The sequence below is a fragment of the Thalia democratica genome, chromosome 4, assembly GCF_965202585.1.
Source record: "Thalia democratica chromosome 4, ktThaDemo2.hap1.1, whole genome shotgun sequence".
Classification (NCBI taxonomy): Eukaryota; Metazoa; Chordata; class Thaliacea; order Salpida; family Salpidae; genus Thalia; species Thalia democratica.
In genome coordinates, this window is record NC_139168.1 from 33,953,071 (window position 1) to 34,025,159 (window position 72,089).

At 27.6% G+C, this 72,089-nt stretch overlaps 3 protein-coding genes and 3 pseudogenes across 5 annotated transcripts; 3 read left to right on the plus strand and 3 right to left on the minus strand.

The window, feature by feature from the left end:
• Window positions 1-594: 594 nt before the first annotated feature.
• On the minus strand, window positions 595-10,729 carry LOC145835236 (uncharacterized). 2 transcript variants are annotated; one of them, XM_082942798.1, is made up of 19 exons: window positions 10,093-10,729; window positions 9,341-9,428; window positions 9,055-9,199; window positions 8,362-8,455; window positions 7,916-8,037; window positions 7,743-7,843; window positions 7,475-7,520; window positions 6,382-6,458; window positions 5,947-6,083; window positions 5,196-5,456; window positions 4,238-4,346; window positions 4,013-4,101; window positions 3,763-3,851; window positions 2,978-3,041; window positions 2,614-2,809; window positions 2,269-2,418; window positions 1,961-2,095; window positions 1,521-1,604; window positions 595-1,429 (listed from the first exon to the last, which is right to left on the minus strand). In XM_082942798.1, exons 1-19 carry the CDS (start codon window positions 10,168-10,170, stop codon window positions 1,356-1,358), a joined length of 2,139 nt encoding a protein of 712 aa, XP_082798924.1. In that variant the 5' UTR covers window positions 10,171-10,729; the 3' UTR covers window positions 595-1,355. The 2 variants fall into 2 exon arrangements, with proteins under 2 accessions (XP_082798924.1, XP_082798923.1); XM_082942797.1 differs by having other exon boundaries at window positions 9,055-9,202.
• Window positions 10,730-14,674: 3,945 nt separating this feature from the next.
• LOC145833650 (phosphatidylinositol 4,5-bisphosphate 3-kinase catalytic subunit beta isoform-like) lies at window positions 14,675-31,430 on the minus strand. 2 transcript variants are annotated; one of them, XM_082940797.1, is made up of 25 exons: window positions 31,207-31,430; window positions 30,611-30,742; window positions 29,778-29,883; window positions 28,380-28,483; window positions 28,168-28,269; window positions 27,880-28,056; window positions 24,898-25,047; window positions 23,886-24,026; window positions 23,388-23,481; window positions 23,024-23,163; window positions 22,769-22,864; window positions 22,087-22,260; window positions 21,756-21,856; window positions 21,099-21,192; window positions 20,732-20,853; window positions 20,336-20,479; window positions 20,014-20,161; window positions 19,701-19,840; window positions 19,102-19,208; window positions 18,567-18,697; window positions 17,864-17,991; window positions 16,968-17,085; window positions 16,555-16,710; window positions 16,115-16,216; window positions 14,675-15,709 (listed from the first exon to the last, which is right to left on the minus strand). In XM_082940797.1, exons 1-25 carry the CDS (start codon window positions 31,378-31,380, stop codon window positions 15,554-15,556), a joined length of 3,237 nt encoding a protein of 1,078 aa, XP_082796923.1. In that variant the 5' UTR covers window positions 31,381-31,430; the 3' UTR covers window positions 14,675-15,553. The 2 variants fall into 2 exon arrangements, with proteins under 2 accessions (XP_082796923.1, XP_082796922.1); XM_082940796.1 differs by having other exon boundaries at window positions 21,717-21,856.
• A 19,209-nt stretch (window positions 31,431-50,639) lies between these two features.
• Window positions 50,640-51,026, plus strand: LOC145833292 (glutamate--cysteine ligase catalytic subunit pseudogene; annotated as a pseudogene).
• A 36-nt stretch (window positions 51,027-51,062) lies between these two features.
• Window positions 51,063-52,506, plus strand: LOC145833293 (glutamate--cysteine ligase catalytic subunit pseudogene; annotated as a pseudogene).
• An 8,449-nt stretch (window positions 52,507-60,955) lies between these two features.
• Window positions 60,956-63,444, plus strand: LOC145834219 (glutamate--cysteine ligase catalytic subunit pseudogene; annotated as a pseudogene).
• A 4,065-nt stretch (window positions 63,445-67,509) lies between these two features.
• LOC145833703 (glycine--tRNA ligase-like) lies at window positions 67,510-71,845 on the minus strand. The gene is made up of 3 exons (XM_082940852.1): window positions 71,696-71,845; window positions 68,277-70,222; window positions 67,510-68,056 (listed from the first exon to the last, which is right to left on the minus strand). Exons 2-3 carry the CDS (start codon window positions 70,218-70,220, stop codon window positions 67,802-67,804), a joined length of 2,199 nt encoding a protein of 732 aa, XP_082796978.1. The 5' UTR covers window positions 70,221-70,222; window positions 71,696-71,845; the 3' UTR covers window positions 67,510-67,801.
• Window positions 71,846-72,089: the final 244 nt, after the last annotated feature.

Genomic DNA, 72,089 nt, shown 5'->3' on the forward strand with positions numbered 1-72,089 from the left:
AATCGAAGCATTAATAAAAAAAACATTTTTTGTTTTAGTAGTAGACTCAGTTTTTAAATTGCAAATATTCTCTCAAAAAAAAACAATTTTAAGATTTAAAAGATAAATATAATCGTACAAAGTATTTAATTTTATGTAACTTTTGTAAATTTGGGTTGCACAGTTGTGTGTTTAGTAGTTTATTTTACTATAAAATATTATTTATAAAAAATACTTTGCACATAAATTTATTGGTAGTAAAATTAATTTCGAGAAACTTGAGTAAATTAATAAAAAAAAATCAAACTCTTTTTTTAAAGTTTTTGACTAAATTAACTATACAATTAAAAAGACAACTAAATCGTAAAATATTAAATTAAATAGTAAAAAGTATACACTAAAGTTTCTAGAGTGCACGTAATTTTTCTTTGATAACTTGCTATGCACAGCTTATAAAATTTTAAGAACTACTAATTTGATATAATTTGTTTCAATATGACATTTGTTGATACGGAGCAGGGTGTTCTCTTTTTTACTTAACAATTTTATTAGTGCATCTATTGAGCCTGTATATTTTGTACATTTACATTTTACATCGAATAAAAAACACAAAACTAAATTAATTCTGTTTTATTGATAATTTACGACATACTACCAAAAATAAATAGCTGAAAATCGGTCTACATTAATTTTGAAATTGATGTTGTGCATTATTTAATACTTGTAAAAAGATGTTTAAATATTTTAAAACCTTATTATACAACCGACACAATACATGCTTCTTGTTTTTTTCCTTAAACGCCATGCAAATAAAACCTTTTAAAACTGGGCTGTTTCGACCACGAGACCCCAGGAACAAGATGAAACCCATGCAGCTAAGCGGATGCAGATGAAGTATCTTCAGATAGTGAACGTGATCTGAAGGTGATCCATGCGTAAAAATTGCAACAACGCCGCTTCTCGTCTGTACGAAGGATGAAGGATGGGATGAAGATTTAATCGAAGCAGCTCTGTCGTCTCGTCGAAAAATGATAGTGCAGCAAAACGCAATTTAAAATTGCAACGTTGCAAGCGTTTAAAATAATCAGACGTTTCAGAAAAGAGTTTTCATGAAATATCAATCACCCTTTTATACATGTTCTATATACAATTTTAATTTTAGAAATACACGGTTATGAAAATTTTTACAAAAATGTTAAAACATTCTATTAAAAAAACACTACTAATAAAATTTCAAGGTAGTATAGAATTTTAAGTTATAAGTAAACATTGGTTAAAGTAAATTTTCTTTTAGCGTTTTGATTTTGCGTCTTTTCTTTTCTTTTTTTTTTCTTTTTTTATGGTACAACGTTATAAAAAAAAGTACTAGTATAAAGCTAATAATTTTTCTGGAGACAAATCTTTTTTGGGTCTGGTTTGCTTGTAGAAAGATCAACAGGTGCTTCAGTATCTGTTTTAAATTAAAGAATAATATTAGTTATTTGAGTTCACAAAATAAAACAGCTTTTTAAACAATTACACTTTTTATTACAAAAACTTACATTTACGCTTTTGAGCTTTTCTTTTGAGGTTGTCTTGTGGACTGCAGTTGGGATACTTTGAGCTCATGTGTTGCGAGTAAGAGCCTGTTTGTGCGCATACATCTTTTACAAAATTTAAAATATGTCAAAGAAAAAGTGCAGTAAACATTTGAAATATCTGAAGTTATATTTCAATTAAAATATTAAACACCCTTATAAGATTTAGATAAGAGAGATTTATAAGAGAATAAAAAACTTGTGTTTAGTTTATATGTTCTGATTCAAAAAGTACAACATGTAATGATATTATGAAAGAAAATTATAAAGCAAATATTGTATATTCAGCACGATAGTTTTTACACTATAGACAAATTATACAGTTAGACTTATAAAATAAGGCTAAAATTTTTAGATATTGTCATAAAATTCTACTAAATACTAACAACTAAGCAAATACAAACCAGAGTGGGAAAATGACTTTCCGCATTTCCTGCATTGAAAGGGTTTTTCCCCAGTGTGAAGACGAATGTGCTCCGTGAGGTGGTGCTTGTGTTTGAACTTTTTGTCGCAATGCGGACACTCATGTCGCCGAATTCCTAAAAATTAAATAATTGACACACTTAATAATGTGTAAAGTTTTCTTTACTTATACTTAGAGTAAATAACGATTTATTTATCAAAAATGGTATTTAGATGTAATGGTACAGTATTGCTTGTCTGTAACAACGTCTGTTAAAGAAAAAAAAAAAATATTTTGTTTAGTATTTACCTTTATGATCGTCTATATGTCTTTTAAAAGAAGTCCAAGTTTTAATAGATTTTGAACAAAGCGAGCATTTAAACATGCCATTTTTGTCCTTGGGAATCGGAACGTTTGAATTACATTCAGTCATAGTTGACTTCAAGTTTTCAGAAAAGCCTGCAAAGAAAATTATGTAAACAATTAACATTACAAGTTTAGGGGTAGCTTGAGAATAATGCAAATTACTAGCATAATTAGCAAGTCATTTACATATTTGCTGACTTAGCAAATATGTAAATGATTTGTTACATGATGCTAATGATTTGCAAAATTATCAAGCTACCCCAAATTTAGTACCAAACTAAAAACTACCTGCTACGTTTGGAGATATTGCCGAGTTCACAAAAGAACCTTGACTACTAGCAGTGGACCCCAGAGGTGATACTGGAATAGGAGCCGCCTGATTTCGCTGCATGTTAAACGCAAATGGGTTCTGCAGAGGACTATTCATGTTGTGAAAAATACTTTGGGCTTTCAAAATTCGTGCACATTCGTTAGCGATTATCATCTAAAAAAATCTTGTTTAAATAAAAATAAGTAGTGTATATTTTTGTTAAATAAGAATTTCAGAGCAAATACCAAAAAAAAATCGTACATTTCATTTTACAAAGATTTTAGAGTTATCGACGTTTTCAAATAAAACTTTTTAACAAACTGAAATATAGCAATAATAAACCTGATACCAAAAGTTATAACTTTCCAAAAAGCTGCTGCTTGGACCAGGAACATTCAAATGAAGCCTGTTTGATTAATAATAAAAACAAGTTGTTTAAAAAAATCAAATCGGTAATTTCTATATAATTCGTAAGCTTTAATTTTATTCTTTAACAGAGCTAAAATATTCAGGGTATACAATTCATTTTAAAACATTGTTTTATTTACGCTACCAAAGTTTATAAAGTATAGAAAATATTTTGTTGTCTTCATCTATATGATTTTTTTTCAATCGGCCAAGTATAATAAGTAAAACTTAGCTTTACTATTGAAACATATATAATCAGCTTAAAATAAATGTGTTTATACTAAATGGTTTATAAACAGTTTAGAAGTTTATCTAGTTATACAAAGATTGTCTTTTTTTGGTAAAGTATAACTCAATTTATGATTTAAATAGATTAAAGCAAAGCAAAAGTAAGTGTTAATACACTACCTCACTTACATTTAAGAATAAATTCAAATCAGAAATGTTTAATAATTACAAAGTTTTAACTGTAAGGTTTTCTTTAAAAAATAACAAAAACTAGATATTTTTAGTTTTAGTTACTAACAAAACCGTTAAAAACTCAACTAAAAATCCAAACTTTTAATGTCTAAAACAAATTAATTGTCAATACAAATTGTCAATACAAAGAGCTAAAGTAAAACCTTTTAAATAAAATTTAATTATTTGAAGTTTATTTAAGTTATTTAGTTTGTGTATTTAATTTTGATTTTAATAAAAACAATTAAAAAAGAACTTACATTTTTGTCTGGTTCTCTAAAATCTCTTTTGCACAAGAGGCAATGCTAAAATTTCTCAGAGTAGGGCTTATTGGGTTTGCTGGCTGAAACTTTTTAAGAAAACAGTTATGAAATTTTAAAAACGGCTTATAAAACATATATCAGCTAACCAACTTATGAAAAAAATAAAATAATTCCTTCGACACTTTTTGTTTAAGTTGTTTTTATAATTTTAATTTGTTATTTTGTTTTAAAAACAGTAGAAATTTACCTGGTTTGTCGTAGGTAAGTTAAACTGAAAATTGTTCATAAAAGGTAACTGCTGGTTCGCTGTATTGAACTGGGAAGTTTGAAAATGAACTGAATAATAAAAATTAAATTAAACGAATAACCCTAAAGTTTTGTTGCAAAATAAAACAGGGTAAAAGTAACAATTTCTAATAAAACAAATGATTTTTTATTAAGTAACAAATAGTGATTAGTTTCAAAAATTTACATGGTTTTAAGAAAGGGTTTCGGTTGTTTTGCGAGTTTTGCTGCAAATTTGTGGGTGTGAACAACTGAAAGGCACTGTTTTGTGAATGACTTGGTGTTTGCTTCGGTAACTGAAAAAAGTTATTAAATTTAATAGAAGTTAAAATCTTTTGTTTGCACTCTTATTCAAATATTTTTTTAAGTTTAAAAACTATGTAGTCACATTGTACTCTTATAAAACAGTTCAGTTTTTACAGTTTTAACCTTAAGCATCTTTTTTTTAACTTAGTATCAAAATTATATAGACTTGTTTCATTGGGATTAATAATTTTAAACATATTAACTTAATAGGTATATCTCTGTCAAAAACCAAAAAATAAATGTATTCTAAAACGGTTTTCTATAGATATATAATATACACATTAGTTAGCTAGAACAATTTTAAAAAAGTTTAATGTATACTATTGTTTCTCAAATTTTTTTAAAGTTATACATAGTAAAATAAAATGTATGAGTACACGACACAACTTATTATGAACATTTTTTCGTAAGACTAACGAATTAAGATTTACTTGCTTTTATTTGTAAATAAAAATAAAAACGGATTATGAGCTATCTGAAAGTAGCTTCAAAATAAATAAGATATTTTGTATATTTATAATTGAAATTTTTTTACCATTAATCCTAATTTCTGTATCAAGAGAAATATTTTGTTTTTACAGTGTGCACAAGTGTAAAAAAAAATACTGACTGATGTAAACAATCACAACATAAATATAGTAAAATAATGTTTTAAAAGGTTTTGTATAAAATCATTTTAGTGAAAGCAAAAGTTAAAAAAAACTATAAAAGAAGTTCTTGAGAAAAATTTAAATGTGTTATTTTTTTTTGTTAGGCCGAGAATATAACTTTAACTTACTTTATTTAGTAGGAGTTATACACTTAATAACTTAATAATACATATGTACAAAATATCAAACCTGTTGACCAAAAAGCGCTCCTAAGTTGTTTGATAAATTTTTGTTGGTACTATCGAGCTTTGACGAAAAATTTAAAGATCCAGATTGAGGGTTCAAGCTGTTGTTGTTACTGTTTTTGTTCAACTTGAACAAACCTTCGTGTTTCGCAGAAAAATCACCTTCTTTTGGTTCAATTTTTTTGCTACCATCTATAAATAGAGACGAAAACATTCCGTTCTTTTTAACACTATCATTTTTTCCAGTAAAATATACTTTGTTGTCCTGATTAGAAATTGATTTAAGTTTGTTTTATGAACTTTAATAGTTTTTATTATTTCTTTATACTTGGTAACACATAAAAATAGTAACTTTTTCGTTTATATATGCGCTGAAAAGAAATTAATTTAATGTATACTTATAAAGAGATTATAGTTATTTTTTCACTATAACTTTTGTAACTCAATATTGTAATACTTGTTATAACTTTTTGTTTTTTGTAATTTCTATTAAACTATTAATCAAAATATGTTAAGGTAAAAACAAAGACTTATAAAACACTTTTAAACAACTAAATAAAAAAATTAACTATTTCATAAACTACAAACCGAGCTGTTGATATTTAAAAATGAATCTTTAAAATTACGTAATAAAAGTTTTAGATTAATTAATAATTTTCATAGGTATAACCTGAAATAAAACTTTCAAACCTATCTTAAAAAACATTCTGAGTGATTTTAATCAACTGTAAACGATTAAATACAAAGATTAATACCTTATTTAAACTATCAAAGTTAATGGATCCGATAAACTTTGAAGGTTTATAACTTTCGGCCAACTTAAGTGCTTTTGTTTCTTGTTTTAATTCTTGATTTTTTTTGTTTTCATCACTGTTGCGAGAATTGTTAGCACCTGTTTATTTCATTAAATTTTATACACTTTAAAATTTTTTTAGTATTACACAATACAAATTTTATCACCTTACTTTTTTTGAAAATTGACATTATTTCTAGAAAGAAATATGAACTAAATGTATCTTTGTTTCAAGTTTTAGCTGTTTTTCTATCAAAATTAAACTATTAAAAAAAAAATTTTAATAATAAATTTAAACAAAAACTCTTTAAAAACAGAAACAAAAATTTTTACTTTTATGTATCAAAAAAACCATGTAAATTTATGTAAAACAAATTTTTACATTAAAATATTTTACTTTTTTCTTGACTTTCCATTGACTTTTTTGAATTGTAGCTACACAATGAAAAAGACCTTCGTTGTAAACCAATTACTCTGAAAATGAAATAAAAATGTGTATTCAGTCTATCAGGAAGTGTTTATAGTTCTAATAACTTAATTTTGTGAGCTGTACAGCAAGTTACTTTTATATGCAGTTTAATGTAGCATATTACAAATGCTCATTAGTAGTAATGGAAATATTAATTATACCATTCATATTTATAAACGTACTTCAATTAAATAACTTTTTGATTAATTATTTGTTTTTATATAAAGCCTAAAAGTTTACAAAATATTTTAAACGGCTATAAAAAGGTATTTTTAGTTTAATTATAAAACTCAATACCTTTAATTTAACCTATAAAAATATAAAATTTAAAAACAATTTTTTAAACTACTATTTTACTATAAAAGTTGTGTAAGTTTATGGTTCTATAACAACGTTTAGAACATATCTCTGATAAAATTATTTGAATCATAAAACTTTTAACTAAAATTCGTTAATAAGGTTGGTTTTTATATATAAAAGTTTATGCAACAAAAAATTTCCGAGTTATAGAGCGTACAAGTTTTGAAACTATAGATAGACTGAAGAAAGTAAATTTCTAATTTTCTATTTTGATAGGTTAATCATACAATGTTAAAAAATGTATTTGCAGCACACAAGATAAAAAGCTTAGATAATTTAATCTGCTTGCAAGAAAGAATAGATTCTAATTGTTTTAACCTAAAAAAATGATAAGTTATAACAATAGGTTAGAATATTTTTCAAAGTTTTTTGAAATAGTGTTATTTTTTTGATACTTTAACAGAACAAAACTTTAGAAAACTAACTAATATTTTTTTTAATTAGATTTATCATATCTCAAAAATCTTGCTTATATAAAAAAAAAGTATATATAAGAACGACGTTTCACTTTTTTTTAATTTTCATATAATATAAAAAAACCTATTTATTAGTAAAAAACTATATTCTAATGTAGCTGATACATTTAACCGATGCGTTAGGTAAATTAGCTTTGGGTTCATTTTAGTAAGAAACTAGATAAGCTTTTATAAAGCTTCCTCACCTTTCTCTTTTTCCTTTTTGTTTTTCATTATCCTTATTAAAAGTTTCTGAAAAATAAATATTATATGGGATCAAGTTACTTACAAAAACTCTTTTTATAAGTAGATTGCACAAAAATGTGAAACAGTGTATAGTTTAACAGCTTTTAACTTGTTGTTAATCGGATTAAAATCAACATGTATGATTATTTTTAACTGTTTTAAATTACTGAAACTAATTTTATATTCGTCTAGAGTTTTATTAAAAGTTTAAAAAATAAGACTCGTAACCTTTAAAAGTATTCATTCTCCGACATTTATCTTCATTTATGTAATTCTCATACCCTCTTTCTTGTTTAATGTTGAGTTTGTGCACATGTTTCGATTCACAGCTGATTATGTTTAGTTTTTATTTCCTAGTTGTGTAGTCATTTAAATTAAATCTTAATAAGAAATAAACGTACTCGTTTTCAAGCTTGAACACAAACTGATTTTCACTTGATGAGCGAGTTTTTCGATTCTTGACCGTAGGGCGATTAGTTCTATTAGCTGCTGCAGAAATAGCCTTTCTTTGAGGACTAACTGTCTTTAAGTTGAATATAAAACAAAGTTTAAACAGTATTTTTATAAGTGTGCAAATGAAAATGAGCTAACTTTAGTTATATTTATAATAAGGATGTGTAAATATTACTAAGATATTGTTGTGAGTTTTAAAACTTTTTATTGTTTATTTATTTAAACGTTTTACTGTTTCAAGTGTTTTCTTATTTTTTCAGATTAAAAAACTTAAAAAAACATTATCAAATTTTAAACTAAAAAAAAACATTTATTTTTTAAGCAAACACAAAATAAATATTTCATTAAAAAGTATTTTAAGCGGTGTTTGTTTTAAATGTTATATAATACTTACCTCAAAATATACTTTGTTTTTTATTTCATTTGTATTTCCTTTTAATTTCAGTTTATTTTCTTCTTTTTTACACTTTTTATTGCTCAAGTGTGCACTTAAAAATATTTTTTAGATAAGTTTGAGGAAAATTAATTAATACATATTAAAATTAAGTTGGTAAGATTACTTTAAGTTCAAACATGTTTTTCTTTGCAATAAATTGTGCTAACTAATTAAGTTTAAACTCCGTATAACCGCCTCACTTATGATTTAAAATTAGAGCTAATATTTTACAGAAAGAGTTATTAAAAAGCGATCAAAAATATTGTTTTTAAGACCTGGTGTACAAAAAAACCTTTAAATAATAAATTAATGTTTTAATTACTTGTTATAACAATACAAAACGTTCAACATAGAAGTAGTACAAGTTTGTATTGGATTTTTATTCTAGCTTTATGAACAAATCAAAAAGTTAGAACTAGACAAAAACCGAGTTAAAAAATAAAACTGCTTTAAAACTTTGTAAAAGTTAGTTCATCAACCATTATATTTTACTACATCCAATTTTCTAAGTTTCATTTTGCATGTGTAACGTTTGGTCATTATAATAAACAGTAACAAATTTTCCTCAAAAGTTTATGATAAAATTAAGATTTTAAAAATGAAGGAAGCAATTTTTCTAACACACTTTATTTTTATTTTTTAATTACCAACCTCAATGAACCGCTGTGAGCGAAAGACCTGTGACAGTTTTGGCATTTGTACGGCTTGGCTCCGGTGTGAATGTTCATGTGCTCCTTCAAATGGTGCTTTAACTTGAACGACTTTGGGCAAATTGAGCATTTGTACTTTCGAGTATCTACTGTAGTAATATTTTTTATAGATAGTACCGACTAATTAATCTTTTAAAACCAACTAATATTTACACTTAAAACTATAAAGTCTATGATGTTGTACAGATTCTAAAGATCTAAATTGTTTACTTTTACTACAAACTGACCATCTTTACATTGCAGTGGATGCGACGCAATGATGTGACTTTTAAGTCTGTTTGCGTTCGTAAATGACTTTTTGCAAAATGGACATTTCTGTATGTAAAAAGTTAATCATAAACTAACACATGTAAAACCTACTTATACTTTTTGCTTGCTATGTAAAACGAAACTATGCAAGACACGCAAATTAAAACCATCCGTCGCAATTCAACAGCGTTTAAAATCACTAATTGAAACTAAATGCCAACAGATTACAAGCAATTTGATTAAAGGTGAAAATCTAAATTAAAACTTTGGCTTACCGGTGGTTTTAAAACAAAAGGGAATTAGATTAAACAACTGGTCAATAACTTGGCATAAATGAAAAATAATGATAGCGTATAATTTCAGCAGCTGTTACTGCGTTCAAACTTCCAATGCAAATTCTTAACTCAAATTGAAAAGGTTTGTACTTAATCTAAATTAAAGCGGTATTACAAGTTACAAACTAAAAGTCTGTATAAATAATCTTTTAATCTTAAGTAATCTCTGTTTAAAATACACTTGGCACAAGTAGATGCTTGTTTGAAACATGTTCCATATTCATTGGTTAATAATTGGTTTGGTAGTATATAATTTCATTTCCTAGCATACTTATCAAAGTATTGTTAGCAGAAAAGTGTTTTATTTGTTGTTATTTACGTTGATAAGTTAATAGTGTGAATACTTAAAAATATAGAAAAACACAGTAAAGTTTTTAATACAAAAATAAACGAACCTCTCGGAGATGAAACGTAAACACCTTCTGTTTTTTACTCCAGCGAAAGTTTCCGAAGTAATACTCGGCAGACAGCATGACGCAAATAATTAAAATGATGCAAAAATAAAAATGTTACAATAAATCAATATATACAAGCAATAAAACAAGAGCTTATAAGATTTATTTCAAAAACTCAGTGCACAAAATTTGATAGATTCTTATGTATTTACTGAATCAAACAAAACAAAATCAATTCTATCAAACATATATAATAAAGTTAAAAAAAAAATGCTAGTTGAAATAAAACTTACAATCAAGCTCAATCCAATGGGATGATCAATTGAGCTAAGCTAATGACTATCCGAAAACAGTTTGTAGAACAAAAACTAAAGCTGAAAGCTTTTGATTTTTTAAAACCAAGCACTTGACTAAGTTATCCTTTCTCAGAACACCAAGCTTTGAACCTTACTGAATGCTTTTCGCAGTACAAAAAAGTCTTCGGCGAGTTGAATGATGTGTGTAAAATTTTGTTAGATGCAGTTGACATGTGACTTATTTATTATGATTTGTATGACGATTTTTTATGTTGAACGCAAGCTTTTGAAATGAATACAACTAAATGCTTATAATGAGTGACTGCTACTGCTGCATGCTGTGTGTAATGAAAAGCGGTATTAAGCGTCGAGCTTGCTTTTATACGGGAAGGAACAGCAGTTGTTAGATGGTCTCCGGGGACTCTCTTGTGCGCCGTCTCACATTGCCACCGCCGTCGCATCGATGGTCATTTCTAGCACATTCGCCTTCTCATTAAGCAAATTTAACGTGTATTTGACGCACAGCTGCGCAAAAGCTCGTCTGTGATGTTTTTTTTGAACCGGTTAGACAGATTTTTACTTTAGTAAAGATGGCTAAATAAAGTTTCAACTGTATAGTATTTTCTTATTCACATTAATGAAAGGTTTTTAAGGTACAATTAAAAATACAATGGTTTTTAAAACTGTTATTTGAAAATAAAAAGATTAACTTTGATTAAAGTTTTTACAAATATAAACATGTAATAACTTTTGTTACTGGTTTGTAAAGTCTAAAAAAATTATGTTGTGCTGTATAATTTTATACTATGTTTAAGTAAAAAACTGAAAAATAGATCGATTAAAAATTGAGTTAATTGAAAATCTAAGTATTATAACCTATTTCAATTTTTTCATAAGTACTTGAGTTTTTTAAGAAATATCAAAATTGGTAGATTTAAGCTGAAATTTTTATTATATTATTATCTTTCTAAACTTAAAGTAAACTCAAGTTTACCCAGAGATAAATGTCAAACACGTTCTAAAACATATTAGTATTTCTATTTTTATTTTTTTGTAAAATGTTTAAATTTTATAAAATAGAAATTTAAAAGTAGTGCTTGAGACTTTTTATGAAGACTAAAATTCTTTGTGATTTAGATTTTGATAGAAAATGACTAAAAATAAAACAACTATTAAGGTTTTACTATAGTTTAAAGAAATAACTTTTTTTGTAGCTAGTTTTTATTTTATTCATTCGGCAATACTAGTAATAATGAAAAAACTATAAAAAGCTTTTATTTTCTAGTAGCTTTTTTGTTTTATTTAAAACAATACACTTAATTAATTTAAGAGTGAAATGTTGATATAAATAATAAACAAACACTATTTATGAACTATTAATTAGTTGAAGTAAATCAATTTTAGTATAGTTAAGTTAAATCTATTTTAATAAGAAAATTCTACAAGGTAAATTAAAAAGTATTTAAACAACTAATTTATATAAAAGTTTATATGATAAACTTTTAGTTAATGTAATTTTTATAGATAATTTGTAAAATTGAAGCCCCTTAACTTGATTTGTAAATTGTAGTAGAAAAAAAAAATGGTTTGGGTTGTCTCTTTTTAATTACAAGAAGTAAGATGCGTGACTATAAGTTAAAACTCAACATTTGTCAACGTTTAAAACTCAAAGTTTTTGATTTTAAAACCGTCTGGTTGTTACTTTGATGAATTGTTTAGATTTTAGTTGAGAATTTAGGCCAACCTCTGTAAAAAAAAAAAAAATTGTATTAGTTCTTTATCAAAATATAACATTTTTTTACCTTTTCTGTTAATATAAAGTATTAAAACAAAAATCAACTAAAGTTATGTATATTAACAATGATAAGTTCTGTAAGTGTAATACAATTTTATTAAATGATTTTATATCTTATCTAGCAAAGTATTTTTTTCTTTTGCTGATGATTTTTTAACAAAATATTTAAAAAAACGTTTATATCATTCTCTTAAACCTAAAATGCACAAGTCTTTAGTTTCAACACTGCTTAAGTTTTATTCACTAGTACTTGTATTTTAATCTAACAAAACAATCCTGGTTTGACAGTTTTTAATCTGGGAGCACTCTAGCGAGATGTGCTTAAAGTCTTGTGAGGGCGAGGTAAATTAACGTTGCATTCATGCAATTGTTGTGCCATTGACACGGTCCCTCTTGCAGCTTTTGGCTTCTACTCTCATGTTTCGGGTCTGGCAGCCACGTCACGGCAACATGAGGTTACTGCATGGGCTACTTTAGTGTTCCCTGTACTTGTTGTGAGTTCGAATTTTGGAATCATGCTTTAAAGTTCTTCATTACTCCTGGAGTGGATTCGTAGACTACTTGGCTTGTAAGGTTTCTCCCAGCATGCTTCTTTACCTTTTTATGTTAGGATAGAATAGTAGACAAAGTAATTAAACCTAATAAATAAAAATAAATTAGTTATAAAACAGCTTGTGTTTTAAGTGAAGTTAATTTATAAAGAAATCTAAAAGTACACTTTGATATAAATTAACATATTACAAATAAAACAAAAATTGCAAGTTAAAATAGTAAACTTAAATTATATTACAAAAACATTTTTTCAAAGCCGTCTTGTTTAAATAGCTTTAAAGAAATAAAGTTTAAACAATTTTTTCATTCATACTTTAAAAGGTAATTTTAATGAAAGATAGTATGTAATTCTGCTTCAAGATCATGATTGAAATCTGCTACTAATTTAATTCTCTGCACTACTTGGATTACTTATGAGGTGTTCGGTTGTACTCGTTTAGACTTTGGCTTGTAATTAAATGATAATGCTTGTAGCTTTTTTGTTAAATTTTGTTATTTTTGATGAACAAAAATGCTGTTTTATTCTAGAAATTTTTTATATCAAATCGTTCTGTAACCATGTTTATTCAGTTTAGAAATAGTACTTATATTAAAACAGAGAACAGCAGATAGCAGCCCGCGGGTTGAATGCAGCTCTGAAAAAATAAATGTGATATTAATATTAGTTTTTTAAAAAGAATTAATAACTAGGCTAATAAGTAATTGCTTTACTACTGGTTAGTTAGTGATGTTTTCATTTTGTTTATCAGAATAAAAAAACTGCGGTCCGCGGAATATTTTTTTGAATAGACTACGGCAAGCGAGCAACTTTTTCAATAAGTTGTAAACGGCTGCCGACCTATGTTCTACACAGATTGAATTTTAGAAAAATTTAATTGATGAGTTGAAAAACAGTTTTACTAATAGTTTTTCTGAACTCTTTAAAATGACTTGTGTTTGAAAATTAATACTCAAGTTATCACTTGTAACATTCAAATAAAAAATAGTCGCTAGTTAGAAAACTTCCAATCAAAAACTTTAAGGGCATTTATAAAAAATTATAGTTGAGTTATTATTAACTGACTTTTAGCGGAGTTTAAAACGATCCTACCAAAGAGTTTTTGTTTTTAGTTATGTTATGAGGTGTCTGGTTCATGATCATCATTATAAAATCAAATTTAGATCTAGAGCTATATATATTTTTAAACAGATTAAGAATACAAGTAAGTCAACAATTAAAAAAAAAAATATATATATCAATTTTATTTAAAAGTAGATGATAATTTAATATATACTTGAAGTATAGCGTAAAAGTACTACTATGATTTATTTTAAAATTTTAATACAATAAAAGGTTTTCATATTTTTTTTAGTTATTCAGTGTAAAAGAATTTTACGCTAGATATCACATATACGCTTTTAATGTGTATAAGAAATCTTATAAAACTAAAATATTGCTCATATACTTTGAGAAACAATGCAATTTTGTAAAGAAACTTACAAAAAAAACCTTTTTATTATTGTAAAAAAGAAAACTACCTAACTATACAACTAAATATTTTCATAAGATTTATCTTTTCAATGTAAATATGATAAGACGAACTTTACTAAGCGACTTTTATTTTTAGAAAACTTAATTAAGAAATAAACACTAATATAATTATGATAACTTTTGTAATCTTCAAGTTTATTGTAAAAGGTTAAGATTTTAACTTTACTATTGATACATAACGTTTTTTTAAAATTAAATACGTTTCAAAAAAAAAAATGTTGTACTAAAGAAATTAAAAAACAGGCACAATTAGTGTATTAACCATTATTAACATAGCTTTGGCTACATAAATAGAGTTCATACATTATAGCTATATTAAGTTGAAAATTATAACACATATTTAGTAACTGATTTACAAAAACACTTTATATAAAATGTTTATTAAAAAAATTAACAACATAAGCGACATAATCAATTATTTTTCAATCGGTAATTAAAGGCACAAAACTACTGAGAAGGCTTAATTGTTAATAATTGCACATGATAAAGTATATTTCTAAAATAATTGTTCGAAGGTGGAATAAAAACAATAAAAAAAGTAACATCGTATTGCATCAAACTTAACTACAAAAATATTGTTTCTCTTTAAAATTTGGTTTAAGATTTGTTAGTGGATGACTTTTTTTTTGAAAGTACACTTTTTACTCACGGTGAAATTGAGGTATTCAAATCACTTAAACGAAATTTAGAAAAAAATAACAAATATATCAGAACAATTGTGAGGGATACAATCTGGTTTGTTAGCAACGTGAGATTGGGTCAAAATTAAAAAAAAACACAGTAACATAGTAAAATGGAAAAACCACATTTCAATATCAATTTTAAAGATATAAAAAATTTTAAACCTTAGGTCCTACTTTTAAACCTATAAACTTTTATAGGAAACGTTAAATGTTGTATTTCGTTATTTACAAAATTAAAAGTTTATAAATTAAGTTAAAACGTTATGAAAATAAAACTTGTAAAATGTAAAAACTCTCATCAATTTTTTATCTACTCATAAACTAATTACTTAAACATCGAAATTGGGATTTTGAGCTTGTTGTAAAAATAAATTTATTTCACATGTTCATAACATGATGCAACTCTTTGTCTTAATAATAAAATAAATTTCAACTCTAGCAATGGGACCCAGTAAAGTAAATAAAAAAACTCTCAGGGTACAAAAAACAAAACGGGCTGATTTTCAAACTAAACAAAACATCAAGTAAAAGGTCGCTAAACGTCTTCCAATCAGCTTCCACCTTTCCAATCTTCCTCGCTTTCCACACCAGTGTGACGTCACAACTACGAGTTGTCGCGGACCATGTTGTGGATGTTCCAGTTCATGGAGACGGTCCACGCGTTGGTGATGGCGTGGTTGAAGTCCTTGAGGAAGGAGCTCCTCGCCTTCTTTTCCTCCTCGTTCAGGCACAGCGTGTCCCGGAGGAACTCCAGGTTTTTCTGTTCGGTTGTTTTTACAAGTGTGACTGGCTTAAATGTCATTTCTTGAATATTAATTATTGAAGCTTGTCTGAAGTTAAAAAAAAATTCAAGTTGTATTTTAATGAAATTAAGAAAAGTCAAATAACTATCATCAAAATAGTTTTATGCAAAAAACACGCACCTACTTAATTATTCTACATAAAAACTTATCAAAATGACCAATATTATAAAATTCCAGAACAAAGTCATGTCAAAGAAACAAGCACTTAAAAATTTCTAGTGTGCAAATACAACTTTGACGATTTTTTATGATATGAATCTTTTGATCAATGTTTTATTTAAACGAAATCTTGAAAATCTGTTTTTGTCCTGGACGGATATTTTACACATGAAATGTTGTTACATAAACTAATAAAAACTAACAACTGAAGTGAGTTCAGGCAGGCCGCTTTCAAGCATGAGTGCAAACAATGTTATAAAAAGGTGGCCTTTGCTTCGCAGCAGAAGGTACAGTCGCAAGCAAAGCTGTAATAAAATTTTACTGTTCAGTCAAACAACTACCAGAGTTTTGATTTAGTTAATATTTATTTAAAACATCTTTTTAAATTTATTTATTTAGGGTTAGACATTACTGAAATAGAGATTAAAACAAAAACAATAAATTTGTTATAATACGAGTCCCCCATCTAAAAATAAGTTGCTTTTTATGATAGATTGCCAAACTTTTTGGCATCTGAAGTAGTTTTCAAATTTCTAAATATCTCAAGTATGAAGTTTTTGTCTAGATAATCTCTTTAACTTAAAAAGAGGACAGCTTTATACTCTGTTTTGTTTAAATTGAAAATGTCAAACAGATTACCGACGTCTTTAAACTTGTTAAAATCTTCTTTGACGTTTATTTCCCCTTTGTTTATCACATTGATGAAATCTTGCGTCAGCACGAACGGAACTCTCTCCCGTTTGATCTTCAGCTTGTACTTGAAATTTCCCAGGATGTGGCCGAAATCGATGTGGAACAGCTGCAATGTTAATCAATTACGTGCAAAGCGAAATAATTGTATTTAAACTGCTTAGTTCAAAACATGTATTTGTTCGAAAGAAACAACACTTTGTGTTCTTTAAAGTAAAAAAAAATATTTGAACAATAAGTATTGTATTCAAGCTCACATTTGTTTTTAAATAAATTTTCGTGCAAATTCTAAGTAAGTAATTTTGATAAGTGCTACTACTGTTCGAAAAGAAATAAACAAATGTTTTAGGTGAAATAGAAACGAACGTGTCCTTTCTCAGTGACCATGATGTTGTCCGAGTGGCGGTCGCCAATACCGAGCACGTAAGTGGCCACGCAGTAACCTGCACAGCTGTACGTGAAGTTGTCTATCGCCTCCTGCCGGCTGTCGAGTGAATTTTAGAAGATTTTACGTAACTACATTCAATTTCAACATATATTCTTAGTTTAAGTTGAAAAGGTTTATATTGAAAATCGAAGCTAGCATAATAAAGTTGATAAAAATAGTACATAAAAATTAGCATTTTAAAACCGAGTACAGCTGTATTATATAATTTGTAAACATGCTTACTCCCAGTTTTCATATACACCTCTTTTTTATTGTTTGAATATTTAAGCTTTGTAAAATATTTTATGAACACTTTTATACATAGAGCTTGCAAGCATATAATTTTAAAAGTAAAGCACAGAGTTTAATTCAGATAAAATATTACTTTAACGAAGACTATAGAAAAGGTTGAAATCGTTGTAAATTTTTTTTTTGATTTTAGAAAAACTTTGGCTGACCACGGCTAGTTTGTAATAACTCAGGCTTGTTTTTTTATAGTGTTTATGATTGGAATCTATAGGACCAACATAACTTTCGATCATACAGGGATGCCGAAAGTTTTTTGAAAATATCATTTTGACAATTTTTAGTATAAAGTTAAGTTCAAGGTAAAAAACTGTATTAAGTAGTACAAAAACATTGAAAACATACTGTCATGCTACTTTAAATGCATTCTATAACAAACAAAACTATAAGTGATGCAAAAAACTTGTTCTACATCGTACATTTTTCACACTTAATCAAAACTTCATCATTTTTACATGCGAAATTGTTTAAAGCACAAGGTTTTTCCAGGTTGCTGGCAGCGTTGATTACAAAACAATCAACAACTGACCTGATGTCGTGCTTGATTGCCATGTCGGTGATCCATTCCAGCAAGGACTTGTACCTGAACGACGAGTTGACGGCGCCGCCAGACCTCTCCTTCTGTATGTTGGCTATCGTGTTCGCCGGGCTCACCACCTGTTTCAGTGGTGGTTGAACGTGCGCGCTCACGTAAAGTTGCTGTATTTTAATTTGTACGCGGGCAGAGTGTTTAGGATGAGCGATAAAAACGTGGGGCGATATGTTATGATACAAAATAAATTAAGAATCAGTTAAAATACACAAACTTTAAAAGCAATGTACTAGTTGTTACAAAAAATTTTTTTTTAAGTATTGCATTGTAAAATTGTACCGAAGTACTTAAATGAGCTAGTTTTGTTAAGAGCTTGATTAATTATTATTCTTCTTTGTTTTATTCAAGGACATAATTTAATACAGATTTAAGTTTTCTAGGCTTGTGCTTCGATAATGTTAAAAAGCAATGGAAAAATATCTTTAAAAACAATAGTTTTTATAATAAAATTAAAATACTATACCAATTAAAAATTAAAAAATGGTTTTCTCTGAGCTTTTATTATTCATGTAAAAAATCAAATGTTTAAACTTTATTTTTTAAACCAAAAAATTAGTATAAAACAAAATTTACAATTTAAGAAGTTCTAAGTTAGCAACCTAGAAATAAAATACATTAAATTAGACTTTCGAATTCAAACCTCAATGAGTCCCGAGTCGCTGCCGGTGGCAAGACACTTGTAAGGAATCATTTTCATGTCCAAACCCTCTTCCTTCCAAATCCGGTCCATGATTGTCAGTATTTGCAAGGTAAGCATGTCCTGACGCAAGTCTGTTTAAAATAGTTTGGATTGAATAAACTCAAGTTGACAAGAGCATTCATTGGTGAAGTTTTAAAAATTAGTTAAAAACAGAAAATATTTTGCTGAGAAATAATATTAAGCTAAAAGCTAATCTATAAATGCTCAACCATGAAAAAAATTATTCTAAAATACATTTTGAAAAAACGATTTTACTTGTTAATAAATCTTTCAAATTAAAAAAAAAATTAAAATTTACTTCGAGAAAAACTAGTGTGATTTTAGTATACTAAATTATTTTTATTTACATAAAACTGAACCACGATTACATGTTTGAAACATTTTGCAGTAAAAAATTTGAAACCCGCTGAAAAACGTGCAGCATTTTTTACTTTAACTTTCGATATAACGCCGTCATACAATAAAAAAAAACTACCGTCTCCATTTTTGTATATGATGCTGATTTTTTTATCTCTGTAACTTTGCTTGAACACCAGCCACAGAGGTCGCATTTTGCTGTTCATGACTTTGCAGTCGTCTATTCTGTAAAATTATGTAAACGCAAATCAAAAAATCGGAGAGTACCATCGAAAAAGTTGTTATTTAAAACTGCAATCAAGTTGAAATTGTTTCTTTAGCATACTTTGCAATTCATAAACAGATTTTCTTTGTTAACAACAAACATTTCGCTTGTTCATAACAAACTAGCGAAAACATTTATTATGTTTACACAGAAACTTTAAACAAGGTAGAGAGCCAGCTACTTATTTACTTAGTAAATGAAAACATATTACACGTAATGAATTAAAGTTTAAGCTTTCAGACTGTAATGCTCGACTTAAAATCGTTTCATTTATAATAACAACAAGTTGAACTAATAAACTTCATTTTCGATTATTTTTACTTTTCAAAGTAAATAAAATTATAATACCAAACAGTTTCATTGGTAAACAACAAAAACAAGCGCAGATCAAAAATACTAGTGGAAAATAACTTTTTTCAAAGTACCTTACAAAAAGTTTACGATCAACTAACACGAGTTCCTTGAGGTCTATGTTGGGGTCGAGGGGGCACTCAACTTTGGAGAGAGCTTCCACGTACTGAGCCGCCGTTTCCTTCAGCGCGGCTCGCGCCTTCGTTTTGATCTCCTTGATTCCTATTGAAGGATCTTTCACCTGTGAATTTGAACACTGATCTCACTCTTTTTTAAGTTTAAAATAAACAAGTTTCTCATTGGTTAGAACAGAGAGTTTTTAAACTGTTTATTAAATTACTAATAATTTTTTTGCTTGGACTGAGCATTTTTAGATTTTATTAGAAGTAAACTATTCAAATAATAAAAACTGACCCTTTCATTGAGGCTCTTCATTTTGATGAAGGCTTCGTTCTGCCTGTGCAGCTGATGCAGGTGGGGAATGTTTCCATACAAGTAAGCTTCTATCATGACGCAGTACCGTGCCCTCATCACCAACGACGACTTGTTGCACACTTCAGCCCTACATTCACACTTTGTTTACAACAGTTAAATTGTGTTGTACAAAAAGTATAAAACTAGCCGCTTAAACTTGTTGTCGTGTATTCGGAACAAAAAAAAACTCTATAGCGTTTTTTCGCAACGTTATTAATTCATTGCAGTAATTTCTGAACGTCAAACAAGAAAAAGTTCAAACTTGAGATGCCAGAAGAGGTAGTGGCCAATTTTCCGGTTTTGCCACGCTCTGAATATGAGGAACTTGCACAATGCGTTGTCTAAATACAACTCGAACTTGAGTGCCTGCACCAGCTGCAACATGTAGTTCTGAAGCGAAACGTCCCTGCGTAATTATTAAATACAATCACAATAGTATATTTTTAAATAGTTATTGACAAACGTTAAAAATTGTTTTAAATTTCATTTTTTACTTGATGCTGACGACGGCTTTGGAAGTACTTCAAGTAACCATAATGAGTTTAAAATAAAAGTTTTATTGAGCATTTTGAAGAATAATTTTGAATACAGTTCACAATACTTGAAAACTCGAACAAAACATGCTCAATTCACACTGTTTATTTTCAAGCAAACTAACGTGAGCTGTTCGAAGCACCTGATGGCAAACTGCCTGACTTTCAGGTCGGCGTAGTGCACGTTCAGCAGCTCCATGGCGCGGTCCGGCTCGATGTTGGGCCACGCCGTTATCAGGCTGTGCACCTGGAAAGTGATTTAAACTGAAAAGTTGAATTTTGATTGTCTGAGGAAACCGGGGGTGGGAAAGTCAAAAAAAATTTAACGTGATTAGAAACACCTATTTTTACTACAATTTTTTGAACAGTAAAATTTTAGGCAGCATTTTATCTTTTAAAAATAACACTAAATGAAAAAAAAAAATTTAAAACTATATTTAATCAGTTTTCATTAAATTTTGAGTGTTTGCCGAACAGTTTGTATTGACTGACCATGGCAACATCTTTGTTGTCGGACCAGTTCACGACGGAAAGGACTTTGGGCAGCGATTCCGGGTACCTTTCCATGCATTCCAGTCTCAGTTGCCTTTGTTAAATTATATTTGCTAAATTCAAAAATAGCAAATACATACATATATATATATATAGAAAATAATGTGATTGTATAAACAGAATCATTTTCCACAGAGCCCACTTGAAGGGCTTTTGAATAGTTTGTTAAGAAAATTTGAGTATTAAAAATAACAGAACATATGTTTCATAAAAACAATAAAATTTTTTAAATCATCAGCTGTAGATTTGAAATGAATTGCACTTTGCTAAACAACAAAACAAAAATTATGCAAAAAAACAAAAAACAAATACTTTATATATACACAGTTATATATTATATTATATTATATTTATTATATATAATATATAACAAACAAACTGAAAAGCTGTTCTGTTTAACAGAACAGTGAAACAACTGTATTTAAAAACGTAATGTTTTAACAATACAAACAGATATCTATACACATATAATTATTGCAAGCTTAGGAAATTTGATTATTGGAAGAAAAAATTTAAATTTATGTTTGAGAGAAAGTCTTATCAACAATTGAGAATTACCACAAAAGTCTGCTTTCTTCGTCGTTTAGTTTTGTAAACCTGTCCTTTTTAAGTATTTCGGTTAACTGAAAATCATGAAATTTAGAAGAATTTGACGTCAAATTTTCTTTTTCCGCCAATCTAGCTGCCTCTTCTAGGATCTACGTTTTATTCTAATTTAAGTGTATTGCTATCAAAAACAAAATTTTATTTATTAATTTTAATTTCAGTTATAGAATCAAATTTATTCTTACAGTAGTTTAAAATAAAACAAAAGAAAAAAAAGATGGCAACAGCAGACTACTGTTATTTCAAACTCACATTTTTAGCCCAGTTTTAAACAAACTTAAACCATTGGACTTAAAAATCCAAGGCGAACAATTTAAAATACCTTGTCTTCTGAAGGGTACTGCACGGGGGTGGCGGCGTTGAACGGCTGCGGGAACAGGATTTCGATGGCGATGGCGTTCTCGTCGTCGGAGTTCTGCAGGACCGGTCCCTGCGGAAACAGGTACTTGCCGTCCGCGTCCTGGTCCACCGACCACTCCCACAGCAGGAACTTTTTCTGGAAACAAGGTTTGAAATAAACCGTTACGTTGTAAAATTGATAAAAAGTAATCGTTTGGAAGTGAAAAATTTTTATTTTATTGAAACCAGTTTTTCAAAAATTATTTATTACAACTCAAACTTGTGCACTCGGTACAAAAAATTTCTGTGTAACTTAGAAGTTTTATGATAGATATCATAAAACTCATTTTTTACAAGAATTAAAACAAGAATTTTTATTTAATTCTTTTACCTAAGTTTTAATAAAAAATTCTTTTTTAAATACTTTAATTATTTCAAAACCAATAACAATCTTTTCTTTTTTTCAAAACTAAAGCATCGTATTATAAATAAATTATTGTTTCTATTACAAATCACTAAGTTTTACTTGTTAATCATATTTGTTAACTTTCTATAAAAAAGCTAAAGAACTTAACTATTATAAAACAACCAACAAGCAAACTTTTAAATAAAGCAAAATTATCAAATCATCCTAAGTAAAAAAACTATTGAGATAATCAACAAACTTTCCCAGTCTTCAAAAAGCCTCTATGATCAAATAATGGCGTGTTGATCCAAGCGATTGGGTTTCCATTTGTAACTATTGACTTCCAAGCGTTGCCCTACAAATCACATTATTATATTAACAAAAAATTCTCTTGAGTTTTTGCTCATTAAAACATTTTTTTAATTTTAAATTAATTTTTGTATATGACACTTGTAATAAAAAAGGATAGATACTTTGGCACTACAAAAATAATAATATATAAACTAAATAAAACCTTGCTAGAAGCAGCTTTAACCAGTTTGTTTTTGTTGATTGAGCAAAGAGTCAGGCACATTTTGGCACTTCGAGGCAAATCGGTGAGATTCATTGGAAATGACAATTTTCCAGCTTTTTCGTCCCAAGTGTAATCACAACCTAAAAAACAAGTTATATAAGTACAACTTTGTTTAATTATCTGAGCATACCAAATTCATATGATCTTAGTCTTTATAAAATATGTTTTTAAATAACACATAAACTAAGAACGTCACTAGAAAAGTAGATAAAAAATTATAAAAAGTTAACTTTAAAGCAACCAAAGTTTTATTTAATTTGCTTATAAATATACACTTATATTTTATAAGCAAAACTTAAAAAACCATTTTCGTTGTCACTCTTTACACTTGGTTCCCTGGTAAAACAAGTCTCACACAGAGCTTCAGTTCCATTGTAAACTCCAATATGTACAAAAAGCTGTTAAAAATAAAACTCACAATATCAACTTTATTATAAATATAAACTTCTAAAGCTTAACATTTAGCTTCTTTCATTCGTAAATATTGACAAAAACATTTGAAATTTCATACCATGTACACCTATATTACAAAATCAAACATTTATATTTAGGTTTTACTTATAAAACGTAATTATAACTATAAATAAAACATTTTACAAGAAATATTTTAATACAGAAGCAAATAGTTTTGTTTTTACAAATAATGAATAAAAGTTTACCATCAACAATTAATATTTAAAAATTCTTAAGAGGTATTTTTTACAGTTGTTTTGATTTAACCACCTTAAACTTTACCTGCTGTTAACAAAACACCTCTCATTTCAAACAGACATCAATAAAAAATTTTTTAACAAAATCAAACTTCTTTCGGCTTCTTGCTGTCCCTTCCCCACTTGCTCCTGCACCGAACCTTGCTCACTTGCATGGTGAGCGAGTGGTTGACGTTCCACGACGTGTAGAACTTCCTGCCCGTCTTCGGGGGCACTTCGGGCGTTTCGGAGCTCTGGAAAATATGTCAGTCGTGTCTGATGGTCAGCACAAGTTTAAGTTGAAAAAAATTTGGTTGAGTAAAGTCTCATTTTAAGTGAACATTTTTTTAACCATTATAGCAGAAACTAAATCATAACTGATCTTAAAATTGCTATTGCGTCTTTAAACTTTTAAAAGTTTTTTTATGTAAAAAAAAAACTTGAAGTAATTTGGTGTTAAAGTAGGGTACAACTGTTTAGATATAAAAGATTTCAAAAACAGTTTACAATTTTCTCTTCTAAAATTGTTAAAACTAATAAGTAATGCTTTCTTATGTTCTAACATTTTATTTATGCTTAAATTGTATTATTTAATATTGTGTTTAAGTTAGCTTCAATACTGTTGTTGTCTTTATTAACAAAATTTTAACTTATAAACACTAAGCTTTCAGTATTCAGTTGTTTAAAAACTGAATAGAGCAAGTGTTATTTTTTTTTAATTACTAGACGAAAAATTACTTTGTAAAGTTACTTCCTTGTACTTTTTTTTAATTTTAAATTTATAAAATACTAAATATAGTTTAGTAGTACAAAACTAAACACTACATATGGTACTAAAAATATTTAATAGCGTTCAATGTCTTTAAAGATAACAAGAGTTTAAATAATTACAAATGTTTATACTTTATTTATAAATTAGAATACAATACCTTAAGTAACAAAAGTTTGACTGTTTTTTGATTTTCTATATCTTGTATACTTTAGTACATATAATATTAACAGTTTTAAACTACTACTTGAAATAAATCAAAGACATAAATACATACAGTATGAACTATGTATATAAGTCATATAAAGTTAAAAAGAACTGCATCTTAAAATCAAAATAGAAAAATAAAAACAAACTTTATGTTCGAAGAAGGAATGCGAGTTCTGGTTGATGAAGCATCTGACGGTTGCCACGTGAACCAGACTCACTTCCGGGGGGTTTCCCCCTTTTTTTGAACTTTTAAAAGCAGTATCATCATTCTTCACCAACAACGCATCTCTCAAATACTGAAAATTTAGTGCTCGTTAACTAGTATTTAATTTATCACTATTATTTTACAAATTTATGATAAGTAACAATATGAAATTACTGAACATTTGATATTATTTTCTTAACAATTTTTATTTAGTACTAAAATTAATATATGTGGTTTACATTTAATATCATATGTACGTATATCGAAAGTTTGTAAACTTGATTGATTGATTCTACCAAAGTGTTGAAAACGTTTTTGCTTTAATTTTCAAATACTTTATAAAACAGTCTAATTACTCTTTATTTATTTTCATGTGTATATTATGTTTAAAACTTTATTAAAAAGGTTGCCAAAGGTTTTTGAGAAATTTAATCCAGGTTTTCTGAACTTCTTCCAAATTTTAGATAGTACATGTTTTTAGGTCTATTTTCAGTATAAAATTAAGTTTAAGGTAAAAAACTATCTTAAATAGTATAATTAAAAAGATACTGGAAAGTTACTTCAAATATGTTTTTCAATTAATAAATTAATGAGAACAATAAATGTTATCTATGTGATTGATTTTTTGTGTCATATCAAAATTTCATTACTTAATATGTAAAAAATCTTTAGAATTCCAGGTTTTTTAGTGATTTTTAATCAAAATTCATAGTTTTTCTAGGATTCCAGGTTTTTCGGCAATCCTGTAATCAATACACAAATTTCTAAGAATTTTTGCATAAAATTACATATTAATATGAAAAAGTTAAATTCTTTAGTAACTAACAAAAAAAAGATGTTAAATACTGTTAAAACAAGTTGTTTGGCTTTGAAAGAAAAAATATTTTACTATAATCGTATATTGACATTTTTCAATATATCTTCTTTTTTGAAAAAAACCAAAAAGATGTACTAACTAGTTACAAGTATACTTTTTTAGAAATATTCAAAACTTGTAATGAAAATTTAAAGCATGTTTAGATATAACTTAATAAAATTGTCGATTTACCTATTTCAATTAAGAAAATTTGAAAGTAAGTCATTAAAGTAATTAGTCATAAGCAATATTTTTGTGAGCTGTATTTATATTACCACTACTTATATTTTTTGATAACTTGATTAGTTATTTATTGTTGGTATTTTACAATCTAATAAGATTATGAATAAGTTAACTTAGCAATAAACTTAAAGAATAGGTGATATTTCTTAACAAGGAGTTTTCATTATAAAAATAAAAAAAATGGTTAGATTTATATTCCAGTTTAAAGTTTTAAAGTAAAAAAAAATAACGTAAACGTTGTTAAGCAAAAAAACTTTTATGTATTAATAATGAGTAAGTAACAAGTAGACAATATATAAGGTTGTTAATTTAAAAAAAAATCAAACTGTTACTTAGGTAAGTTTTTAATATGTTTAACTTTAGAGAACTTGTCATAACTATTTTATAAACATGTTTTAAGAAATTATTACACTAGAAGATTCAAAAAAAATTGTATTAACTTTTGCTGGCAACTACTTTTCAATAACTATGCAGACGTTGTGTAAAAAATCCAAAACTAAAATTTTAACATCTTTAAAATTCAACGCGAATAAAAACAACAATTAAAAGCACGGCAGCAACACACACTGAAATACATCACTTCCTCTTAGCACCTTCAGCGCAAAGTTTTGTTCGTTTTTGTCAAACGCACTCGTGTGTTCAAGCGCTGATTTGTCACATTAGAGAAACTCGCATGCAAACAAACACCAGTTAACACGAAACCGCACGTTTGTTTGATTAGGGTGTATCGAAATTTGAATGTATTTGGGGCAGCTACTTGAACACTGTATGACATATTAATTTCCATCTTAATTTTTTTAAATTATACTGTTTGATTTTCTTAAAAACCTCAATAAAAAAAATGGTTAATGATTTTTAATCTCTATGTCCGTAAGGTTTTGTTTTTATATCATAATTGGTATCTGAGGCAAATAACTATATATCAAAACTTGTGCGCGAATTTTTTTCTCAAAATTAGCTTTTTTTTTTGTACACTCTGAAAACAAAGTATAAAGTACACCTAAAAATTCTAAACCTAATAAAGTTTACTGGTTGTAAATAATGCTATTAACAAATACTGCATATTGAAGAAACTCTGCTTTAAATTTTTTTTTTTGATCTTATAACAATCAATTTTTTACATTATAGTTCATAATGTTGAAATAGATTTTTCTTTAAATAAGTATTTAAAGTGAATTTAATAAACATTTTTATTAAACAAATTATAGTTTTTTTTTTACTTTTAGGTTAAACTACATAGTAAGAAACTGAATTTTTGTTAAGCCACTCAATAAAAAAAGCAAATAAGAACAATAAAGTTACCATTAAAATTAAATTTTTTCTCGATACTTTTAGAAAACAACTTAAAAATCATTATTCCGTTGTAAATGAATATCTATTTTAAATGACAGTTTTAAGAAAATAATAATTCTTTTTATTCTGTATAACGCTTTCTTCTATCATGAAAGCAACTAAAAAAGGAAACTAAAAAAAAACAATCTTAAGTAAAAAATCAAACATCTATAAAATAACTAATTAAGGTAAATTACATCTATAATACATAACATTACTGTATATAATAATTAAGTTTTAATTATTAAATCTAATAACTATGTTTAATTTTAGGGAGCTTGATAAATGTTTAAATTCTTTGCAGTTAATCAACAAGAGCAATAGTATCCATTGAACCAATTTGATTTAAAGCTGTGGGTTAAAGCTATTAACAAAATAAGAGCTAATTTAAAAATAAACAAACCAATTAGCTTTAAAAAAACATTTAACTCCGCTTAATCTGTTGCAGCAAGGTTGTCTTAAATTGTCAAAAATGAAACTAAAAGCACAAACCTTGAAGCAGTAAATTGGTGTTTCCTCCCCGACTATGTACTCCTTTCCCTCCGCATGGAGCACGTAGTCGTCCGGGTTAGCGGAGGGAAGAGCAACCTCCATGAGAACTTTCTGGAGGGCGTCTTTCGTAAGCTCGGTCACGCTCCAGTCGGGATTGATTTGGGAGTATATCGGTTGCTGTGGCAACGTTTATTTTGTAAAACAAAAACATAACAACCATTTTAATATTTGTTAAACATAGAGGTTTTTTTTCATAAGTCAGTAAATTTTTTTTTTGAAGTAACGTACTTTCAAGTTTTCGTTGTTGATGTATATTACTCCTAAATCACGAACTGAGTACTGTTGAGTGAAAGGAACCTTTGTTGGAGGGTAGTGTTGCACCATAAAATCCTTTTAAAAAGTGTGAGCTTTTAATTATACTTACGGTTATCTTCCTTGTTAAGACAAAGCATAACTCATACATTTGTTTAAAAATTAAGAACATTTATAGGGAAATAAACCTTCCAGTGTAAATTATCTCGTTGTTTAGATATACTTTCTGCTTCTTTTCTCATATCTCTTCTAAAGCAATCAATTTCTTCATCAAATTTCATGTTAAGCATACCTGGTAGTATACATGATATATTTATGAGAGCATCATTAGTTTTAAAAGTTAAAAATGAAAGTGTTTCAACATATTACTCAAAAGCTCAACTATAATTTGAATGCTATTTGTAAAATTGTACAACATTTCTTTTACCTAAAGCAAACTCCTTTTTATTTTACTTTTTACTAAACCTAAAATAGACAATTTGTTCTAAATTACATGGGAATTATATTACTTACTCAAAATCTTACTGAAACGATTTCAGGGTTCGTGCGCAAAATTTTTTTCATTTAGCCTGACTGAGACCAATTTAGCCTGACATTTTTTCAAAGTAAAAAAAATTCCCTTTAGAAGTAATTTTAGGTATTGGGTAGTCTTGATTAGTACTATTATAGTCTCCAACTTCAGTCAGCTTTATCTCAAACATATTTTGAGCTTAAAAACTTTGCAAAAAGCAACTCATAGCTTAGTTATAACTCAATAAAATAAGACTAAATTGTCAAAAAGGTGATTGACCCCTCCCTATGCTCTTAACATAACAAATTCAGTAATAAGTTTTAAAATAAGTGTTAGATATAATCTATTATTAGTGTAAAAATTTAATATATATTACTAAATACAACTGTTTAATTTAATTAATCACTATGTAAAAACATTATAACCAGAAGATTTACATTAAAACGACGTGAAATGTCGTGTTTTATTTAAATTCAAAATGAAACGCTTACAGGAGTATTAAAATTCAAACAAACAGCTAAGTTGTTGAACTAAACTGTTATGTTTAAACTGTATTAGTTTGATAAATTTTCATAATTATGACGTATATAATCTACTCAAAACAAAATTATGAAGACTCTTAAAAGTTTTTTACAGATTCAACAAGTGTTTTAAGCGTTTATTTTTACAAATATTAACTGATTTTGTCTTTAATAACTAAATCTTTATTTAGAAATAAATTCACATCTCATTTGATCTTAAAAACATTTCTCAATTTTTTTTAATCAAAATTTTTCAAGCACTTGAACTGAGAAAAACTGATATTCTCAATTTTTTAAATAAAAAACTGATTTAGCCTGACTTAGCCTGATTTAGCCTGACGCGCACGAACCCTGCGATTTGAAATAAGTTTGATCTTTTTAAGTGCACTTCATTATTTATTATAGTTTGTAATTTTTTATATTGTAATTAAAATTATCTGAAATTATTTTTCATGTTATATATTTTCTTAAATTTTTTCTGGAACATTTTAAACTTTAATTTTATTTAAAAAAGTAAAACTAAAAAAAAAAGATATAATAGCAAAATTATTAACCATCAGGTCTGGCAAGCTTCTTTATTTCGTTTACAACATTTTGCTGTTCAATATCACCTTTACAAGGTACCAGTTTCATAAGAGGACATTCTTCAAACAAGTCGTACTGAACAAAAAGTTTTTATGGTAATTTTCAACTGTACTGTATTTTTATAAACGCTAAATGTTTTTTTGAAATTTTTCAAATAAAACTTAGTTGAATAAACCAATTAAATGCTTTTTTTTAATTACAAAATTTTAGATTTTTAACTCTTCATAAACTTCATGTAAAAAGTTTAGCACTTTAAACTATATCAAATTCAGTATCTAAAAAGAAAGTATTGAACACAAGTTTAAAAAGTAATAGTTTCAATTTAAAAATAACTGTTTACCAATTAATAACCAAAAAGGTATTAAATTTATTTTTAAATTGTTCTTTTTATAATTCTAAAGTATACTGTAATCTTTTAAAAAACTTATTTAGTGCAAAAATATTTTAAAATATCTTAATAACAAGATAAAAGAATACAAAAGAAAAGCATATAATGGACTTTTAGATATTAATTTTGAGATACCAAAAAACATTTTGTGTTCAAAGTTTTTATAACATATATAAAATCAATTATATGATTTTCCCCTAACTTAATAAGCATACTTTAAAGAACTTCGAAAATATAATTAGTATAACTAAGTATAATTTATGAATTATACTTGACATGAGATTTTTTTGAAAAATTACAGAACAAAACAAGAAAAAATTACTTTTAAGTGTTAATCTTAATTTAGTTAAGTGTATGAATGATCTGATTGAAAGGTGGAGTTATACCAAAGAAAATTTATAAAAGCAAACTGACTTCAGTAATGTGTTTATTCTCATCAGTTATATTGTCCATACCACCACAATTGTTAACATAGTTGAAAATGTACTGATTTCTCTCTGCTAGCATGTTAAACAATGGGTATGTTACTGCAGTTCTCCATAATATCTTAAAAAGCATTTTAGTTCTTATTTATATAGCTTCAGCTCTTGATTAGCACAAAAATCAAAACATAAAGCACTTTTTAAATATTTCTTAAACTTGAAACAGTTTCAAAATACTTTACAATAAACTACTTATACTCATGACAGTAAAAAGAAAGTATTATAACATTCGAACAAATTTTATTTTCAAAAGAAGTTTGTTAACTTTAAAGAAAAAAGTCTTACTTCACTAAAATACTTAATAATTTATTAAAAAACTATATGATAATTGGTGTTCAATTTTTTAACTATATAAAAAGAAATTAAACGTGTCACTTATTTTTTATATAAAATTGTTTTAAAAATAACAAAAAACAGCTTTTTAAGTATTCAAAACATATGAAATAAACCACAGTATTAGCAACTTATTACTTTAATTACCAAATAAAACATCAACAACAACAAAAATACAGATAAAAACCGACTTACATCTTTTACATGTTTAATTGTGGCGGTTCTAGGCACATCTAGCTGAATGTAAATTCCATTTGGGAACAAAAAGTCAATGGAAACGTCTTTTGAGTCATGAAAGCCCCATTCATCATATATTGCTTCATTTGATTCGTGGGCATCACTGTGATAGTAAGACATGGTGTCTACCATTTGGACTGTGCTGATTTTATTTGATTAAGCTTGTGCAAAAAAATAGTTTATATTCTGTAAGCAAATATTGACATTTGTTGTTGTTGACATAAGAAGCTGAGAAAAATACAATTAGCACTGTATAGAATCAGCTGTATAGTTAATTGGTGTATTTATTTTAACATCAAATAATGAAAACTACTAAACTTATTAAAACTATGAGTTTCTTAGTGGTATTTATAACATTGTTATTATATTCAAACAAGCTCGTTTGTTTTGACCTTTTACTTGCAAACATTGTTAACAACTAATACTTTTAACACTGTGATTAGATAGACCAACAACTGTAAATTTTAAATTGTTAAAAACTAGATTTAGTGTAAACATTACTTAAGATATAGTAAACTCACATAAACAATATACAGCTTTTTAACTAAAATTTTTCTAATATCAAAAAAATAAGAAAAAAAAGTAATTTAACTTATTTTGAGTTGTAGCAAAAAAAAAAAATGTTTGAAATCTAAAAATTTTTTGGAATGTTTGTAACAGGTTTTCTAAATTTCTTCCGGGTTTTTAAAAAACAATTTATTTGGTTAATTTTTGTATAAAATTGTGCTTAAGGTAAAAAACTGTCTTAAATAGTATAACAACAAAGAAAAGATATTGTAAAGCTATATTAAATGTGTTTTATAATAAGAATAAAACTATTTGTCTTCATGATAGATTTCTAGTATTTAATGAAAGTTTCATACTTAACATGTGAAAATAGTTTGAAACTTGAGGTTTTTTTTTCAAATTTCATCAAATTACAGGTTTTTCAAGGAGTCCAACTTTTTTGGCAACCCCCTTATAATATTAAGTCATTCATATACACTTAACTTTTTTGTTTTAAAATAAACTTTAGCTTCTGTGGTTTATTTATTTTAATGTTTTTGCAAAAAAAAAAACTATTACTAAAATTATACAAAAAATAATAAAAACAAAACTTTTGTCTACATTAATTAAACTTTTGGTAAGTTTAACTTGTATTTAAAAAAAGGTTAAAATATTTATTTCTATTAAAAATTTTTACTTTATAGTTTAGCTTAATTTTATTAAATACTTAATAATGTGCTTTATTTTTTGTAATTAATATTATTTAACAACCAAAAATTTTGTTAAAGTTTTAGATAAAATAACAGCTCATTTGTATTTCAGAAATTAGTTAAAGACTAAATGTATAGTATTATTTGAATACACCTTATGAAAATTCTAAATGATATAGTACAAATTGATTTTAAACAACACCAAACACTAATACAGGTTTAAATGCTAAAATACGATTGGAGGTCTTTAATTTATAAAATGAGAACAAATATACTTCAAAATTTGCTTAAAAAGCTTGTCGGTGCTTAAATAAACTAATATTTCTGAAAAAAAAAATTTTAGGTCATGGAAAGTGAGTTGTTAATTAAGCAATTATTTAAAACATTGAGCAAAAACAACTATAAAATACAAATCTAAACAAATTATTGTCTTAAGGTGAAGGCTAAGTAACTAATTTAGTAACAATTAAGAAATATGTAATTTAGAAAAATAAGAACTATAAGTAAGAGGTTATAAAACTCTAAAAATAATTAACCTTTGTTAAACATGAACTCTTTCAGCTTGAATATTGTCTTGCAATTGATTAGCTTTAAGATTATATAAGCTGAAAATTAATTAAAATCCAAAAAAAGAAATCTGCTAAAAAATCAATGTCTTTGTTTTGCTTTGCAAATAGAATCAAACTAAGTTACAGTTCAGTTGTAAACAGCTATAAATAGTAAAATAATCAAACAAAATAGTTCTCGACATTTTTAAATTCATTAACATTGCATCGTAAAAATTTTTTTAGAAAAATTTGAAAACAGTTAAAAAATTTAAGAAATATAACTTGGAAATATTTATTTCATTTTCACAAACAAAAATTTATATAATATTTTATTGTTAAAAACTATTTCAGGTCATAGTATATCAACTAAGTATTTGTAGAGTTTCAACTAAGCTATAAATCAATTTTTACAACTTTTATATGTTCAAAACAATAATAACTATACTAGTAGTTTCAATAGCCGCTTAAAATTAAAAAGTAAAAGAGTTTTCTTATAGGAGGAGAAAATAAAAACAGTAAAGAAACTTATGATCATAAACAAAAAAACACTTTTTTTCAATATACCTTTACTTAACAATTTAAAATTGCCTTACAACATATTCTTTTAAATTTTATAAAGAATAAACATTAAAAGCTCAAAAGAATAGATTAAAAATTTTTGTAGATAGAATTTTTGTAAAAAATTTTTGTTTGCCTTTTTAATTTGTGCCTTTGATCAAAAAAATACACAACTCTCCAACTTTGATGGCTTATATCTAAAAAGTTACTTCAAATTAAAAGAAATAAAGAGCAGTTAGTAGCTTAGTTGTTGATAAAAAAAATGTATATATAAAACTGGTTTACTCCCTTTGGGCCTTAATGCTACTATAACTAATAAAATCAACAAAAACATGGTAAAAGTCTGCAGAGCAGAAGCCTGGACTTTTGTATGCCGTAAGACAAGCTCAAGTTTAAGAAAAGGGTTGGTCATACCACAAGCCTTTGGTAGACTGGGACTAGTTTCGTCCTGATTAGGCTTCATCAGTCCGTCACAACCAAAAAATCTTGCAGTCATCAACCTATAAATGGTTTATAAAATCTACAAACGGTTTATAAAACTAAAAAATTTATATAATTTATACTACATATATATATTGTATAAAAAAATCATAACGCTTTTATTCTTGAATTTAGCAGATATGCATTTTTTATATTTGAAAACTTTAAAATATTGAAAGAATTTTTGCTTTTATATTCAACTAATCAAGATTCTGAGACCACCATGAAACAAACAAACGTTTACATTCCATTTAAAGTTAGACAAAAGAACTTTAAACCTAGGTGGAAAAGTAAATACTTAATATATATAAACAATTTAAAGTCATAGATTGGATAGACATTTATTTTTAAAGTTAGTCTAACTTAGCTGCAACTGAGCTAATCAGTTGCTTTTAAATCCTTTTTAAAATGTAAAGTAACTTTTGAGATATAAGCAACCAAAGTTGGAGAGTACAATAGGTTTCTTATGAAAGAAACTAATAAATAAGGCAAAAATAACTACTTCATTATAAACCTATACTCTGCTTAAGTTTTTGAGCAATTATCTTTAATCTTTTACAGTACTTTCCATTAGAAATTGATACATTATTTAGAAAATTTTTCTATTTCAATTTTTTTTTTCTGACATGAAATTTTAATTTGTTTTAAATTTTTATTATATCTAAATTATATTTTTAGTATTGTTAAATCACTTTCTGAAATCAAGTAAATAGATCTAAAAATATAGTAAATTTTAAGTATTTTTTAGTTCAAGAAATTTGGTCATAGATACATAAAATTTATAACAGTATAATTGTTTGCTTATGCAGGCTGGTTCTGAATAAGAACATCATTTGAAGACATTTAAAACTTAAGCAAGTTAATTTACTTTTTCGTCTGAAATAAGATTTACTTGTGCTACAACTATGAAACATTGTTAAAAACCATATACCAAAAGCATGGAAAGGTATTTTTCAGAAGATTAAGAAACAAAAAAACATCTAAAATAGAAAATTTATAATCAAAATTTATAAGTTTACACAAGTTAGGTTTTCTAAATGAAATACAAAGGGATTTACAGTTAATTAAATCAATAATTATGTTACAACTTTTAATCTAAAAAAAAGTACAACAAATTAACTCAAGTTTTGAATTTCTTAAAACAAAATATCTATACACTTTTTGATTTATATGTTCTTTACCATTTTTCTTAGTTGCAGTACAATGATCCCATTTTTCGGAAGAAAAATAAAGTAAATAGACACATGTTTTGAGTATCTTAAATTATTCTTCTTTTCAGAACATCTACTAAACATCCAACATGTGCAAACTACTACAATGTAGATAGATTTGAAAAAAATTAAAAGTATAAAAAAAACTTTAGACAAATTACCTGTATGACAAATTTTTATCTATATAATATGTTTTCTAAAATGTTCTAACAGACTTACACGCCTCAATTTAGGCCAGGGTTTCCCAATGGAACAGTATAACCCCTTTTTGGGCAAATAAAGTAAGTTACAATATCTAGTAAGCAAGTAAAGCAAAAGGGGTCAATTTTAAAACTTTTGGCAGTCATAAAATTTTTATTATCAGCTTGCTATTTAATAAATTTATCTTGCTATACATTATTATACCTTTGGTACTACTTTAAGAAAGAAGTCCTTTTTGCTCAAGGAGAATATTGAAAAAAAATAAGTGCTTATAAGAGAGTTTCAGTTTTGGCTATCAGGGGGTAATAACTAGTAAAATGTCAAAAAATTAAATAGTAAATTAACTAGTAAAGGGGAGTATCTAATTAAGGAGCAATTATTTTCTAATTTATTTTCTAAAAGGGTCATATAAAAATGAATCGCGGAAATCTTGATTTAGACTGACATTTTCCCTTACATTTGTTGGCCCAGATGAGTCTATAGCCAGATAGAACAGTATGGTCTATAATTTAGTTGTCATGGCATAACTTTAAATAAAAAGACTTTTTGGTGCAATTTCAAAATACTTAAATAGATATCATAAGAATTCAAGTTGTAAGAACTTGAATTATCATGGAACTGGTAAAGACATAATTAATATTTTACATTTATTAATGTTAATCTCAAAATATTTTATAAACTAAAAAGTTTTTAAGTATTTGAATTGACAAAAACTGACAAGTTGCCAATATTTGAAAAAAAATTAGCCTGATTAATAGAAACCCTGTGTTATAAATACTTAATTTATATAAACTTAAAGAATTTGACTAACAATTCTTTATTTTCTTAATGTATTTTAATTCTGAATTTAATCTAAATGTGTTATTTTTTTTAACTAATATTTTAATTAAATTGTATTATTTATAATTGTGAGTAAACTGCATATTTAACAACTAATATTTACTAGTAACTTTTGTCCATTTATAAAATAGTTCCATTGAATATGCTATTATGTATGTTTAAAAAACTATCTTTTTTTGATATGTATACAACTGACAATAACAGCACAAAATACATTTTGTATACTACTCTTTATTTATGTAAAAACTCTAAAAAAATAGTAAAGAACAATTTATTTACCATACATTTGTATATTAAAATGTTTACTTAATGAATGTACTTCAATAGATTAAACTATTTTTATTATTAAAAAGTATTTTTAATACAAAGTTAAGCTGTTAAAACAATTTTTAACACTGTCTTTACCCTTTAATATATATTACCTAAAGCTCAAGCTAAAAGCTTTAAAATAACATTAAAAAATAAATGCTAAAATATATACCAGACGGAAAAAAAAATTTAAACAATAACTAATTGATTCTAATGTTAATGAAAACAAAAAGCTAGCCATAACCTAAAAAAATCAATCTGTATAACCTAAGATACCAGCAATTGTATAACTAGTTTTTAGTTTTATTTACAATGTTCTGTTCAAATAATAATTTAATAATAATTGAAGATCTTAAATAGAGTGAATCATTGTTAAATGAATAACTTTTTGAAATATAACTACGTATATAATCTTACATTTAAAACTTATTGATTTTACACAAAGCAACAAAAACAATAAAATACTTATAAAAATAATAACAATCATTATTTTATTTTGTAATTAAAAAGCAGATCAAATAATAAAAAATAGAATAAAGTACTTTTTCAAAACAGCTTAAAAACAATAATAAAATCTTTATGTATAGAATTTTTAAAATAGTATGTATTATATTTCTTTCCTATCTTACCATGGTATCATATTTCAAAGCAATTTGATAACCTGCATTTAACAAGCAAAAAATAATTATGCCTTTTGTTCATAAGAAACAACAACAAAGTCAAGCAAGAGCTTTGGGGTATTGATTTGATCTGTTTTTTTTTTATTGTAGTTAAAACATCAGACTTACTCTTCCCTCTACAACAACAATCATTTTTTGAAAGTTAAGCAAGCAATTTGTCATCACCTGTAATTCTACCACCCCTTTAAAATTAACACTAAGCAAACCAAAAAATTAAAATAAAAAACTATCTATTTAACTTAAAAATATTTCCCTTTTACTCATAAACATTATTTATTTCAGTACTTGCATCATAAAATAAAATTAAAACAACTTTTACACTGAACCCTTTGTTTCATGTCATTAAAGTTTTGGTAAACACATATTTAGTTTCACTGTTTAATAAGGTTTCTGTATTTTTGCAATTTTACGCTGACTTGCCTTGACTCAGACTTAAATCTCTCCTAACCTTAGGTTTGTGCATAGTTGAGTTTATAACAGGATGAAAGGATATTATCTCTGAGTTAGTTGTAAAGGCCTAGTCTATAAGTACAATTAGTTTTTGGTACATTTTTCATATTTTCAGATTCAAATTAATTACTTAGATATGGCCCCTGAAAATATCATAAGAATTTGAGTTGTCAGAACTTGAAATTTATTTGAAAAAAAATAATTATCTATTCTTTCAAAAGAGAACTGGTTGTTTAATTTTTTTTAAACTAATTTTAATCAATAGTAGTAACAAAATCAGAAATTTGTAGAAATGGCATGCATACAAGACTCTAAAAATAAACCACACCCAATACTAGTTATCAAAAGTTTTGATAACAACTTATTTTCTTAACTTTTATTCTAAGTTTTTTGATACATATATAATGGTGTTTATTAATACAGGTAGATACATTTGCTCATTTTAACATAAACATTTAAGCATTTGTTGTTTTGCTATGAAGAATTTGATTTACTATATTACAGCTTTCTGTATCGGTTAAGGGTAATTTAAACTTCCATTATACTAAAACTTTCTTTGCTAGATGCAAGTTCTAGGCCAGGGTTTCTCAAACTCAATTACTAAATCGCCCCCTTTTCAGTAACTTAAAAAAAAATCGCCCCCCACGATTTTACAAAGTAGTTTTTCTTTTGAGTCCAAACTTTTGAGCTAAAAAAAGTTGTGTTCGAAATGTATTTTAGTCTTGTACTTCTTATGCACGCACTTTTGTGTTCAAAGTAGTTTACAGGGCTTGAGAAAATAGTTTACAGTTATTTTCTTAGAAGCCCAGTAGAGTGTATTAAAATACTTAATTATTAAAAAGCCTTGAGTAATCTGTAATCAATCCTGTTTAAATATGATCTGTTTTGAAACTATTGAAACTTTTAGGTCAGTGGTGGACAACTTTTGTAGTCAGCAATTCATATTTACTAAAAAACATTTTCTGTTTTCAACTCGTTAGAAAATGTAATTGCGGGCTGCATGATTTAAAAAAATTACAAATAAGAAAATTAAAAAACTCGAGCAAAATTGTAATAAAATGATTTAGTATTATTGTTATCTAGGAAATACTTTTGTAAACTGAAAACGAAATGAAAGCGTATATCAAAATATTAATTATCAAAAAACTAAGTTTTATTTATTTTGCACAAGTAGTTTTCAATTTACTCAGCGGGTCGAAATTCGACTGGATCTAAGCCGTACGTTACCCACCTGAAATCTTAATTCAAACCTGACATTTTAATAATATCTCACATAACAAATTTCGGACATTTATAACTTAATACTAAGTAACTTATTTAAGCCGCACAAAATACTTAAATTGCTTTATAAATAAGCTTTTTTAAAATATCTATACCAGAGATTAAAAAACTATGAAAGAATTAACAGTTTATTTTACACATAATAAAATAAATATTAAAATATTATTTCCGATCTATTTAAAGGAAGTTTGACCGACTTGTTGATTATCTCACATGAAAAGTGGTTTCATCAACAGCTTCAGTTAATGCAGTATATTTACTAATTTCAATGCTAAGATATATTATAAGCAAGTTAGTTGTAAAATTTTTAACTTTCTAAACTATTTGTTTCGTAGTAGAATACCATGAAATAGCATTTGACTTGGAATAATCTTTAGGGAACTAAACCTTAATTCTAACAATTTTTTTTCTTTATTTAAACTCAAAAAAAATCCAATGTTTTACAGTTAATTCGGTGAACAGAAAGTAATCAATTAAAAAAAACTTTTAACTAGGTTTAAATTTTGTTTTGTAACTGTAGCAGTCTTTTTTTTTTGGCTTATTTAATTCTGTTTAAAAAGTTTTTTTTTCTAGCTACTAGCCTACAATAATTTAACAGAGGAAAATAGTGAAAAACTAAAAGCTAGTGTTGAAGTATTTAAATAAACCAAGTATATTCTAATTGCTATTATATATTGAATTCAGATAAAACAAAAAAATGTTGTATTAATAGTTTAAAACTCCTTATAATAAACTTTTGAACGATAATAAATCAAGTTAGAAAATAAATTGTGTTTAAGAAACTTTTAAATGAAAAAGTAGAATTCATTTCAAATAGAGACCTCAAATTTATACTCTTTTAAAACCAAAAATATCTTTTTAGAAATAAAAACTTTAATGGTTGTCAAAATATTACAATCAGATAATAGTTTTATAGTGATATAAGTTGTATACAGATTAAACTAGTAATTACTAAAACCTGTCAAATAAAGGTCTTTCAAACAAATATTTTAATCACTATGCTATAACAACTTTTAGTGTAATGTAAAACAACGAATATCAACTACATAATTAACCAGGTCAAAATAAAGTTATTTAAATCTTTAAAACATAAACCATTTAATAAATATAGTAGACTTCCGCTTGAGTTCGCATTTTGAAAAAAAAACAAAAAGTTCAAACTCAAAAAATTATTACCATATTTTTTTACAGAATGACAAATTTCAAAATGTTATATGCAATGATGTTATGAATAAACATGAAATCCACTAAAACATAAAACAAACTTTCATTAAAAAAAAATAGATCTATATAAGCTATTAAATATTATATATATTTTGTTTTATTAATATTTAGTAGTAATAGACTTTACTTTAATTAAATTTAAGAAAATATAAATTTGTTTTTTTTTGGGTAAAAAGTGCGAACTCAAGAGGAAGTCTAACGTAAATAATATTTATTAGGCATTATGCAAACCTGTTGTAGAATAAATAGCTTAATAAAGTTGTTATTATATAAAGACTACTTAAATACAATACAAACCAGGTTAAATAAGAAATACTTCAGAAGATCAAATAAAATTAAAAAACTTTCATAAAATAATGTCTGCTACTGAAGTCTAATATAATGTGAAGGATAAGGAATATGACTGCTTGCAAGTTTTTCTAATCTGATTCTTTATTAGTAAAATAGAGCCTTAAGTCACCTCCTTTATAAATATCTAGATTAGACCTTTTGCTCAAGATGTTGATAACTGAACTGAAAGCTTTCTCAACAACATAGCTAGAAGGAAAAGCTATAAACAACAATCTAAATTCCTCTAAAATGATTGGATACTTTTGCCTTAGTTTTTGTTGAGTCCAAAAGCTCTCATATCGTTCTTTGAGGAATTTACTTTAAGTTTAAGGTCAGTTTGTAAGTCTGAGAAGGTTTCCTTTAAGTCGTTTACTTCAAAAGTATTTGCCTCTAAGGGATCCATACTTTTATCTATATGATAGCTTTTTTGTGTCAAATCTAAATTTTACTACTTAATATGTTAAAATTGTTAAAAATTCCAGATTTTTTCCAGTTTTTTTTTTGCTTAAATTGTCAAATTCTAGGTTTTTCCAGGTTTCTAGGTAAATTGTTAACTCTGTATAGTTTTATTTCTTAATCTAACTTAGTGACTTTTCAAAAAGCAACTGGAAATATCATAAGGTGATAGTTAGTAATAAATAACATAGATTTTTACAAACTATTTATAGCCCCAAATAACATATATGTCAGGTTATAAAATAGTGAGAGGGATTCCAATCATCTATGATATATGTAATTGTGAAATATGGAAATATATAAATGAAAATATAGTATTTACTTGAAAGTAGGAGTCATAAGCACTAGATTTTTTTCTTTTTTTTTTCATAAATAAAATAAACTTTTTTGTTAAAGTTTTACCTCAGGGTCAAATAATTAATAGCAAGCTAAAAATAGTAAAATAGCAAGAAAAAAATTAAAAATCTTATTACTACCCAAAATTTTAAAATCGCCCCCTTTTCGCCCCCTTACTAGTTATCGCCCACCCTTTCGCCCCCTTACTAATTATCGCCCCCCAAAATACTAAAATCGCCCACTTTGGGAAACCCTGTTCTAGGCACTTCGGATTAGCTAAAAATTTACTTACCTTTATTTTAAGTTTTATTAAGAACTTGTTATTGATTCATTTGTTACATATTTGGGTAATTTGGAGTTAGAGCAATGGTTTAGATTAAAATTTCTGGGTAAAATTGGTTAGATATAGGAGTTTAAACGTTAATAATATTCTGCAGCTGCTATATTCTTAGTTTACCTAATTTGCATAAAATTATGAATGAAAAAACTTCTAAAACCTTACTACTGCAGCCATATCCACTTTCCTTAAACAAGTTTTGGATAGTTTTCTTTTCTGAGATATCTAAAATAGTGGCTACTGGATCCATAAAGCTAGTATTCGGCCTGATTCGGATATTATTTTGAAATTATGATCCAGTCGGATCCTATAAAACTCAAAAATTTTCGAATTTTTATGTAATATCATAAAGTGTAAGTTGAAACCTTACCTTTAAATACACCTAAGAACTTGTTTTATCATCACAGAATATCTTGTGTAGGTATTGAATTTTTCCTTAAAATCTAAAGTAAAATTTAGAATTATTTACAAATACATCTAAGATATTTTTTTGCTTTGGACTATATACTCCACAGAGAATCTAGTATTTTATTTTATTATTGTATTTGTGTAGATTGTCGAATATCGACTACTGAGCTTTAATCTTACAACGTTTAACTCAGAGATTTTCGTACATTTAAGTTAAATAGTGCATGATTTTGAGAATGTAATCATACATTAATGACTAAAAGCTTAAAGTATACTATTTTATTGTAGTACTCTGCCAATTAAATTTGTTATTGAGATTAAAACTTAGATAAAAAATACTAGCAATAAACACTAGCATTTTTCGTAAAAAGCGTGTTTCTAGTAAATTAAATTCGTACATTTACATGTAAGTTGTAGGAACGCAGATAGTTTTGTTTTTTTCATTTAAACACAATATTCAATTTTCCCTAGATGTATACTTTTTTTCTAGATATATGTGTTGCATTAGATGTTTTATCTAAAAATAAAGCAGGTCATGGTGCATGTAACTTTGTGAACTTAAAACATTGTTTTTGGATTTTATTTAACTTTATATAACTGTTGTAACTTTATTTATAAGTTATAACTTTTAAAAAGTAAAAAGCTGTACAAAAAATTTAACAAAAACAATGTACACTGTACTTTGTGTCGACTTAATGTTTTTGTAGAGTAAGTACATAGAGCTTTAAATAAAATTAAGCACAGTTGAAATGTAAATAGAATCAGCAAAAATGAATAAAATTATATTTGAAAATTTAGTCAGAAATTTTTGGAAATCTCTTAAGAGTGGTTTGTAAATAGAAAGCCAAGATTCTAGCGCATTTGGTGCTTACACCAGAGGCGTGTCTATATATTTTTTTCGGTGGGGTCGCACAACTTTTTTATTGAATAATAGTATATTTTTGGTAAAGGACTTTTATTATAAACCTATAAAAAATTACATAACTGTTTTAAATTTCTATAGTACATAAAAATTTTTAAAGTTTGAACAGTTTGAAAATACCAGTAAATAAAGCAAAATCTTTATAAGTAATTCTTTTTTTTTTTGTAAAATAACTTAAATGTAAACCAAAGTCCTGTTATTATTGATAATGTGTAATTTTTTCCATTTGTTACGATGTTAACATGCATAAGTAAATTTTGTATGCATTAGAAACTAAAAACAGAGTACTATTAAAAATTGTTAGTTTAATTGTCTAAATAATAGAAAAATATATTCAATGATGTGTAAATAAATTACTTAGTCAAACAGTTCCATTTGAAATATTTTTAGTTTAAAAAAAAAACAAAAACAATTTATACTTTAGAAAATAAACTAAAAGCAGACGTGAATTTTTTTTTACAAGTTGATGAAAAAACAAATAGTTAAGCTACGGTTTTTCAAATGTTTCAAAAATAAAAACAATATGCAGTTTAGTTAAAAGTTTTCTACTTAAAATTAAACTATTTGAGGAGTAAAATCGTGCAGAAATATTCTTTTTAAAATTTTAGATTGGCTAATTTTAAATGAAAAGTTTCCTTTTTCAAACGTGCTGCGTTTGTAATTAATTTGATACGTTTACTCTTTTTTTTCAGGGGTTGCACAGGAAACAAGAAACCAGCCAAAACATGTCCTGCTTCACAATTAACTAAAGAATTCCATTTTTAACAAAAATCATACTAACAAACAAGCAAGGCGGTTTCAAGGCATTTTGCTTATTTGAAATTTTGATCTGTTCAACGGTTAAATAAAAGCTGATTAAACTAAAACAAACTTTTGCTTTTTTCGTAGTTTAAACGTATTTTGAAGTTCTTTAGAAAAAAAATCAACTAACATATTTATCAAAATTTATTCATTTTTCTTTAACTTTATTAAATTTTAAATTTTTGCATGTTTTTCATAGAAACCCTAGTATTTTTTTAAAACTGAGGTACTTTGAGCACGTGGCTTAAATACAGTTGCATGTATTTTTAAACCCTTGGATTTAGTAAATTAAACAAAAAAACCAACTAAACATTAAATCAGTATATCTCATTTATCTTTTACATCAGGCATAACATATATAAAAAACTCTTTTAACATAGCACTTTTAACAAGCAAAAAGAAAACAACAATAATTAAAAAGACTTAAGTTATTCTTAACTAATCGAGTTAATGACTATAAAATATCTTTTTTGAAAAAATTTAATCACAGAATAGCTACAAGCTAATTAATTGTCGAATTCTGATGTATTTTGTCTTTATTACGTTAATAGCTAATTTTATGTTCAAAAACAAAGAAATTTCAAGTAAGTAAAAGTAAAAAAAAAGTGACAAAAATATAAAATAAGAACACATTATGAATTTTCCGTCTAAAGTTGTTCGGTTTTATTAGACTATTTACCAATTTAAAAAAAAAAGTAGCCTTCAAAAAAATTATACATAATTACAAGTTTTTTCATTTAACATAAGTATATAAACTTTATCTTTAACATTTGTTATATTCACTATTACTACAACATCATTCTAAAAATTTTTATACTAAAACTTCAGCTCGTTTTTTTAAGACTTTTAAATTCCATTAAAAAAAATTGTTTTTAGACACTTAAAAGAACATTAAATATAAATTTACTAACCATTTTTAAACTAATAAGAAAAACTACGTTTTGATACTGATAATACTGATAAATTGAATAAAAATTGTTCTTTAAGTACGTTTTAAATATGACAGGTATTTCCAAATAAAAAACAGTGAAAAGAAATTGTAAGTGTACTAAAGCAAAAGTGCGTACCTTACACTAAATTCGTACTTTACTTTGAGAAAAAACTTACTTTTTTCAGATCAAATAGTAGCTGATAATTTTTTTTATTTAGTAAAAAACGGTCTTATCTAGTTTGTTTTGGAACTAAAAATCAAAAAAAAAAAAATAAATGATTAATAATTTCATCGATAATATTTAGATATTTTTTTTTGTTGGCTAAAAATTATATTATGATTTTTTTGAATTTTTTATCCCATTGATTTTCGAGGTTTAAAGAATATCTTACGTTGGTTCATTCAATTTGTTTGAAAAGTTTGAAAAGTCGTTTAAAAGCTGCAAAATTAGTTAAATACAACACTTTTATTATGTTGACATTCTTTAAGAGTTTGTTACAACGCTATTTGTATTTTAAAAAAAGAACTGGACCACAAAATCAACTAAATCAAAGTACGACTTAGTAGATATTTTAGTTCATATACTTTAATAAGAATAATACACTTTCTTTTTGTTTTAATATATTTTAAATCATCTGTTCTGCTTAATAACTAATAAAAACCTCAATGTTTTTGACAGCCTTTTTTAATTAGTTTACTCAAGGTTATTTCTTTGCTACAAAGCTTTTAGAGTGTTTTAAGCAGCTAATATTTTATCTTTATAGAAATACTTTGGGCGTAAACTATGATTGAATACGCGGTCACGTAATTATTATCGGTTTTTTAAGGTAAAAGTAGTTTTAACTTTTATTTGTTAAAAGTTTGTTTAAAAGTTTTTATTCTGGGGTTGGCAAACTGCGGTCCGTGTGTCAAGGGCTCACGACTATTCAAATTCGGACAATTCAAACTCCAACAATTCAAATTCTTAATAAAAGATTCAAACGACTAAAAATAAAAAAAAGTAATGTATATTAGTCTAAAATAAAAAAATACATATGTAAATTATATTAATATCTACAGGCCATTTTTTTCTTTTTCTAAAACATTAAATATTTTTTGAGATATGGTTTATATAAAGTAAAAAACATAGTTGTTTTTATTAATTTTAAAATATCTTGAAAAGTATTTTAGATGTTGAAAAATAAAAAAGGTGGCTTTAGATATTTTTAAGATCTACATATGTATTTTATATTTTTTTCAAATTTATATTACTTATTGAGATATAGTCCTTTTATTATTTTTTTAACAATTTGAATTGTCGGAATTTGAATTGTCCGAATTTGAAAAGTCATGTAACCGTGTGTCAAATGTGTCTTTATAGCTCAAAAATTAAAAATGAGAAGATTTAAACGTACCTGGTTATATTTAAAATTTGGAATTTATTTTCGCCTATGAGTGAACTATACTGCCGATATAATGTTTATTTCATTTCAGGTTTGCTTTTAAGTGTTTTTATATTAATATAAAATTTTTGGAAAGTACTATGGACCGCGAAAGATTTTTCAATTTAGTATGGCCGAAAAAGATCTTTATCCAATAACTTGAGGCTAGGGGTGGGCAACGTACGGCCCGCAGAGTGAAAATAAGCGGCCCCTAACCGTTTTTTCGAATTTTAATAGGATTGGGCCAGCAAATGAAAATGACCAGCCCGCGAGCGAAGTGACTGGCTCGCAAAGGGTTATTATAACAAAATGCTTATAAAGTTTTGTATCATATTTTTACAAATTAAAGCTGTAAGAACTTGATTTTAAAAACATGTTCAAAAATGACTTTTCAAAATAATGTGTACTAATAAATACACCATTTTGTCCTAATATTTTGTTTTGCTCTAAATTAGTTGGAATATATTTTTGTAAAGTTATCGCAAGCAAAGTGTTTATATTTTAGTACGATATTTTACATACGTACCTTTGTCAATCACCATTCCAATTCTCTTTATAGACATTATACAAACATCTGACATTTCTCAATCTACATCTTAAGTTGTCAAACTTGAGAAATTTTTGTTAATTTGAAGGATTAAAAAAAGTGATCAACCGTATCCCTAAAATTAGATTCCGGCCGGATCCGAAACTTTTTTAAAAATTAGAATCCAAATGGATCCGGATCTTGATTTAAAGAGCCGGCCGGATCCGGATCTAAAAAGTCATTATCCGGCTTGATCCGGATACTCGATCCGGTAAATAACTAAATCGCAATGCTCCGGCCTGCCAAAGACTAAACTTTTCCAGATCCGGCCGTTGATTAAAAAACGTTGCCCACCCCTACTTTAGCCATTGCTCGTAAAAGGTTGCTGATACCTGGTTTAATTTTTTTTTATGTTCGAAAAACATACTAATAATAACTTTTAAAAATATATACTTTGGATTAACCTCATTACATTTTACAAAACCTGACATTCTCATTTCTAAACATAAAAAAAGATTATTTGATTACATTAGTTTAAGCTTATACTGTTTGTTTCAAGTACATGTTTTAGAGTAGTTAATTTTCTATCATTAAACAACATCTTTAAGTAAACAAAAAAAAAGTAGACTAGTTTAACTTCCGTTGAATTTTCAAATAGCTAGTTTAAATGTACAAACACGGCAAAAATTGGTATTAGAAAAGAATTTATGAATTGATTAAAAAAAAACTTTAAAAATTATTAAAATAAACATGTAACTTGCATTTTTACAAGCCATCTGGTTTTAATCAAGTTCGAACAAGTAATGTCACAAATGTATTAGCTACAATGCATAGCAATCAGATTAGGTTTTACCTAGTTTTATTAATATCGATTAGTTAAAATATTACTATTTAATTTTTATATGTTTACAATCAAGTTCATCAAAACAATTTAAAACTTATGTTTAAAGTAATACTTTTATCTAATTTATTTTAGAGGAAGAAAATATGAGGTAAAATATAAATTTAATCTACAATATTTTTTGCATCACCGTATGCGTAATTTTAAATTTTAACTTATGAATAAAAATAATAAAAGCTGCTCTACTATTGCAAAATAAATATTGCAAACTTGATTGAAGTCAGTTTTTGCAGGTAAAATTAGTAAATGTACAATGTCTAGTGCAGGAATCAGCACTTAACAGCCTTTTGTAAGTCACAGGCTAAATTTCCTATAAAAAATTACTTGCGGGCCACATTGTATAGATAATATGTTCAGTTATACTAACATAGTTGCAGTAATCAATAAAAAAAATGTGAAAAAAATACAAAAACTCGTTATAAATAGCAATTATTAAATTAAGCGCCAAATTTTTATTTTTTGACACAATTTTTTTTTTCTTGTTATCAAAAAGTACGCTTTTAACTGTAAAGTACGTCGCCGGTTGCAGGTTATCTTTTTAGTAACTAACTTTTACGACTTAAAAATTTTTTAAAGCTAACAAAGTTTTTGTAAATAAAAACATTAAAATTCAATGTACTGATAATTTCAAAAGTAGAAGTAAAATTTATTTACTTTATAGACAGCATAGTTATAAAGGAAGTTATAAAGCTTAATGTGTGGAAAGTTTTATAAAACTAAACAGAACAGTTTTACTTGACTTAGTTACAAGTTTAAAAAATTAACATCAAAAAACTATAAAACTTTAAACTCTAATTGAAATAAGAAACAATATTTAAAAGTTTTACAAAAAACTACAATAACGAAAGTTTATTTGAGTTGTAGGCGTGTTTTTTATTACTGGAATGTTTCATAGTTTATTGCTACATGCGGAATGAAGCAGCTTTGCACGCTCTACTTCTTGCCATTGTTAATCGAGAGAGTAAGTGAGTGTAGAATTTTAACCGGTTAGAATAAATTTTTGTATTAAATTAATCAATTAATCATAATTTATAAACTAACCTTCACATTTTTCTATAAAAATAATGTAAACCTAACCAATCGTATCGGTCGATTTTCTAAGTAAGTGGAAAAAGACAAAATATTTTTCTGAGACCCGAAGTAAACCGTGATTAAAAACACACGTTATCAATGTTTTGTGCGTTACCATTAAACTAGGTCAATTGAATATTTTTTTGACAGTGGTAGTAGTGGGCACATTTTAACTTATTTTGGGTAGTATTTAGCATTTTCTAGTTTGAACTATTTTTATTTAACTCATAACCTTTATGTTGTGTATTACAAAGCTTGTTTTTATCAAAACTTAGTATGAACGTAGAGGCGACACTTTAATTTTATCTAAACAGTTATTTTAGTTTATATTATTGAGTTAGAATAGTAGAAGTTATCAAAGCTAATTTTTTTTTGGACCCAAATATAAGTTCAAAAAGTTTTTCTAAGTTCTATCGCTATTGATTTTTAACTTACAAAAATATTATATACCAAAAATGTACTCTATCAAAGTTGTTTTTTTTTAGGCTTACTCCAAACTTAAAGTAACTAGTTAACAAAATTATTTCTTTTTTAGACTTTAAGACAAAAACAGTCAAAAGACTTAAGTAGAAACATTTTCTTAGAAAATAAAGTTGTTTTTTGTTAAGTAACATTAGAAATTACTACATTATGTTGCCAGCTTTGTATATTTTTATTTATTTATAACAACTACTATGTAAATTTTTTAAAACTACAACTCTTTATTTCTTAACTTTTGTAACTCAGGTGTTTGAAAAATTTTTACTCTAAAAACAAAATTAAATTAGAACTTTTATTGTTAGACAGCTAGCAGATTTTCAGAAAATACTTATATAACTAATTTTTGAAAACAGGCGTTATAATGTTTTTTTTTAAACTTAATTACTATTCAATACATTTATTTTGTAAAAACTAATAAGTTTTAAATATTTTTATGTTTTTTTTTGTGTAAAAAGCATTTAAAAAAAGCTACTTATATTCGTAATAAAGCACATGAAAAACAAAATAACCGTTAGGGTTAAAAATAGTTTATTTAAAAACTATGTTAAGGTTTTAATTTAATCAGACATTTACGGTTCTCAACTCAAAATTAAAGGAGATATTTCATTCAAAGCTATAATTAGTTATAAAATAGTATTTTTAATTGTATTTAAAAAAAAAATTGGAGTCGACTAAAAGTTTTTCAAAGTTTTCTTTTTATACTCTCTTTTTTAATTGTATCAATATTTTTTTACTGGCAGCTAAAACTATATGCAATTTGCTTTTAATCCTTAAAAACCGATTCTGGAATTTCAATTTTTCAAAATAACTAAAACACAAAACTGTGCACATGTTTTTAAACAGAAAATAATGTTAAACTTTATTACAAATAAACTTTTAATTAAACTACTATACTTTAAAACTAAGTTAAGTAAAAAAAAGTATTAAGTATTAAAACAAAATAAGTTTGAGAGAATAAATCAGTTGTAAAAAAGCAGATATATTAAGATAACCTACTAAAATTCAAAAAAAAAAAAAAACCGTACACGGTACGTATATTATGGGTAGTACATGTTTAAAGTAAAAGCAAATCGTTACTTAAGAAAGCATATCGAAGTGGGTTGATAAATATTAACTAAGCTCTAGTTATTAAATTACAAAACCTTTTAACATATTGAAAGCAACAATAAAATGAATAAAAAACAAGCTAATACTTAAATTTAGTATATGTAAAAGTAATATTAAATTATAGCTTAACACTACAAAGATATACAACATAAATTATAAAAACTATTAAAAACAACTGTACGTATGGCCATAAAACTTACATTTTAGAATTAAACTTAGACACGGCAAACAATACTAAATGATGTTCTACTTAGCAAAATTTTTTTTATATATACTTTAAAACACTAAATCTTATAAATCTTTACAAAGAATACTCAAAACAAGTCTAAACAACAGATTAAAAAAAATAAAAATTCTGTTGCTAAACTCAGTCTTGTAGTTAAAAAATGGATGTGTTTGAAAAAAACCCTGATCTCTATACGTGGGAGAAAACTATTCCTTTAATCCCTAAAATAAAAAAGCAGGGGTTGGAGCAGTTTGTGCATAACTACAGAAGAATGCAGGGTAAAGGGGATTACCCGTTCAAGTGGGGTGACGAGGTCGAGCAGATGATGGTCAAGGTCGACAATGAAAACAAAACGGTCAGGTTGGTTTTAAAGGGGACTGAAGTTCTGGAAAAACTGGAGAAGTACAACGAGACTTTGGACGAGAAGCATCAAATTATTTGGCAGCCAGAAGTTGGAGAGTTTATGGCAGAAAGCTGTCCGGGACAACCTTTTGGATATACGATGGACGAACTGGTCAAAATTGAGGACAGTATGAAGTTGAGATGAGACCAGATAAACAGTTTTCTAGGTGAAAATGAGAAAATGGTTACCATGACCACATATCCGCTAATCGGCTGCAAGGACTACACCATACCTCCTTTAGAAGTCGGACCGGAAAACCCGATGACAAAGTCGATATTTTTCCATGACGAGGTTACCTGTACATACCCGGCATACAGAGTCATTCTGTGGAACATGTTGCTTAGAAAAGGGTCAAAATTTGTGTGCAACATTCCAATTTACAGAGACGAGAACACTCAGATGCCGTTCAGAGAACATTTCCCTAACAAAGAAGACCAGGACGCATGCTTGGACAACCACATTTACATGGATAGCACCTGCATCGGTTTCTCCAGCGCCTGTCTTCAAACTACTGTTCAATTGGCAAACTTAGAAGAGTGCAAGAAAGTTTTCGACCAGCTCGTGGCAATATCACCCGTCCTCATGGCCATGAGCGCTTCAAGTCCTTTTTTTCGCGGCTTCGTGTCGGACGTGGACACTAGGTGGACCATGATGATGCAGATAAATGACGATAGGAAAAAGGAAGAAATGGAAACGATTAAGAGCTCGCGGTGGGACTCGGCAGCGATGTACTTGTCTGAAGAGCATCTAAAGCTAAACGACGTCGAAGCCTCGTACGATCGTAAAGCTTACGATTTTCTCCTTTCTCAAGGCGTCGATGAGGCTGTGTCCAAGCATGTGGCCCATTTGTGGGTGCGAGACTCAGGGTTACTCTTAAAAGACATGCTAGACCCGGACATTGAGGAAAGTTACTGCAACTTCGAGATGATGAACAATTTCACCTACCACCCGATTAGGTTCAAGCCGTCTCCGGGACCCAAGTCCCTTATTGGCTGGAGGTGCGAGTTCAGGGTCATGGAAATTCAACCGACCGATTTTGAAAACGCCGCGTTTGCTTCGTTCATGGTACTTTTGGTCAGGGCCTTCGCCAAGTTTGACGTTGATCTGACCACTCCGTTGTCGGGGCATCACTCTAACATGGACAAGGCCCAAATGAGGGACGCTGTAAGAACCCAAAAGTTCAGTTTCCCCAGTAAGCTCAGAGTAGGAAGTAAAGAAAAAAGAGAAGTGGTGCTGATGTCCGCCGACCAAATCATGAACGGAGACGGAGAACACTTCGTCGGTCTGATAGGCCTCGCCAGAGAGTATTTGGAAGAAGAAAGCTACACGCAAGCAACTTCGACAAAGCTAGACGCTTACATGAGTCAACTGAGTGATATAGCCTCCGGTAAGACGCTGACCATGGCGCAGAAGATGAGGCGGTTTGTAGAAAATCACGAGGATTACAAAGGAGACAGTGTGCTGGACCACAAGATCAATTACGACATGATGAAAGCTTTGTGGGATGTTTATTTTATATATGAATTTTTCATAAATTTTTAATCTGTTTTTGCAATCTTTAAATGCATCGATTCTGCAAACTAACTGATAAAAATGTTAATGATTTCGACAGTCTTTGTCTTAAATTTACTAAAGCATTAGTTGTTTATTAACATAAACCTTCAGAAATTTTTAATTGTTTATCATTTGCAGTAAATAAAAATACCTCTGCTTAATTTTTAATAAAATACATGCACAATTTTATCAACTCACTTATTATACAAAGGAATTCTAAGTTTCGTTTAACACTTAAAAAACTTTTCTTATACGTATAAGAGTATTTTTTTATTTACCTTGTTTGGATTCTTGTTAAATAAAAAAAGCTTTTTTTTTTATAAAAATATACACATTTTTATGTAAGTATAAACAAAGCTAATATGATCGCTTTAGTCTAAGCTCATAGATTTTCTTTCATATGTACTTTTTTACAATAAGGTTTTAATTCTTCTTTCCAGTAGTACCTTTAACTTTCTAAAACAAAATTGATTAAGTCAACTTCTAATAAAAATGCAAATACTTAATAAAGTTGCATAAACTCTCATCTAAATATAAAATATATGATTTGTCGGAAATAAATCACAAAAACTATTAAAGTTAAACTCTAGTTTATATTTTTAGAAGCCAAAAGGCCATTTAGTATTAATCGAATCAAAAAAGAAAATAAAAAACTTTCGATCTAGATAATAAATCAATTACTTATATGTATTAAATCAATAGTTCGGAAGCCTTGTTCGGAACCATAATTCGCGAGCCAGTTTTTTTCTTTCTTTAAGTTGCTCGTTGCGAACCGCACTAAAGATAAAAAATATTTTGCAGACTCTAGTTTGTAATCGATAGAAAACACTACTTCAAACAAAAACCATGATAAAACCGTTAAAAAATAACAAAACACTAGTAAGTATATAAATATTTTACCTGTTTAACTGTTTGTGTTTTTTATAAAAGTATGTTTTAACTCGAAAAGTACCTCGCAGACTTTTGCTCTGCCTGCCGTACTTTGCTGCTGTCCCATGGTCTGAACTACGTTACCAATTATAACGGTATTATTAATAAGTTACTAAAGTTTTACGATTGAATCATTACGTATAAAAGCTTTTTTTATAACATTTATTGCCAACCATGATTTCCTTTGGGCACCTTTAGAAATGTAAAATTATATTTTTAAAACCATTCTAAGTTAAGTTTTGGAAAATATAAAATCAAAATAAGTTTTAAAGGTGTTTTTCTTTTGATTAAGTAAGAAATTTAAGCGTTTATGGTTAAAGAAAAAGATGTAATTATCTTTTGAAAACAAGCATTTAAAGGGTTGTGAAAATATAATATCAGTTTTAATTTTCTACGTTTGTAAAATACCTAACAGTTGTCAAGCATAAAAATCGTTTAAAAATAAGTTGAAGATAGTTATAAACATGATTGATTAAGATAATAGCGTACTTATTTTGTAAAAGGAGAACAAGCACAATCTTAGCTTGTTTTTAGGGCTGAAAAACGTATTTTGTAGGATTTTTATTCAATTTAAATTAAGATTCTGATAATTACAAAGCAAACGTGACCGTTTAAGATGTTTTTTGTTTAGTTTAAACAAGAATTGTAAGACTTATGAAAAGATAGAGTTTTTTTTCAATAAGAAACAAATAAAGTTTTTTTTAAACTTAAGTTTATAAAAATAACCTTTTCGTCTTTTTTTCTAATTGTTCTGAATAAATATTTTACGAATTATGGAGCATAACAAACCGTTGAAGACTTTTTTTGATTGGAAAAAATGGAAAAACGTACTTACTTTTATTAAAAACAAACATATAAAGTTTTAGCTTTATTTTGAAGTTGTAGTATTTTTCTAGTTTTCATAATCATTTTTAATAAACTATAATTAAATTATAAAGCATACAAAACGATTCAAGACGTTCTTCATAACTTTAATAACAATTATGAATGTGACCAGTTTAAGGAAAGTTTTACTTTTTATTATGAATTGTAAACAACTGGAAATTTATCTAGTTTTGGTTTATTTTTAGTTTAGCTTTTTGCCGATTTTTAAACTTTATCGCAATAAAACAAAAAATTGCAAGCAAAAACAAGATTTTAAAATGTAGTTTTTTGGTATGTAACAGTTTAAATGTGATTACCCAAAGTAAAAACTTTTATGAAGAACAAACAAGTGAAAAGTTTAGCTTTAAAAATATGTTGATGAACTTTGCTTGTAAGAAATAGTTATTTCAAATTTTTCATTTAATCTATGTAAAACAAAGCAATCAAAGTATCTAAGAACTACAAAGCATAACAACACTCTAAATAATTTTTTTGTAATGGCTAATAATTTTAAGGCTGGTTTATTAATTAATTAAACGTTACCACTTTTATTATTATTATTATTATTATATTGTTTATTGTGCAATGTTGGACTCAGGCATCAAAACCTGAGCCACTTAAACAGGACACACAAAAAGAGAAAAAGAAAATAAACTTATATTCAAAACTTTAAGATAAATTATACATATATAACTATACAAACATAATTTAAATGGAAACACATAGTTAAACACAATATGATAAACAAATGAACTAAATTGAAAATTCAGTTCAAAAAATTCAAATTTATATATTACTTAGTACACACAGTAAAGAAGTTTGTCTAAAATCATGGCTTATAAAACAATATTCATAACTACAAAATATATAAGTAAACTAATAGTTTGTAGGGGGGAGGCGTAGGGAAACGAATATTTTTCCTTTTGTTACAGTGGAAAATTAGTTAATTTTACTGGTATTTATCGTATTTAAGTCAAATATTTTTAGCTTTAAACGAAATTGTTCTACCCTCTCACAAGATACTATATCCTGAGGTAGTCTGTTCCACATAGCTTTTGCTCTGTGAAAAAATGCGCCTTGCCACTGACTGTTTTGAAAATCATGTTTACATTTTATTTTCAAATTATTTCCTCTTAGTTGATATTTATTTTGGGAAAAATTAAAAAACTGGTTAAAAAAACTTTTATGTTTGCCATTGATAATTTTGTAAAGAATTAATAAATCAAATTCCCATCTTCTATATTCCAGTGATTTCAATCCAAATTTAATCATTCTATCATTATATGACGTGTAAGATATGTTGCAACGATTACAAATATGACGGGTAAAACTCCTTTGCACAGATTCAATTTTGTTAATATCCTTTTTTAAATGGGGTGACCAAATTTGGGTACTAAACTCAAGTTTAGGGCGAACGTATGTTTTAAATAGTTTTGTCAGAATTGAAGCAGAATTAGTTTTAAAACTTTTCAATATTTGATAACATGTAGTTTTTGCAATCTTATATAAATAGTTGATATGTTCATTCCATTTCAAATCTTTGGAAATATAAATTCCTAAATCTTTAAAAACTTTAATTTCTGGTAACTTGATGTTATTGATTAAGAGGTCAGTTGGAGAAGATTCTTTTTTGTTAATGGTTAGAATTTTACATTTGCTAGGATTTAAGTTTAGTTTTCTTGTTTTTAACCATATGTAAATATTATCTAAAGATAGTTGTAATGAAGTATTTGACTGACTAAAGATTTTGGCATCATCTGCAAATAAGCTTAACTCACTTTTAATATCAATGTTTGAACAAATATCATTAATATAAATTAAAAAGAGAAGGGGACCAACTACACCACCTTGTGGTACTCCACTGTAGATTGTTAAAGAGTCAGAAAGCGTATTATTGATGAGTACTCTTTGTGATCTATTATTTAAAAAGTTATCAAACCAATCAATTAAGCTTTCATGTAGCCCATACTGATTTAAAATTTTTAATAATCTTTTGTGTGATACTGAATCAAAGGCTTTTTGAATATCCGTATAAACTACTTTAGTAAATTCATTTTTGAGATAAGGAACTAACCAAGAATGTAAGCATGTTAACAGTTGAATGGTTGATGAGCGGTTTGGAACAAAACCAAACTGTTTGTTAGTTAATAATTTGTTATCAAAGAGGTGATTGAGAATTTTTACAGATACAATATGTTCATAAATTCTTGAAAAGCCACTTGTTAGAGATATTGGTCTGTAATTTAATGCATCGTGTATATTACCTTTCTTGTGCACAGGAATAATAAAAGATGTTTTCCATTGTTTAGGAACATCAGATAGTTCTAGAGAGCAATTAAATATTAATGAAAGTGGAAATATTATTGATTGGATAACATGCTTGATATAATAGGGTGGAATGTTTTCTGGCGTTCTTATGATTTTATCTTTTAAGTGGTTAATTGAACTTATAATGTCTTCATAGGTTATGAAAAAATTTTGCATCTTACTACAATTCTTTTGGGGTAGCTTAAAAGACTGGTAACTCTCGTCTTTTTTAAAAACTTTTTGAAAATTTATGTTAAAAAGTGTTGCTATTTCAAAATCTGAGGTTACTGTTTTGTTTTTATCATTATCATATAAGAGATGTATGGAATTATTTAACTTAAGTTTAGATTTCACGTAGCTATAAAACTTTTTTAAATTTGGGTTTTTGCAGAATTTGTTTTCATATTCAAAGTTGTATTTTTTAACAGCTAATTGATATTCTTTAGACTTGTTTTTGTATTTTATCAAAAGTGATTTATTTGTCTTACTTTTTTTGTATAGATTCGCTTTTTCTTTTAATAACTTTTTAATATGAGATGGATATTTTTTACTTTTGTTATTTTTAGAAAAAATTGGAACAAAACGTTTGATTGAGATTTGGATTGAGCTGATGAATTGATCGTATAAATGCTGGAGATTTTCTGAATTTTTAAATAAAGAGGTCCAATTAATTTTTGACAGGAAATCATTGATGCTTTCAAAATCTGCTTTTTTATAGTCATATGAGACTTCTTTAGCAATAGGTACTATTTTATTTTCAATTTTAATTTTTAGTGAAAGCAAGTTATGGTCACAAGTGTTTGTTAATGGAGAATTAGTTGAGTGTGATATGATTCTATCTAGACCAAAATGATTGCAAATTATGAGATCAAGAATGTTACCATTCTTATGGGTTGGATTTTCAATTACTTGGGTTAAAAAATTGTCTGTACAAAAATTAAGAAAACACTCATGGGGTTTATTGAAATCTGTGCTAGGAATCCTCCAATCTATATTTGGCATATTAAAATCACCAAGAACATAAAAAGAACACTCTTTTGGAAAAACCATTTTAATCATTTTGATTACATTTTGAACAGTCAGTGCGCATCTAGCAGACAGTGGAGGAAGGTAGACACAACAAAATCTTAATTTCATCTTTTTAAAAATTACATCTACACATAGGTATTCAAAATTGATGTTGCTAGTAGAGATAGAATCGTTTTTAACTTTAATAACTTTAAGCGAATTTTTGAAAAGGATAGCAACACCTCCACCCCTACTAGACCTATCACTTCGGTAAATGTTATAGTTAAAAGGACACACTGTGGCATCGTTGACCTTATTGGTCAACCATGTTTCAGTCAAAAAAAATAAATCAATGTTATTCAAATTTATATAGTTCTCTAAAATATAAAATTTATTTAAAACAGATCTTATATTAGTGTAACAAACTTTTAAATAGTTGTTGTTACAATTTATATAGGAAAACTTGTTAGTGTTAAAATTAATCCTATCACTTAATAAGTTTATACCCGTTGACTCACGATTTCCTCCACTAATCCCAGATGTCCTGGGAGCGGTAACGAAAGGGCTGTTTTGTCAGTTCAACTATCTTGTTGTTCCTTATAACATATTTTATGTCCAATTTATTCTCATCAGCGATGGCTTGCTTTATTTTAACTTCTTTTCTCAATTTTCTGAAAGCTTCAATTTCCAAGAGAGTTCTGTCAGGGTTGATGTAGACTTTTGATTCAATTTCACCATTAAACATTTTCAAATCTCTCAGTCTTAACAGTCTGTGTTTGGATGCTAAATTATTTAATTTGACTATAATTGGTCTGATTTTGTTAGCTGCAATTTTACCAACTCGATAAAGTGACTTAAATTCTTCTTTTTTCATTTTATTTTCTCCTAATACTTGTTGAATTATTTTAAGATCATTTTTGCAACTTTCTAGTGCATTATGAGTTGGATTTTTACTTTCTGGAATGTTAAATATTATTACATTTAAAGCCTTCTTTTCTTTCAGTTTTTGTTCATTTTCAGCATCTATTTTTTCTGCTACTAAATTTAATTTGGTACTAATGTTTGTGATAATTTCTGTTGGTTCACTTTTCTGCATAGCATCAGCATATTTGGAGAATTTAGCTTCAAACTTGTTAAATTTAGAAGAAAAATCAGACTTAAATTCTGAGAAACTTTTTTGTAATTCTGTAATTCTATTTTCTATATTGTCTATTCTCTTACTGCTGAATTCATCTTTTTGAATCTGATCAATGTTATTTTCAATAATTCTACTTTTTTCATTATAATCTTTCTTCAATTTAAGCATCTCAGCTTGAAAACAACTAAATTCATTGTCCTTCTTGCTTCCAATGGCAATCAGTTTTTCTTTCAGCTGTTTCCCAATTTTGGAGGACTCAACTAATGCTTTAATTTCAGCTTCAACAGACATTTACTTTTTTATATTACAAAACCTTTCTATAATTAAGAACGTATATAACGTACTATATTCAAACAAGTACACATTTATCTCGATTATTAAAAAAATGATATTAATTTCCACGTAAACAAAACTATTGAGAACTACAAAGAATAAAAAAAAAACGGATATATTTAATCAAAATTGTTACTGTTTATTGACTAAGCTAAAAATCGTGAAAAATATTGTAAAAATTGTTTTAACATACGATTATCTAACTTTTAGTATCTGTAAAGTTTGAGCTTACATAACATTATTTTATAAACTTAAATCGTTCATCAAAGTACACTTTTTTGAAAAAAACAAATAAGTCTTATTGTACAAAAAGACACTAAGTAGAAAAAAATGTTGAAAACATTATTGTTTTTACTCAAACGGCAACAGAAATTGCAGCATTATGTTGCTAAACTCATGACGAATTGCAAAAGAATTTTATTGCAAATAAATTTTTTTTTAGGTCAAACAAGTTTCAAAAATAACATTATTTTATATTGATATTGGTTTAAAAAAAGCTACATAAAATTATCAACAACGAAAATTATTGTTATTACTTATTTTTAAAGCTTTTCAGTTGTAAATTAGAGTATTAAAAACTTTTAAAAAGAAAAAAAGAAGATACGAATAAGTACAAAAGAATAGGTTTTACTGTTTTTTAAACGTATTTGTGGTTATGAATTATTTTTGGAAATATTCTGTCAAAATGTTGCTACAGGCTATATACTATGTTTAAAGCTTACTATGTTTGTAGTTGCGTTAAATGAAAAGTTTTATGTTATAAAATTAAGAAAGTTTAATTATGTCAAAAAATTAAAAAAATTAAAGAAAAAATATGCATATAAACTATTTTTTTTGCAATTAAAGTTATTATTTTTTGCTAAATAGTTTTTTATTATTTAAAACAGTAGAACTTAGGCCAAAAACATTAACACATGATTGCTTATTATTAAGCTTAAACACATGTGCTGTTTTTTTTGTTAGACTACTTCTATGTTAATATTTAAGTATTTATGCTAAAACTTGTAACTCATTTGTATTGCAACTTTAAGTTTCAATTTTTTCTTTAATTTTATTTTTAGACAGTTAGCATAAGTTTATATTAAAAAACGGACTTCAAATGTTAAGAAAAAAATGTCTTTTAATGAAAAAGCTTATGTTGATAAGCTAAATTTGAATAAACAATTTTTTAAATATACTTTAAAACTACGATTTACCTAAAAATAAGGTACAGGAAAGACATCAATAAGGTACGCATATTAAACACAGGTAAAAACTTATACTTTACATGAAATTCGTTCCTTACAGACTTTTTCTACAAGTTCTGTTCTTTTAATACACAACAGTCGTTAGTATCTAATTTTTCAATAAAAAAATGCGCTATTCTAAGTCTAATGAACAAAAAAACAGATTTTATTAAACATTTAGTTGAGTAATAATCTCTTAAATGATATTAAAATAATATTATCTTTTTTTAATAAAATATCATAAATTCAGTATTGTAAATTTTTGGTTCCAATAAGATACAGGAGTGCATTTTATGCCAAAGATGTACTAAAAAATATTTCTTCTTAATGGTAAAAAATCAAAACATTCAGTTGTATTTAAAAGTGTTATTGTGTTTAAAAACTTTACTATTTGTTATAATGATACTTGTAAGTTAAAAAAAAATTGTTATTACCTTAAAATTTACTACGTTAAGTTTTTTTACAAAGCAGACGTTTATAGAACTTATTTGTTTGCAGATACACTTGTTTTTTTACTTAAACCATTTAGTTAATTTAATTTCAACATATCTCGTATTAGATTTTTTTAATCGTTTAAGCCAAGCTATTTATGTTAAAAAAGTATATAGTTAAGCACATAAAAGGGATTTTTACCGTAAGGTCTAAAATTTTAATTTATAAATATAACTTTGCTAGTTTTCTAACTTTCAAAAACTTTTTAACAACAGGTTTTGAATTTACAAATAAAAACCCAGTTGCTAAACATAGCCTTATGTCTAGAGTGAGAACGAATGTGTTTGAACAAAACCCTGAGTATTTAAAATGGGAAAATTATGTTCACCTCGTCCCCAAGTTAAAAGAGCAGGGGTTGGATCAGTTTGTGCATAACTACAGAAGAATGCAGGGTAAAGGGGATTACCCGTTCAAGTGGGGTGACGAGGTCGAGCAGATGATGGTCAAGGTTGACGATGAAAACAAAACTGTCAGGTTGGTTTTAAAGGGGACTGAAGTTCTGGAAAAACTGGAAAAATTAAACAAGACTCTGGACGAAGAAAGTAGGATCGATTGGAAGCCGGAAGTTGGAGAGTTCATGGCAGAAAGCTCTCCGGGTCATCCTTTTGGAGATACGATGGACGACCTGGTCAAAGTGGAAAGCAACATGAAGTTGAGAAGGGACCAGATAAACAGCTTTTTGGGTGAAAACGAGAAAATGGTTACCATGACCACATACCCGCTAATCGGCTGCAAAGACTACACCATACCTTATTTAGAAGTAGGACCAGAAAACCCGATGACAAAGTCGATTTTTTTCCATGACGAGGTTACCTGTACATACCCGGCATACAGAGTCATTCTGTGGAACATGTTGCTTAGAAAAGGGTCAAAATTTGTGTGTAACGTTCCAATTTACAGAGACGAGAACACTCAGATGCCGTTCAGAGAACATTTCCCTAACAAAGAAGACCAGGACGCATGCTTGGACAACCACATTTACATGGATAGCACCTGCATCGGTTTCTCCAGCGCCTGTCTTCAAACTACTGTTCAATTGGCAAACTTAGAAGAGTGCAAGAAAGTTTACGACCAGCTCGTGGCAATATCACCCGTCCTCATGGCCATGAGCGCTTCAAGTCCTTTTTTTCGCGGCTTCGTGTCGGACGTGGACACTAGGTGGACCATGATGATTCAGTGCCACGACGAAAGGACGAAGGAAGAAATGGAAACGATTAAGAGCTCGCGGTGGGACTCGGCAGCAATGTACTTGTCTAAAGAGCATCTAAAGCTAAACGACGTCGAAGCCTCGTACGATCGTGAAGCTTACGATTTTCTCCTTTCTCAAGGCGTCGATGAGGCTGTGTCCAAGCATGTGGCCCATTTGTGGGTACGAGATCCGGAGTTAATTTCGGAAGACATGCTAGACCCGGACATTGAGGAGAGCTATGCTAACTATGAAGTGATGAATTGCTTTACGTGGCACCCAATAAGGTTTAAGCCGTCTCCGGGACCCAAGTCTCCTATTGGCTGGAGGTGCGAGTTCAGAGTCATGGAAATTCAACCGACCGATTTCGAGAACGCCGCGTTTGCCGCGTTTGTGGTGCTTTTGGTCAGGGCCTTCGCCAAGTTTGACGTTGATCTGACCACTCCGTTGTCAGGGCATCACTCTAACATGGACAAGGCGCAAATGAGGGACGCTGTAAGGACCCAAAAGTTCAGTTTCCCCAGTAAGCTCAGAGTAGGAAGTAAAGAAAAAGGAGAAGTGGTGCTGATGTCCGCCGACCAAATCATGAACGGAGACGGAGAACACTTCGTCGGTCTGATAGGCCTCGCCAGAGAGTATTTGAAAGAAGAAAGCTACACGCAAGCCACTTCGACGAAGCTAGACGCTTACATGAGTCATCTGAGTGATATAGCCTCCGGTAAGACGCTGACCATGGCGCAGAAGATGAGGCGGTTTGTAGAAAATCACGAGGATTACAAAGGAGACAGTGTGCTGGACCACAAGATCAATTACGACATGATGAAAGCTTTGTGGGACGTCTAGTTCACATCAGCGACGAAGTTAATCCAGTCAATCAAAAAAAGATGCACTTGTATATTTTTAGTTCTGTTTAGTTAAAATACGTTTTATAACTTGCTCAATAGATAAAACACTTTTTTAAGTATATTGGCTAAAAAAGATGAAATAACAATAAATAGTTAAATAATATAATTCAAACATCCATTAACTAAAACCGCCTCAACTAAAAAAGATGAAATAACAATAAATAGTTAAATAATATAATTCAAATATCCATTAACTAAAATTGATTAAATAGAAACTACCGATTCAAAAAATTATAACTTAAAACCTTTAAATTTTAAAGTTTTCAGCCAGCTTAGTTGAAAAACATACATCATGTTTCTTTTCTAATCTTTCATGTGTTTTGGTAAAAAAACTTTAGTGTTTTAGTAAGTTGGTAAACTGCATAAGTTGTGTTTGTAAAACCTTTATCAAAGTGCATCTATTTTCAAACTTTAAGACACTAGTCTTAAAGGTAAATTATTATCTTTAGAATTTGAAAAAAATATCAAAACCTTAAAAAGGGATTAAAATAAAGTTTTGACTTTTTTTAACAACCACTTGAACTTTTCTAAATATAACCTATATTGCTGTAACAACTGTTAAAGCTTTTTTTTTTGAATAAATTAACAACTTTATTAATTTAAAAAACTGATAACAATAAAAACTTTTTTCAAGTTAATTATCAAAGTTGACGACCATTAAATTTTTTGAAAGCTTTAATATTTAGTACAATTGTTAAAACAGCTAATAAATTCTTAAATGTTAGGTACATAATTTTAACAAAGTTAATTCTTTTTTTCATCAAGGAACTAAAGAGTTAAAAGCAATCAAACAATATTTAAAATTAAACTTAATTTTTTATCTAATCTAAACTACATCTAATTTACTATAAGTTTTAAAGTTAATTGCCTTAAACTATTTTTAAGGTTTTATCATATCAATTCGATCATCAGACCACAAGCTTTCGGAAGATTGAGCCCGGTTTCGTCCTAATTAGGACTCATTAGTCAGTCACAACAGAAAACTTGCAGTATTAAATCTACAAACGATTTATACAAACAAGCAAGAAGCAACCATTTGATGGCATTGATTAGTGACGTCAGTCTCAGTCTACTAGATCTCAGATCATCAGGTCTCATTCTACCGAAAACTTGTGGTCTGATGATCGAATTGGTATGATCAAACCTTGTAAACTTAAGCTTGTCTCATGGTATATGAAGATTCAGTCTTCGGTTCTGTAGACTTTCACCAATGTTTTTGTTAAACTGTTTATAATGCAAAAAATAAAAAGTTTTAAAATGTGCTACACTAATAAAAACAGTTAGTAAATACTTTAATATTATTAACATCAACATTGTTCTCTAACATAGTTTATTCTTTTTTTTTTAATATAAAGAATTAATAAAAGCTAAACAGTGTCTAAAATAACTCCTAAACTATTTTTTAAATTAAATTAAACTTAAAAACTTCTAAATAAGAATTTTACTAACTGTCTTGAACTACTTACATAGCAAAAGTTACATGCATTTATATGTAAACCAATTGGACAAAATTTATCTAAGAAGTTTATGTAGTATTTTTTTTTTTGTGTTATCAATTTTTATTCAAATAAGACCATTAAATGTCGTGTTATATAACTTATGTGTCTTCAAACAACTTTAAATAATTTGAAAAAACAAAAAATTCCAAATTAAAAACTAATAGATACAGTAACAAAACTTTAAATATAAGTTCATATCTTATACACAACATTAGTAATAAAAATTTTCTACAACTAAAATACTACCAGTTTATAAACAAACTGAATGCTGATTTAAACTATCTCTCAAACTTGATGGCTTTTAAGTTTACTATTTGTAAACTTAAAACTTTTAGTTTTTGTAATTTAATGCAAAAAAATTTTTTAACACTTACTGTTTTAGCAGTTATTAGAAGTTATTCATAAAAATAAAGTAACTTATCTTTATCAAACCAATTATAGTAAATGATAGTAATTTAAAAAACCAAGATAGGCAAAATACGTGTGAATATCTTATCTTATCTTATCAAGTAAATATGTTTTTGCAAAACAAATGGTTAGGGTAAACATTGTATATCAATTTTACAAGAAATACAAACACTAAGGTTCTTGAGATCATATAAAAATATCAGAAATATTTTCTATGTCTTACATACTACTTTTAAACTTGGCAACAAAGAAAAAAACAAAGATAATGAAAACTTTTTCAAAACAAAAAATTAATAATGTATTGGCTTCGTAGAAACATTTAAAACATAAAAAAATGTTACACTTAAAGTTGTATTATTAAGTGAACCTGCAGCAAAATTTTATATTTTATTTTTAATTATACTTATAATTACATAAATAACATTTAAATATGCTCTTATAAAAAAAATGTATAAAAGTTTTATATTTTGATTTTTTTTGCTAAAAAGGTTGACTGTATTGTTATGTAAAAACTTAAACTCTATGACTAGAAGATAAGTAATTTTATACTTGAATCTTGAATTTATAATTTTTTATTCTAACATTTATCTATATCATATTTTAAAGCATTGTTGTCTGAAATAGTACTTTATTTTTATCTTAGTTAGCTTGATCACTTTATAGTAAATGTTTTTTTTATTTCAAACACTGTAGTTAGAAGTCTATTTTTTGTTTGAAACAAGGAAAGTTTTTAGTTTTTAATACTTCTCTTTCCCTTCATAACGTTTTGGTTTTTAATAATTTTGTGCCCGAGATATAAAATTTAATTAAGACTATAAATGGGAAAAGTACGGCTCGCTATTGTCTACAAAGTTTAAGTGGAATGCGGCCTTTTAGAAAGTTAAACAGGCCTTGCTAATTAAATGTTGAAACTTACAATAAATATTCTGGAATTTTAAATGAAGAACAAAACATAGTCATAGATAAACTCTACCGTTTACAGGAGCTTAGAAACCAACACTAGATATAGTAAAAAAAGATAACATAAAATTATTTTATGTCGAAATAAATTGTATAATTGAGTTTTTTTCCTAAAATGAGTGCCCCGACCCGTCAAAGATCACCCTATATCACAAAATAATCAAAGTAATGATTGGTGTGTAGCTCTATGACTCAAAGGTCTTTTTACACATAAGGTCCTTGACCATATATGTTAATGTCAATTTTTATAGTTCTTGGTGAACCTAAGACTAAAGCTTGTTTAAAATTTTCTTTTATAAATTAAACGACTATTAATATATTAAAAATATTTTGGTGTTAATTAAATCAAAATAAGTAGTATTGCAAACAGTATTTAAAAAACGTTACGTTTTTAATCAACTAACTTAGGTTTATTCTACTTTTTCAAAACAAATATTTATTTACGATGTAGGTAGACTATCAGTTTAATTTAAAAAACTTAGATAAAAACTACAAATTTTTATAATATCCGTTATTTATAACAGTGTTGACAAAAAAATTCTAGTTCACGACAAAAATATAAAATAGGTACGTTCAACAAGATGATTTACCAATTACCGGTGTGTACGACAACTGTTTTGAGCTAGTTGTTACTGAGAAAATTACGTAAAGCATATACAGGAGCTCACGCAAGTTCAACATAAAATCTACATTTAATACCCTATCACGAGTTATAAGCCATTATTTTTGCTATAAAGTTAATCTGATAATCAGTAACGAAGTTTCGTAGAGTCGTTTTTGTTAAACGTGTCTCAAAAAAAATATTTATATGCGCGATATAAACACGACTTAATTTTTTTTAAACCTTTTTGTTTTGATTAAATTTTTGTTTAATTTATATGACTCTGCTGGTAGTAAAGTTATTTTTGTATAGCTCAAAATAATTTTGATATCTATTTGCAAAGTTTTTGAAATCGATAATGTTGTTTTATTTAACTTCTAAAAATAATATTAAACTTGTTAAGTTAGCAAAATAAAGAGCTGCTGTTTTTTTAGAATTTGTTTTATACCAACGTTTTTTTACTATTTTAAAATATAAATTAGTTAATATAACTTAGTTTAAACATGCCATTAATGTATATAAAACTATAATCATTTTTTTCTTAATAAAAAGTGCATCCTCCATATCTATTTTCCAATGTTTAGCTTAGATTTTGCCTGTATAAAGATAAATTTCTTAATATCTATTTATTATGTTTTGTTTAATCTATTTCTCAAGTAAAAGTTTTAGGTCATTCGTTAAATTACACATATTGTTAACTTAAATCTTTATTATATTGAACACTTTAGTAATTTTCATGGTTTAACTTTCAAAATTATATTTTAAAGTGGAAGCCGGACACTTAAGTAAATCATTGTATTTTATAACTAAGAAAAGATTTACAGTTTTTTAGTGTATGTAAATAAATTGTTTTCACTGATATGAAAAGTTATACCTTGTCTATTGTTGGATAAATAAATTTCTACGTTAAACACAGTGTTAAAATTAAAGTCTTTTAATTATATTGTTTTATTTCATGGTGTTCTTCACTCTAAATTTATAGATCTTGTTTTATATCAAGATTGTTTACTATTTGTTATTAAACTTATACTAAAAGTATGATTTTTGAAATATTGTTTAATTAGTACCAAACTAAAATGGATATGCAATTACTAGGTAATTTCGATATTTTCAATAAGTTGCTTGATTTTATTTGTATTCTATATATTCTTGTGGCTGTAGAGACCTGATGATTTTCAAAAAAAGATCAGAAAAAAACAATAATCATCACTTTTAGTTCAATAGTTTATTTTCCACGAAAATAAAGATTAGCTACTATATACGAGTATAAATATTAGCTAGGTTAAATGTTTTCGATTAAAACTTTTGTAGAACGAACTTATTAATTCTTAATATAAGTTAGTATAAAATTTGGATTAAAAACTGTTCAACTTCAAAACATTTTGTTCACTATACTAAACAAATACTTAAATATACATCCTACCCAACAAGAAATAAAGCGTTTCAAATTTTAATAAATAAAATATTCTAAATCAATAATCTAACCGCCACCCTCGAACCTTCAAATTTTAATCGGCCGACTGACCGGTGTGTTCGGGGTAATCCTCTTTAACCTGCTTCCAGTCCACCTTACCGCCGACCAGCTCGGCCACGATGCCCGGCAGCTGGTCCACGCTGGCGCGGATCTGGTACAAGTCGTCCCTGTTTCGAAGGGTTGCAGTGTTGAACTTGACCGTGTCGAAGTCGACGGTTATGCCGAAGGGGATTCCGATTTCGTCGGTTCTCGCGTACCTCTTGCCCACAGACGCCGAAGATTTGTCCACCTAAAATATAAATGGACATAACTGTCAAAAAATTTTTGCCTAGTACTTTTTTTTTCAACGTTGCGGTAAGGCTTATAATTTTAATAATTTGTTAAATTTAAAATCAATTTTAAAACATAATTGGATAAAGTTATAATATCGGCTAATGTTAGCACTTATTGCTAATCAAACAAAAATAAGTATTTCAGTTGGTCAAAACGCTATTAGAAAATTAAAATACCTTATTTGTCACTCCTAATTCAACGAGCTGCTTTCGAATGGTTTCGATGTAGGGCAGCAGTTCTTCCTTGTTGCTGAGCGGCAAGAGCGACACCTTGTAAGGCGCAACGCTGGCAGGGAAGGAGAAGAAAGTCCTTCTCTCGTCCAGCTCTCTCGCCTTGAAGTTGTGCTCGAGCACGGCGTACATGAGCCTTCCGAGGCCGAACGAGGGCTCTATTACGTGCGGCAGGTACTTTTCCACGTGCACGGTCTTGGTGCCCCTCTTGACTGTGACCATCTCGGAAGTGACCTGCACCGTGGAAGAGTCTTCCAGCTGGCAGTTGAACGCCTCCTCCCTGCTGAAGGCCGCCTCCATCTGCTTCACGTCCTCCTCGCCCAAGTTCTCCAACGCGGCGGTCACTTTTCCCGCCTGCCTCTTGAATGTCTTGCCGACAACTTTTTTGTTGGTCACCACCTCGCACGTGTCTTCCTGACGCGGTTCGGAAAGAGGTCTTTCGGCGGACAAGCTGACTTTGGACGCGCTGGCGTGGCACTGCAGGTCAAAGCACGACCTGTCGGCGCAACCAATGCACTCCACCCAGCCGTGCGAAGTCAGGCACTCGAGATCCCAGCAGTCTTTGGCGTAGTGCGCCATTTCGTTTTCCATGTGCTGTCTGAACTTCATCTTCGTTGGGTCTATTCCTATCTTCAAGCAGAAAAGCTTTATTCTCACCATATAGTAGCCAAGAGTCTCATTGTTAAGTATTCCCTTTTCAACAGCTTCGCCAACGGAAATGTACTGTGGCTTTTCTCCTCCTGTCTGCGACTCTTTGGTGAATAGCAAAAGCTTTTCGTCCCTTATTGAATCGAAACCGGGATGGTTCTTGTTTTCAGGATCCATAAAATGTTCGATCTCTGCCATCTGAAACTCGCGAACGCGCAAAAGACCTTGGCGGGGTGAAATTTCGTTTCTGTAGGCAATTCCAATCTGAGCCGAGGCAAATGGCAACTTGCCTTCATTGAACTCAAGCAGCCTTTTAAAGTTGAGAAATATTCCCTGAGCCGTTTCGGGTCTGAAATAGGCGGGAGACTCTGTGCCTGGTCCGATGCTGGACTTGAACATGAGGTTGAAAAGAGCTGGCTCAGTGATGTCGTTGTTGCTGAGAGGCGCTTTCACGTTCAACTCGCTCATGTTCTTTCTGAGCCCCTCCAAATCCAAATTGTCAATTTGCTTCACCAGGGCTCTGTATTTTTCCTTTTCATCCTCTTTGACTTTTTTGTCTTGGATTTTCTTGGTCAGGAAGTCCTCAAGAAGGTGGTCAGCTCTGTAGTAAGCTCCAGTTTTTTCATCCTTAACCATGTAGTCCGCAAACTTGGCAATGTGACCAGACGCGCTGAGGACGTTTTCAGGGGTGAGAGACGGGCATTCGACCTCGAGCATGTCTTCGTTGTCAACGAAGTGCTGCTTCCAAATAGATATTATGTTGTTTTTCAACTTGCATCCTACTGGTCCAAAGTCATACAATCCGCTAACTCCACCATAGAGCTCGTAACTCTGGTTGTAAATCTTTCTGCGCTTCACGACATCTTCAAGCAGATCTCTGTTGAAGTTGTCTTTGGGAAGAAGCTCCTTTTCCTTATTCTCTAGCTCTTTCTTCCTAATTTTCAGCTCAGCAACAGCTCTCTGAATCTCTTCAATGTCTCCCTTTTTACTTTTGAGCTCTGTCACTTTTTCACTTTGTTCCTTAACAGATTTTCTGAAAGGCGCGAGTTTTTCTTCTGCTTCTATTTCCTGCATGGCCAATGAGTTTTTTTCCAATCTCTCAAGTTTAGTCTTCAGCTGCAATTGCTCTCTTTGACGACTGGCGACTTCTGCAAGTGCGAGATTTTTCTTGCTTACTTTGAATGTTAAGTTTGTTCTAAAGTGTCTAAATTGAAATGCGAGCAGTGAAAAGCTCTTTAGCATTCCTGTAAAATAAACATGAGTCTGTTATTGTGAACCTTTATGTAAAAGAAATATATTGTTTGTATTCAAAACTCTTTACAGAATTGTAGAGTTATATTTTAATAAATAAGTAAATACTGTTAGATTTTATTTATATCAAATACAGCTTTCTTAAAAAATTTTAGTGACAAAAAACCATTAAATAAAATTAGATATTAAGTAAGACATTTCAGAAACTTTTATTTTAAACAGAACTTTGTTACAAATTGGTCTACAATTTTAGATTTTTTACTCGCTAATTTAATACAACAGTTATACTGAGTTTTAGGTTCGATATATTGCACGGAGTAATTTAGGTGCATACTTAAATGTCTGTTTTTATTATATTACAACGATTTTTTTTGTTGAAATACTTCAGCATAACATTGTTATTAATTATTACTTCAAACATCATAAATTAATGAAATAACAAACTAAAACAAGTTGCTTAACTTTTGATAAATCAAGTCATTTTTATTTTTATACTTAGTCAAAAAGTAATTTTGATAGCTGATATTTATACTTAATTCAAACCTAACTAATTGTTTACTTAATAACATATAATGATTTTATATATCACAAAACACTTTACTATTCATGTTATACATCACGATTCATATATGATATAAATACATGACTATTAATGATATAAAATAAAAACAGAATACTCATTAAAAATACTATAAATAACTCATAAAATAAATTGTTAGTTCATTATATAAACTAAGTGCATAATTTATATCACAACATAAATTTCTATTATAATTAATTGTATTAACCATTAAAAAATTATTCAACCAAGCAAAAAAAAAAGTTTTCTACATTTTTTTAGTTTTATCTGATGCTATCCTGTCTTTTTTCAAATTGATTTTTCAGTGTAATGGGAACTTTGTAAACACTTTTTTAATGAAATTATTTAAGTGTCAGAACTTGTAAAAGGAGCATAACTACTTTACTTTTAAAACAGAAATTAGTACATACATTTGTATTTCGTTTTATGGTATAACGTTTAAACTTGGTATCTTAGTGCTAGATTACTTAAATAAACATAAATATAGGACAAAAATTCATTGATATGGTAAGCAAGCATTTATGAAAACAAAGCAAATTAAACAAAAACTGTAAAAAATAAGTTGGATAATGAATGAAGATTGAAGAAACAGCACTAAAATGACATCGAAATGACATACTGAGAAAAACAACAACATCAAAAATGCATGCGATTGCAGAAAAGCATATAAATGTTAAATTAATGGAGGCTGTAGACAGGAAAACTCATTAAAAGAGTCGATGGTAAAACAAAGAAAAGTATAAAATATGTTAAGTACAGATAAAATAAATAAAATTAATTTTAATGCACAAAACAACAATGAACAGCAAGCAAATCATCAAAACTATCAGAAATACATACATGCTACATAATTATCATAACAAGTACACTAACTAAAAAAACAAACCGAAAATATGAACTGAAATGAAGAACAAAAGGAGTAATCAAAAAGTTGAACTTCAGTAAACTACATGTAAGTTGTGTCAAGAAAGAAATTGTTTTAACAGAAGAAATGAGCTGATTGGTACAGGTAAACTTCAAGCAAAATATTTACTAAAAAACTGGAAAAGTAGAAAAAAATTATTGATATTTTTTTTTCTTTGTAATTGTTTAAGATATTATATGTGGTAGAACTTTTAAACTTTTAGTGAACGACCAATAACATATTCAAACAAAAAAATATAAAGCTTTAACCAATTTATATACATTATATCGCACAATAATCTACGTATTCATTTATTTTTTTAGTACTTTACTTAAAAGACTTTAGTACTTTTTTTAGTGGGTAGGTGTCAGAAAAG

Excerpts from the sequence above, each read along its gene's own strand:
- LOC145835236 (XM_082942797.1), bottom strand. The coding sequence starts at position 10,170 with ATGCTGTCTGCCGAGTATTACTTCGGAAACTTTCGCTGGAGTAAAAAA. Across the intron at positions 9,429-10,092 it reads TTACGTTTCATCTCCGAGAG|AAATGTCCATTTTGCAAAAA; the intron begins GTTCGTTTATTT and ends TTTTACATACAG. Across the intron at positions 1,430-1,520 it reads AAAAGCTCAAAAGCGTAAAT|ATACTGAAGCACCTGTTGAT; the intron begins GTAAGTTTTTGT and ends AATTTAAAACAG.
- LOC145833650 (XM_082940796.1), bottom strand. The coding sequence starts at position 31,380 with ATGGTAGACACCATGTCTTACTATCACAGTGATGCCCACGAATCAAAT. Across the intron at positions 28,484-29,777 it reads GAAGCTTGCCAGACCTGATG|GTATGCTTAACATGAAATTT; the intron begins GTTAATAATTTT and ends GTATACTACCAG. Across the intron at positions 28,057-28,167 it reads TCAACAACGAAAACTTGAAA|CAACCGATATACTCCCAAAT; the intron begins GTACGTTACTTC and ends ACGTTGCCACAG.
- LOC145833703 (XM_082940852.1), bottom strand. The coding sequence starts at position 70,220 with ATGCTAAAGAGCTTTTCACTGCTCGCATTTCAATTTAGACACTTTAGA. Across the intron at positions 68,057-68,276 it reads AATTAGGAGTGACAAATAAG|GTGGACAAATCTTCGGCGTC; the intron begins GTATTTTAATTT and ends TTTATATTTTAG.